General features: G+C 44.3%; 1 protein-coding gene across 1 annotated transcript; it reads right to left on the bottom strand.

Moving 5' to 3' along the window:
• Positions 1–11890: 11890 nt before the first annotated feature.
• LOC128685990 (glutamate receptor ionotropic, delta-1-like) lies at positions 11891–65630 on the bottom strand. The gene is made up of 9 exons (XM_070083236.1): positions 65552–65630; positions 32533–32682; positions 31299–31386; positions 16820–17135; positions 16217–16434; positions 14629–14809; positions 13890–13989; positions 13427–13556; positions 11891–12970 (listed from the first exon to the last, which is right to left on the bottom strand). The coding sequence occupies exons 1-9, from the start codon at positions 65626–65628 to the stop codon at positions 12716–12718; spliced, it is 1515 nt and encodes a 504-aa protein (XP_069939337.1). The 5' UTR covers positions 65629–65630; the 3' UTR covers positions 11891–12715.
• Between the last annotated feature and the right edge of the window lie 6459 nt (positions 65631–72089).

Below are 72089 nucleotides of genomic sequence, written 5' to 3'. Positions count from 1 at the left end.
TGTGAACGCCTCAAGGAGCTACTTACATGTCATCTGTGAGAGTGTGTTTGTTTGAAGCTACACCACACCACCCACTCTATATAGCAATACAATGAAAGTAGTAGCTTCAACAAAAATTAATGTGAGATTGCAAAACAAAGATGAGTGAATCAAGGAACTTTCTACGGCATTAAGCTGCTTATAATGAACAGTGATTTTATAATTATTTACTTGGCACTGAGGTAGAGGCGCACTTCAAGCAAGGGACAATAATGCGAACTTGTGTCGCATCTCACACGGGCCGATGCTTCAATAATATTCCTTGGGAAGGTTATCGTATCTGTCTAGCACTTAAGTGATCGAACTTCCTGTATTCCTGTCACTGAAAAACCCACGTGGCTTTAGTGCTTCATATAAATTATATTATTAATGATCTTTCTAATAACGAATAAATAGCAAAACAGATCTGTTGCGGCCGTTGTGGAAGCTGACAAACTCACGTTTAGATTTTGAGTATTTTGACAACTGGTCCTCGCTTAGTTCGTCCTGAGTTCCACACCACGAAGTTTTCCACACAAAAACAACATCCAGGGTGTATGAGAATCACCTTGATGATAGTGGTGGTGGTGAGTGTCTTCTTAGCTGGAGGCTGCGGTAGGAGGTGCCAGAGATAAAAGTGGAGGCTGCGGTAGGAGGTGCCAGAGATGATGATGGGGTGGAGATGAAGGTGAAGGTTGCAATAGGCTGTGTCGGAGATAAGATGAAGGTGGATCAACACTCGTACGATGTTCACCTAGTACTGGCCAGCCTCCAGGGTGCCACGCTATTCTACTCACATGTCTCTCCTGATAGCTACAACCTCCCTCCTGCTCTCCCTCTCTCCCTCCCTCCCTCCCTCCTGCTCTCACTCTTTCTCTCCTGCTCTCACTCCATCTCTTCCTTATATTCACGGGAAAGCACTAAACCCATAGATCTATGATCAAGTATTTGATCCAGTTTGTTGAATCAAGAACATGTAAGGAATATCCCGGGATTGTTGTAGCCTTCATGTATAACGATATTACCTACCCACACTTAAATACTTGTAAACAGCGAAAGATTAATTATTTCCTCCGGTGAGGTGAGCCTAGTAGTTTTATTTCCTCTCGTGATGGAGTGAGCCTAGTTGTTTTATTCCCTCCCGTGATGGAGTGAGCCTAGTTGTTTTATTTCCTCCCGTGATGGAGTGAGCCTAGTTGTTTTATTTCCTCCCGTGATGGAGTGAGCCTAGTTGTTTTATTTCCTCCCGTGATGGAGTGAGCCTAGTTGTTTTATTTCCTCCCGTGATGGAGTGAGCCTAGTAGTTTTATTTCCTCCCGTGATGGAGTGAGCCTAGTTGTTTTATTTCCTCCCGTGATGGAGTGAGCCTAGTAGTTTTATTTCCTCCCGTGATGGAGTGAGCCTAGTTGTTTTATTTCCTCCCGTGATGGAGTGAGCCTAGTTGTTTTATTTCCTCCCGTGATGGGGGTGAGCCTAGTAGTTTTATTTCCTCCCGTGATGGAGTGAGCCTAGTTGTTTTATTTCCTCTCGTGATGGGGTGAGCCTAGTTGTTTTATTTCCTCTCGTGATGGAGGTGAGCCTAGTTGTTTTATTTCCTCCCGTAGTAGTGGTGAGCCTAGTAGTTTTATTCCCTCCCGTGATAAGGGTGAGCCTAGTAGTTTTATTTCCTCCCGTAGTAGTGGTGAGCCTAGTAGTTTTATTTCCTCCCGTAGTAGTGGTGAGCCTAGTAGTTTTATTTCCTCCCGTGATAAGGGTGAGCCTAGTAGTTTTATTTCCTCCTGTAGTAGTGGTGAGCCTAGTAGTTTTATTCCCTCCCGTGATAAGGGTGAGCCTAGTAGTTTTATTTCCTCCCGTAGCAGTGGTGAGCCTAGTAGTTTTATTTCCTCCCGTGATAAGGGTGAGCCTAGTAGTTTTATTTCCTCCCGTGATAAGGGTGAGCCTAGTAGTTTTATTCCCTCCCGTGATAAGGGTGAGCCTAGTAGTTTTATTCCCTCCCGTGATAAAGGTGAGCCTAGTAGTTTTATTCCCTCCCGTGATAAGGGTGAGCCTAGTAGTTTTATTCCCTCCCGTGATAAGGGTGAGCCTAGTAGTTTTATTCCCTCCCGTGATAAGGGTGAGCCTAGTAGTTTTATTCCCTCCCGTGATAAGGGTGAGCCTAGTAGTTCTGATGACAACAAAACTTTTGAAAAGGGTGTAAATGTCTGCAACTAGATTAGTCACAAGGCTGGTATAATATCAGTTATGAGGTGAAACTAAACCTAACAACCCTAGAAGAAAAAGGAAGCTGGGAAGATAATTTAGGGTGGACACTGGCAGGATGTAAGGGTGAGAAACACAAAGGTTCACAGCAGAAAATTTAACTCGGATCGATGACCCACAAACACGTCAAACGGTACGTGTCTAGTTGTATGCTGATTAGTAAGATTTAGGTCCGGTTACACTGGTTTGGATGATTACAATTATCTTACGTATGTGTAACTTACCTAGGATAACCCGAAAAGTCTAGGTAATTTATATTCATTGGGGTCCTGGTCATGCCTAACTATGCGTAGCAAGCTGGATGGGGAAGTATTGGAAGCAAACCCCCTAAACACGGTGTCAGGAGTAGGTACGATAGTGTCCAAGAAAGCAGGAACCTATACAACCGGTTATTAGAAGCTAACATGCTGAGTTAGCAGCTGAGAGTGAACCAGTGAACGCAAATCAGCAAGTTAGAACCCCAGTACCTCGTACTACAGTCAGCAGGTGTTCGTTCTCCCTACTAACTCCAGTACATTCCATATTTACCTCTTTTTCTTTCATTCCTCTCCAAGTGTGAACTGATCACCTACATGCGCCCCGTTTCTTCCTCCCTCTTTTGTTTTTTCCTACCTCACAAGTGTAAATTACTCCCCCACTCACTACCCAACATGTTGTTAGTCATGTGTTTAAGTTGTTTACCAATGTTAATTATATATATTTTATAACATCCTGATGACGTCAATAGATGGGTATTACAGCCTAGTCTGTCAAGTGTCAAGTTCTACACCTCTTGGCACACAAGCAGGGCTATTATTATTATTATTATTATTATTATTATTATTATTATTATTATTATTATTATTATTATTATTATTAGGTATGAGAACCTGCTTGATTTTTTTTCTACCCCATCTTATCGATTTTAATTCCCTCATAACCTGAGACGTCTCATCCAATCCACTGCAAACTTTCAGCATTTGTGTACGGTAATCAGGACTAAATTCTTGGAACAATTGTCATGTTCATGTGCGCTCTGACTAGCCTTATCATAATTTCTTTGACACAAACAGGGATAATTTAAAGGTTTTCAAAAAAAATTATACATATTTTCTTTAATGCAAACAAAGAAGGGCTAAAATATAAGAATTTCTCAATTAAGGACCACAGAATGAAAAAGAAGAAAAGCAGACAATACTGAATCACTCTGAAGAACTGTTCGTATTTTTCACTAGAATGAATCTCCTTTACTAATGATTTTTATTCTTATAAAATTCTCTGCAACTGAGATCAGTGTTTGTTTTGCAGTAAATCAGCCTTTTTATTGTAGATTCAGTCATTCTACCTCTTCCCTAAGACTCTTACGTTGTTCATCAGCGATGTTTCTGTCCGGGACAAAAATGACAAACTGACCGGGACTTCTGGACAGGATTTTCAAACTGGAACAACCCCGGTCAAAACGGGACGTATAGTGAACCCATCTCTGACCAAAGTTTTTTGAGACAGTCCCAGCATCCTGGCATAATTCAGATAACTTCCTCAGTGGCACAGCTTCTAACCTTCACAAAAGGTGCCACAAAAATTGCGACGACGGCGGAGAGTGAAATTCAGAGATCAGACTTGACGATTTTATTTACAAAATAGTGTGAGTATTTATTCCCGTTAAATCATGTCAAATAAATTTCAGCTTACCTCTTCTGAACGACTTAAAATTTTACGGCTGATGCATCTTAGGGCCAAGATATATATATATATATATATATATATATATATATATATATATATATATATATATATATATATATATATATATATATATATATATATATATATATATATATATATATATATATATATATATATATATATATATATATGTATATAAATATATATATATATATATATATATATATATATATATATATATATATATAGTAGTAGTAGGTTGGTAGACAGCAACCACCCAGGGAAGTACTACCGTCCTGCCAGATGACTGTGAAACAAAAACCTGTAACTGTTTTGCATGATGGTAGGATTGCTGGTTTCTTTTTCTGTCTCATAAACACGCTAGATAACAGGGATATCTTGCTACTCCTACTTACACTTTGGTCACACTTCACAGACACGCACATGCATATATATATACATACATCTAGGTTTTTCTCCTTTTTCTAAATAGCTCTTGTTCTTCTTTATTTCTTCTATTGTCCATGGGGAAGTGGAAAAGAATCTTTCCTCCGTAAGCCATGCGTGTCGTATGAGGCGACTAAAATGCCGGGAGCAATGGGCTAGTAACCCCTTCTCCTGTAGAGATTTACTAAAAAAGAGAAGAAGAAAAACTTTATAAAACTGGGATGCTTAAATGTGCGTGGATGTAGTGCGGATGACAAGAAACAGATGATTGCTGATGTTATGAATGAAAAGAAGTTGGATGTCCTGGCCCTAAGCGAAACAAAGCTGAAGGGGGTAGGGGAGTTTCAGTGGGGGGAAATAAATGGGATTAAATCTGGAGTATCTGAGAGAGTTAGAGCAAAGGAAGGGGTAGCAGTAATGTTAAATGATCAGTTATGGAAGGAGAAAAGAGAATATGAATGTGTAAATTCAAGAATTTAACTCTACCATACACTTTACCAGGTATACTCAACAGACTTATCCCCCTATAATTTTTGCACTCTCTTTTATCCCCTTTGCCTTTATACAAAGGAACTATGCATGCTCTCTGCCAATCCCTAGGTACCTTACCCTCTTCCATACATTTATTAAATAATTGCACCAACCACTCCAAAACTATATCCCCACCTGCTTTTAACATTTCTATCTTTATCCCATCAATCCCGGCTGCCTTACCCCCTTTCATTTTACCTACTTGAACTTTGTATAGAAAGGGGTTTAGTTATAGGTAATACATATTTTAAGAAAAAGAGGATAAATAAGTATACAAGATATGATGTAGGGCGAAATGACAGTAGTTTGTTGGTTTATGTATTGGTAGATAAAAGACTGTTGAGTAGACTTCAGGATGTACATGTTTATAGAGGGGCCACAGATATATCAGATCACTTTCTAGTTGTAGCTACACTGAGAGTAAAAGGTAGATGGGATACAAGGAGAATAGAAGCATCAGGGAAGAGAGAGGTGAAGGTTTATAAACTAAAAGAGGAGGCAGTTAGGGGAAGATATAAGCAGCTACTGGAGGATAGATGGGCTAATGAGAGCATAGGCAATGGGGTCGAAGAGGTATGGGGGAGGTTTAAAAATGTAGTGTTAGAGTGTTCAGCAGAAGTTTGTGGTTACAGGAAAGTGGGTGCGGGAGAGAAGAGGAGCGATTGGTGGAATGATGATGTGAAGAGAGTAGTAAGGGAGAAAAAGTTAGCATATATGAGAAGTTTTTACAAAGTAGAAGTGATACAAGGAGGGAAGAGTATATGGAGAAAAAGAGAGTGGTGAAGCAATGTAAAAAGAGAACAAATGAGAGAGTGGGTGAGATGTTATCAACAAATTTTGTTGAAAATAAGAAAAAGTTTTGGAGTGAGATTAACAAGTTAAGAAAGCCTAGAGAACAAATGGATTTGTCAGTTAAAAATAGGAGAGGAGAGTTATTAAATGGAGAGTTAGAGGTATTGGGAAGATGGAGGGAATATTTTGAGGAATTGTTAAATGTTGATGAAGATAGGGAAGCTGTGATTTCGTGTATAGGGCAAGGAGGAATAACATCTTGTAGGAGTGAGGAAGAGCCAGTTGTGAGTGTGGGGGAAGTTCGTGACGCAGTAGGTAAAATGAAAGGGGGTAAGGCAGCCGGGATTGATGGGATAAAGATAGAAATGTTAAAAGCAGGTGGGGATATAGTTTTGGAGTGGTTGGTGCAATTATTTAATAAATGTATGGAAGAGGGTAAGGTACCTAGGGATTGGCAGAGAGCATGCATAGTTCCTTTGTATAAAGGCAAAGGGGATAAAAGAGAGTGCAAAAATTATAGGGGGATAAGTCTGTTGAGTATACCTGGCAAAGTGTATGGTAGAGTTATAATTGAAAGAATTAAGAGTAAGACGGAGAATAGGATAGCAGATGAACAAGGAGGCTTTAGGAAAGGTAGGGGGTGTGTGGACCAGGTGTTTACAGTGAAACATATAAGTGAACAGTATTTAGATAAGGCTAAAGAGGTCTTTGTGGCATTTATGGATTTGGAAAAGGCGTATGACAGGGTGGATAGGGGGGCAATGTGGCAGATGTTGCAAGTGTACGGTGTAGGAGGTAGGTTACTGAAAGCAGTGAAGAGTTTTTACGAGGATAGTGAGGCTCAAGTTAGAGTATGTAGGAAAGAGGGAAATTTTTTCCCAGTAAAAGTAGGCCTTAGACAAGGATGTGTGATGTCACCGTGGTTGTTTAATATATTTATAGATGGGGTTGTAAGAGAAGTAAATGCGAGGGTCTTGGCAAGAGGCGTGGAGTTAAAAGATAAAGAATCACACACAAAGTGGGAGTTGTCACAGCTGCTCTTTGCTGATGACACTGTGCTCTTGGGAGATTCTGAAGAGAAGTTGCAGAGATTGGTGGATGAATTTGGTAGGGTGTGCAAAAGAAGAAAATTGAAGGTGAATACAGGAAAGAGTAAGGTTATGAGGATAACAAAAAGATTAGGTGATGAAAGATTGGATATCAGATTGGAGGGAGAGAGTATGGAGGAGGTGAACGTATTCAGATATTTGGGAGTGGACGTGTCAGCGGATGGGTCTATGAAAGATGAGGTGAATCATAGAATTGATGAGGGAAAAGGAGTGAGTGGTGCACTTAGGAGTCTGTGGAGACAAAGAACTTTGTCCTTGGAGGCAAAGAGGGGAATGTATGAGAGTATAGTTTTACCAACGCTCTTATATGGGTGTGAAGCGTGGGTGATGAATGTTGCAGCGAGGAGAAGGCTGGAGGCAGTGGAGATGTCATGTCTGAGGGCAATGTGTGGTGTGAATATAATGCAGAGAATTCGTAGTTTGGAAGTTAGGAGGAGGTGCGGGATTACCAAAACTGTTGTCCAGAGGGCTGAGGAAGGGTTGTTGAGGTGGTTCGGACATGTAGAGAGAATGGAGCGAAACAGAATGACTTCAAGAGTGTATCAGTCTGTAGTGGAAGGAAGGCGGGGTAGGGGTCGGCCTAGGAAAGGTTGGAGGGAGGGGGTAAAGGAGGTTTTGTGTGCGAGGGGCTTGGACTTCCAGCAGGCATGCGTGAGCGTGTTTGATAGGAGTGAATGGAGATAAATAGTTTTTAATACTTGACGTGCTGTTGGAGTGTGAGCAAAGTAACATTTATGAAGGGGTTCAGGGAAACCGGCAGGCCGGACTTGAGTCCTGGAGATGGGAAGTACAGTGCCTGCACTCTGAAGGAGGGGTGTTAATGTTGCAGTTTAAAAACTGTAGTGTAAAGCACCCTTCTGGCAAGACAGTGATGGAGTGAATGATGGTGAAAGTTTTTCTTTTTCGGGCCACCCTGCCTTGGTGGGAATCGGCCAGTGTGATAATAAAAATAAAAAATAATAATATATATATATATATATATATATATATATATATATATATATATATATATATATATATATATATATATATATATATATATATATATATGTATATATATATATATGTCGTGCCGAATATGTAAAACTGGTCAATTAGCAAGAACTCATTTAAAATTAAGCCTTTTCTAAAATTTTCTCTTATACGTTTAAAGATATATTTTTTTCATTAATGTTGATGTAAAAATTTATAATTTTGCACCAAAAGGAACTTAGAAAACTTACCTAACCTTATTATAACAAGCGCAATTTATTTTAGCCTAACCCAACTAAATATATTTTAGATTTGTTTACAGTAATTTAATACTGAACAAACACAGTGAAATATATTTTTTTCGTTAGGTTCAGAATGATTTTGACCAAATTATTGCATACACAAATTTTCACTTGTCCTATATGGCAAGATGAGCGCTGCTATTTAAGCCAAGATCGCAAGTTCTGCCTATTCGGCACGACATATATATATATATATATATATATATATATATATATATATATATATATATATATATATATATATATATATATATATATATATATATATATATACAGTAGATTTTTTTGTCCTGTTCCTGTACACAAGTGATAATAAATAAAATAAGTCTGACTTGACACTGTAAATAATCTTATGTAACAACTACCTTTAGTTTTTTGTTGTTGTTGTGAAGTCTGGAGTCAGCTCACCTTGGCTAGCTAGTAGAACTAATGTGAGTGGGCGTCAACTACGGAATGAATTAGGGAGTAGACTGAGTAACTGGTGCCGTCGTCAACAACATGTAGACCAGAGCACCGTTGCTTGGCCACCACTGTCAACATTACAATCAATCCTTCAAACTTTACCGCATAATTGAAGACAAGGTTAAGCGTTGTGAAGCAAGGCAACACATGATTTTGATCAGTCACCAAAGATGTCCATAACGTCCTCACATCCCAGTCTGTATTGTGTTAACTAAGCGCGGTAAATGTGTGTGTGTACTGATGTATAAGTGGTTGCAGGGGTCGATGCATAGCTCCTGGTCTAGCCTTTCACTGGAATGTGTGTGTGTGTTTACCTAATTGTACTTTCCTGGATGTGGCTGCTGGGGGTCGAATCTTGGTCCGCCTCTCAGTTATACAGTCTTCTTGTTAGACGGACTCACTCATACCTGCTCAAAACTTCACACGGAGACTGCTTACACTTCCTCCTCCAGATCATTCAACTTCCTAATCTCCCTCTAGTGTGAAGAAGTACTTCCTGACATCCCTCTGATTCAATTACGTCTTCTGTTCATGAGTGTTTGACCTAGTCCCCTCCTCTCAGTCTATCCGCCCTGCCTAGCCCTCTACGTATCATGTAAATTAGAAATATATTTTCCTAGATTTTATCTGACCTCCAGTCCTATAAGGCTTAATTAAATATTTAGTCTGCTTGCCGTATGTTAATACCATTAGCTCATGGACTAGTCTCGGTGCGAATCTTTAGACTTTCACTGATTTCTGAACGTATTTGCTCAGGTGATGACTCAATGTTCAACCTGTCCTTTTAATAACTATATCACACTGGCACAGGTTTGTAGGTAATACGAATTTCCTTTCTAATAACACTATTATAATTTATGTACAATAATTATATTGTGTACCCACTTTACCAGAGTATCTGGTTTTAATATTGTAATTATTAATTTAATGTCAGGTCTAGCTTTTTGTGAGTGGTGATGAAGTGGGCATCGAGGGAGTGACAGTTCTGAGACCTACTGTGACTAAGTCCCACCTACCTCACCCAAATTACTTGCAGGTAATAATTCAGTTAATGCACTGTAAACCTCATGCAGGTAATTTGCGCACATAATAATTCACAAATATGCAATCTGAAAATACAGAAACGTTCTGAATTTTGATATAACACAAAATTTTCATCCTCGCTCTCTGTGTCGCATTTCTTCTATATTCTTAAGTACGAAGGTAAAGTAAAACAGAGTAATTAAAGTAAAGTTTATTTGTCCTGGCGTTGCACAATCTTACATTACATGATCTGTCTATATCGTGCGTGGGAATGATCGCAGTTTTGTAAAACGTCTAGGACAGACTGGATATAACTTACAATAAACTGGTTATAGGACTTGCTATATTGTTTAAATGTTCATGAGAATTTAATGAATTAATAAGAAGTTAGAAGAGTGAAGTACAGTGTTAGGAGAATGAAGTACGGTGTTAGAAGAGTTAAGTACAGTGTTAGAAGAGTTAAGTACAGTGTTAGGAGAGTGATGTACAGTGTTAGAAGAGTTAAGTACAGTGTTAGAAGAGTTAAGTACAGTGTTAGGAGAGTGAGGTACAGTGTTAGAAGAGTTAAGTACAGTGTTAGAAGAGTTAAGTACAGTGTTAGGAGAGTGATGTACAGTGTTAGGAGAGTGATGTACAGTGTTAGGAGAGTGATGTACAGTGTTAGGAGAGTGAGGTACAGTGTTAGGAGAGTGATGTACAGTGTTAGAAGAGTTAAGTACAGTGTTAGAAGAGTTAAGTACAGTGTTAGGAGAGTGATGTACAGTGTTAGGAGAGTGATGTACAGTGTTAGGAGAGTGATGTACAGTGTTAGGAGAGTGAGGTACAGTGTTAGGAGAGTGATGTACAGTGTTAGAAGAGTTAAGTACAGTGTTAGAAGAGTTAAGTACAGTGTTAGGAGAGTGATGTACAGTGTTAGAAGAGTGATGTACAGTGTTAGGAGAGTGAGGTACAGTGTTAGGAGAGTGATGTACAGTGTTAGAAGAGTTAAGTACAGTGTTAGAAGAGTTAAGTACAGTGTTAGGAGAGTGATGTACAGTGTTAGAAGAGTTAAGTACAGTGTTAGAAGAGTTAAGTACGGTGTTAGGAGAGTGATGTACAGTGTTAGGAGAGTGAGGCACAGTGTTAGGAGAGTGATGTACAGTGTTAGAAGAGTTAAGTACAGTGTTAGAAGAGTTAAGTACAGTGTTAGGAGAGTGATGTACAGTGTTAGAAGAGTTAAGTACAGTGTTAGAAGAGTTAAGTACAATGTTAGGAGAGTGATGTACAGTGTTAGGAGAGTGAGGCACAGTGTTAGGAGAGTGATGTACAGTGTTAGAAGAGTTAAGTACAGTGTTAGAAGAGTTAAGTACAGTGTTAGGAGAGTGATGTACAGTGTTAGAAGAGTTAAGTACAGTGTTAGAAGAGTTAAGTACAGTGTTAGGAGAGTGATGTACAGTGTTAGAAGAGTTAAGTACAGTGTTAGAAGAGTTAAGTACAGTGTTAGGAGAGTGATGTACAGTGTTAGAAGAGTTAAGTACAGTGTTAGGAGAGTGAGGTACAGTGTTAGGAGAGTGAGGTACAGTGTTAGGAGAGTGAGGTACAGTGTTAGGAGAGTGAGGTACAGTGTTAGGAGAGTGATGTACAGTGTTAGAAGAGTTAAGTACAGTGTTAGAAGAGTTAAGTACAGTGTTAGGAGAGTGATGTACAGTGTTAGAAGAGTTAAGTACAGTGTTAGGAGAGTGAGGTATAGTGTTAGGAGAGTGAGGTACAGTGTTAGGAGAGTGAGGTATAGTGTTAGGAGAGTGAGGTACAGTGTTAGGAGAGTGAGGTACAGTGTTAGGAGAGTTAAGTACAGTGTTAGGAGAGTGAGGTACAGTGTTAGGAGAGTGAGGTACAGTGATTATCTTAATAACGACTGAGTGTAACATCAGAGACAAAAAAATCAGTAAACTGACAATTTAAGTAATAATCTTTTTAATAATTTTTAATTGTTAAGACGGACGTGAATATAAGTGATAAAGTACAACGATCATTCCATGTAAGTCTGCTGGTTGTTACAGCAGATGTGTCAGAATACAGCCATTGTAACTTATGCTGCAGTTTATGAGCGCATACGTCAACACACGAGACAACAACTAGAAAACAAATGAAAAGAAGCGACTGTCCATAGACTGTCTGGGTGTAGACATTAATATTAAAGAAATATATTAATATTATATATATATATATATATATATATATATATATATATATATATATATATATATATATATATATATATATATATATATATATATATATATATTATTTAAAGACAAAATACATTGGCCAAACATTCACAAAAATACATCAGAAAGTAAAAAAACATAGGTAACTCAGAGCTACATCTCGAATGCTTCGTCCAGCTCCCCGGTGGTGGGCCGCGTGTCCGGAATGCTGCAGGCATTTCCTCTCTGGATCGCAACACTGAGTCTCTGAAAGAGGAAGCTGGTCCCCCTGTGGTCCTGTGATGAGCTTTTCACCCAGCTCTTTGAGGAACTTTAGAGCACACTTACCCCATGCTCCAAGGGTCTCCGACCCTATTGGAATGAAGTTATAGCAAGGGGGAAGGTCTTCATATTTTCGGATCTTCTGGGTCTCCCTGTGGCTGGCATATATATAAGGGTTCCTAACTTTATTTACAAGCTAAGAGCTCTTGTCTACACCAGCTCATTTTATTGTTATGAGATATACAAATTGTGACCAGGATGAAGTTGGAGCCATCTGTGGGTCAGTGATTTCATTTCGTCATTTTACTTCATTTCATTAATGTCCTTCTGCAGAACGAACATGTTTCAGACTTGAGTCATGAAGGATGCTTGTTTTCAGGATTAGCTAATATGGATTATTCACTGCGTTTCTCTTTTACCTCAGGCTCATCTACGAGCGTTACTCCGAGATTCGACAACTGTAGTTTGGTCAAGTTTGGGCTCCTGTTGATTGAAGTGACACCGGCTTCACTTCCACTGACAAAGGCGTTCCAGACCGCCCTTCTGTTGACGAAGACGTCCTCGGCTGTCTCTCTTTTGACGAAGGTATCTTCGACTGCCCTGACGTTGACGAAGGCGTTACCAGTTGTCGGAGGCGTCCCACGCTGCCCTTCTGTTGGCGAATGCGTTACCATTTTGTCTTGTTGTCGGAGGCGCCCCAGGCAGCCCTTCTATTGACGAAGGCGTTACCAGTTGTCCTGTTATTGGAAGCGTTCCAGGCTGCCCTTCTGTTGGCGAAGGCGTGTCTGGCTGCCTTTTGGTTGGAGTCCGCAGGAGTCCTGCTTCTGCTACCGTCGCTACTGTAGTACCTGGCAGTCATCAGCTCCAAGCAGAAGATAACGCTGCTCAGAACCAGTCCCGAGGCCAGCATCATGAACACACCCTGCAGAAGAGGACCACTTCTGGTAATAAGATAGACTGAGAAGGAGAGGGGCAAAGTAGACGTTAAATAAATAAATTTCAATAAGTTGATCAAATTATGATCCCGAGATTGAGGAATAAATGCGCATCACAATAAAAAAAAATTTATATCGAGCACTTTTCAAGGCAAACTAAAGAAATGAATATCTAATAAGAGTCAAGACAAGGACGAGTTAAGAACTGTACAACATAAAAAGAGGAGATACAATCAATTTATGAAAAATATAATATATGAAATGCAAGAGTAAATGAAGCGTAGCTATTGGTATAGCAAAGTATATAATGTGATGAAATGAAGGAACGATGAAGTAATAGATAACTGGGAGTGATGATACTTAAAACGAGAGAGAGAGAGAGAGAGAGAGAGAGAGAGAGAGAGGGCACAACCACCCATCCTTCTTTCCAAGAGCATTATTACCCATATATTGGAGACAGCGATAGGCTCTTGGACTGTGATGGATGGCCGCAGATTGGAGCAGGTGGTAAAGTTGGGCATGGCCTCTTTGAGCCAATGCATGTACAAGCCAGAAGTGGTGAGTTTGTGGATCCTGGAATAACAAAAACTCAAAAGATCAACACCGCTGTTGTCCCACCTGTGCTAATTATGTTCCATCACAGTCTTCCAGTCTCTTACTGCCCATTAACTTCAAGTTCACCTTAAGCTAATCAGATCGACTTCAAACATCTTGCTCGACTAGGTGTGTCCGGTTGGATCTGATACGTCGAACCCGATTCTAAACATAAAATAATTCGGTTTGACCAGAGACATTAAGTTCGATTAAAGACGTAAAATTAGGCCCAACTGACTAGGACTGGTTGACTGATACTGATTAGTAATGACGAGTTGACTGATACTGTCTAAAAAAGTTGAAGAGACTGACCTGACATTGAATGCCTCAAGCAGCGGAGAGTCCTTGTAAGTGATGATACTCTTGATGCTGGGAAGTATCTTCTCACGGGAGATGTACAAGTCACAGTGACCTGCGTGAAAGTCCATCACTTGTGACACCTCTCAATACTGCTAATATACCTGGAAAAAACTTGAAAGGCTTGCTAGCATGTGTTACTACGTGCTAACATACCTGCCACCAGCACGTAACAATGACAGGAGAATCTATCGAAATATGTTGTAGATACACTTCTAGATACGAGATGTGCATTATGACGAACACAGGTACACGAAAAAGGCCTTTTATACAGGCCTTAAATCAGTATCAAGCAAACCAAGGCAAAGACAAACATAAAGGTTTGTTTTTGAGTGCGCGTATATTCCCTCCATCAGTATTTTCAATGTGAACAAAGTGCAGATGAAGAGCAAAATGTTAGTGAGCGAGAGAGCAAAGTGAGATACTAAATGGAATTTGCTTCAGTGAGTCCTCCTCCAGCCAGGTGTGGAGACATAGCATAAATTTGGCTCTCATGCAACTGATTGACTTATAAACGTGATAATAAATCAGTGTGGCCGGGGCCCCTGTGCAGCTGCTCCAACTTAACTGTCAGTTTAGCTGGTACAGAAGGAATGCAAGGAGTGTATGATGAACGCTGAATAAACTGTAATGCATCCGACAGACCCCACATGTATCTATCCACAAGAGGCGTTTCTATTCACGAGAGATGTACCTGTCTTTGAGACATCGTCAGCCATGAGATTCCTGATGCCCAGTTCCTCGATAATAAGAGCATAATCGCCGCCTTTCTTCATGTCGGTGACGACGCTGTGGAACTCTGTCGTCTTGACATACCTGATCCTCTTCTGCTCCTCCAGTAGAGCCAGGTCCACGAAGATGCCACTCTCTGCATTCTGTCACTCAAAACCCACTCAAACTCATCATTTATTATTATTATTATTATTATTATTATTATTATATTTATGAAGAAGCACTAAACCCGTACGAATCATAAGGCTTCTGGAGAATGGACGTTATTCAGGTTTAATAAGAGGAATGGGAGGGTAACTCAGATTCTTTGTACCAAGAGTTTTTATTTACCAGTATTCAAGCATCTGTGAAAGTCAGACTGAGGAGTCTGACTCAGTCTTCACCAGTTACAACGGTCGTCCTTCAAGGAGGTTGCCTCGGATACTGGTGAAAGGATCTTTATCTAAAGCAGTGGAGCTACCTTCTCCTTCCTTGGATTAAACCTGATTACCTTCCCCAGAAACTGTATCACCAAGGATCTAAGTTTTCCATCATCAGTGTTACATAAACTGTATATTCATACAAATTATCCTTATTGGTGTGTTCGTGTTAAAATTATGGAATGACAGAACTGAAGTTCAGAAATCTGATGCAAAACATTGTTAAAATATGTTAATGTATATTAAACTGGTGACTGGGAAGCCCACCACCCAAAGCACCACCCAGCCCACCACCCAGCCCATCACCCAGCCCGCCACCCAGCCCACCACCCAGCCCACCACCCAGCCCACCACCCAGCCAGCCACCCAGCCCACCACCCAGCCCACCACCCAGCCCACCACCCAGCCCACCACCCAGCCAGCCACCCAGCCCGCCACCCAGCCCGCCACCCAGCCCACCACCCAGCCCACCACCCAGCCAGCCACCCAGCCCACCACCCACCCCACCACCCAGCCCACCACCCAGCCCACAACCCAGCCAGCCACCCAGCCCGCCACCCAGCCCACCACCCAGCCAGCCACCCAGCCCACCACCCAGCTCACCACCCGGCTCACCACCCAGCTCACCACCCAGCCCACCACCCAGCTCACCACCCAGCCCACCACCCAGCCCACCATCCAGCCCACCATCCAGCCCACCACCCAGAGCACCACCCAGCCCACCACCCAGCCCACCTAACAGCTCACCACCCAGCTCACCACCCAGCCCACCACCCAGCCCACCACCCAGCCCACCACCCAGAGCACCACCCAGCCCACCACCCAGCCCATCACCCAGCCCACCTAACAGCTCACCACCCAGCTCACCACCCACCCCACCACCCAGCCCACCACCCAGCCCACCACCAAACCTACCACCCAACCCACCACCCAGCCCATCACCCAACTCACCACCCACCCCACCACCCACCCCACCACCCAGCCCACTACTAAGCCCACCACCCAGCCCATCACCCAGCCCACCACCCAGCCTACCACCAAGCCAACCACCCAGCCCATTACCCAGCCCACCATCCAGCCCATCACCCAGCCCACCACCCAGCCCACCACCCAGCTCAACACCCAGCCCACCTTTAGGAGCTGACTGTAAGCTGTGTCTTGCTCGAAGACAGCGATGATGGAGGGGTGTACCAGGAGGTCTGCCAGGGTCTGCAGGGGCTGAGGCACAGACCGCACCGCCAGCAGCGACGTCAGGTTACCACCGTAACTCCAGAGCAACACGTTAGTCACCATCAACCACGACGCGAACACCAGCCTCTCCCAGCCCCAGAAACACCGCAGTTCACAGTCTATATCCGCCAGAAAAAGCCATAGTTGATACAGATGGACGCTTTATATTTTGCTGCTCTACCTGGTTTGGTATCTAACCCCCATGGCTATATTCTGAAGCTACTACCATTAACTAGATACCTCGCGAAGACGTGATACCATGATTGTAAACTCACCGAACTGAGGGTTTAAACCGTGGGTTTAGTGATTTAAATACTGAACATAATGTACTGTTCCTACAAATATCTAAAAAAAAAAAATTAGTTTCAGCATTATTATTTTTCAGTGGTACCTGAATCCTGTGAATAACCAAGTGAATATCCCAGTAACATTTTACTCTGTTATTCACTTGAGAAGTGATTCCCAGACGCCTGTGACCACAGACATGATAGACAAAGCACTGACCTTGTTGCAGGAGTGCCCGAATGTGTTCGAAAAAGATCCTGTAGGGTCTCCATGAAGCCATGTGATGGCGTGAAGCCAGGGACACCCACGGCTGCATCATTACTAACACCGAGGCCGCCCACGCCACCAGCAGCGCCCCCGCCATACCCGCCCACACCAGCGGGCGGAAAGGTAAGAACAACCCCCAGGGGTTGACCTGGGGCTTGCCACGGACACTCAGCAGTCTTAGATAGTCCAACACCACAGGCATGGACAAGTCTACCACGGCGGCCCGCGCCTCAGACATCACGAAGGGTCCTAGAGCTATGTCTGCCTCCTGGAGGTCAGGAAGAAAACTTATACGACCGCCAACACTCACAGAATGAAGGAAGAAAAGAAAATGTGTGTGTGTGTATATATATATATATATATATATATATATATATATATATATATATATATATATATATATATATACATATATATATATATATATATATATATATATATATATATATATATATATATATATATATATATATATATATATATATATATATATATATATATATATATATATATATATATATATATAACTACACCTTAGCTTTTATGATATGCATATGAGCGCGCGCGCACACACACACACAAACACATATCCACACCTGGTCAAACACGTCAAGAAATTAGAGAAAGTGCAAAGGTTTGCAACAAGACTAGTCCCAGAGCTAAGGGAAATGTCCTGTGAAGAAAGGTTAATGGAAATAAACCTGACGACACTGGAGGACAGGAGGGTCAGGGGAGACATTATAACCATATATAAAATACTGAGAGGAATTGACAAGGTGGAGAGACAGGATGTTCCAGAGATGGGACAGAAACATAGGGTCATAATTGGAAATTGAAGAACGAGATAAGTCAAAGGGATGTTAGGAAGTATTTCTTCAGTCATAGAGTTGTTAGGAAGTGGAATAGTCTGGCAAGTGACGTAGCAGAGGCAGGAACCATACATAGCTTTAAGACGAGGAATGATACAGCTCATGGAGCAGAGAGAGAGAGAGGGTCTAGTAGCGACCAGTGAAGAGGCGGGGCCAGGAGCTATGACTCTACCCCTGCAACCACAAATAAGTGAGTACACACTTACACAACATTGTTTACTTAACTATATTAAAAAATCTGAAATATTTTTTTTTTCGAAGGAGTAAAAATCGATAGAAAATTTTTTTTCGCAGCGTCAAGGTGACTAAGATTGAGACTGGTCACAAACCGGGTCGCGGGGGGGTTGACACCCACAACCCTCTCCAGGTATACTCCAGATAACCATCAAGGCCACTCAAGGGAGGTTCCTTGATGCTGCTGAGAAGCTCTTGATCCAAGGCATTGATCTTTTTCTATAATTCCTTTAATGGAACCTGATTGTTTCCTATTCCCGAGACACTCTACGACCCCTACTGCTTTAGCGTTTCCAATAAATAAATAATAATAATAATAATAATAATAATAATAATAATAATAATAATAATAATAATAATAATAACAATAATAATAATAATAATAACAATAATAATAATAATAATAATAATAATAATAATAATAATAATAATAATAATAATAATAATGGAAATAGTGAATTAAGAATATTTCAGAAAAAAAAGTCTAAACTCACCTGGCTAGTCACCATCCCCGTCCAGACTCACCTGGCTAGTCATCATGCCCGTCCAGACTCACCTGGCTAGTCACCATCCCCGTCCAGACTCACCTGGCTAGTCACCATCCCCGTCCAGACTCACCTGGCTAGTCACCATCCCCGTCCAGACTCACCTGGCTAGTCACCATCCCCGTCCAGACTCACCTGGCTAGTCACCATCCCCGTCCAGACTCACCTGGCTAGTCACCATCCCCGTCCAGACTCACCTGGCTAGTCACCATCCCCCTCCAGACTCACCTGGCTAGTCATCATACCCGTCCAGACTCACCTGGCTAGTCACCATCCCCATCTAGACTCACCTGGCTAGTCACCATCCCCATCTAGACTCACCTGGCTAGTCACCATCACCGTTCACACTCACCTGGCTAGTCACCATCCCCGTCCAGACTCACCTGGTTAATCGCCATCAACGTCCAGACTCACCTGGCTAGTCACCATCCCCATCTAGACTCACCTGGCTAGTGAACATCCCCATCCAGAGTCACCTGGCTAGTCACCATCCCCGCCCAGACTCACCTGGCTAATCACTATCCCCGTCCAGACTCAACTGGCTAGTCACCATCCCCGTGCAGACTCACCAGGCTAGTCACCATCCCCGTCCAGACTCACCTGGCTAGTCACCATCCCCGTCCAGACTCACCTGGCTAGTCACCATCCCCATCTAGACTCACCTGGCTAGTCACCATCCCCGTCCAGACTCACCTGGCTAGTCATCATCCCAGTCCAGACTCATCTGGCTGGAGTTTACCTGGAGTTTACCTGGAGAGAGTTTCGGGGGTCAACGCCCCCGCGGCCCGGTCTGTGACCAGGCCTCCTGGTGGATCAGCCCCTGATCAACCAGGCTGTTGCTGCTGGCTGCACGCAAACCAACGTACGAGCCACAGCCCGGCTGATCAGGAACTGACTTTAGGTGCTTGTCTAGCGCCAGCTTGAAGACTGCCAGGGGTCTGTTGGTAATCCCCCTTATGTGTGCTGGGAGGCAGTTGAACAGTCTCGGGCCCCTGACACTTATTGTATGGTCTCTTAACGTGCTAGTGACACCCCTGCTTTTCATTGGGGGGATGGTGCATCGTCTGCCAAGTCTTTTGCTTTCGTAGTGAGTGATTTTCGTGTGCAAGTTCGGTACTAGTCCCTCTAGGATTTTCCAGGTGTATATAATCATGTATCTCTCCCTCCTGCGTTCCAGGGAATACAGGTTTAGAAACCTCAAGCGCTCCCAGTAATTGAGGTGTTTTATCTCCGTTATGCGCGCCGTGAAAGTTCTCTGTACATTTTCTAGGTCGGCAATTTCACCTGCTTTGAAAGGTGCTGTTAGAGTGCAGCAATATTCCAGCCTAGATAGAACAAGTGACTTGAAGAGTGTCATCATGGGCTTGGCCTCCCTAGTTTTGAAGGTTCTCATTATCCATCCTGTCATTTTTCTAGCAGATGCGATTGATACAATGTAATGGTCCTTGAAGGTGAGATCCTCCGACATAATCACTCCCAGGTCTTTGACGTTGGTGTTTCGCTCTAATTTGTGGCCAGAATTTGTTTTGTACTCTGATGAAGATTTAATTTCCTCATGTTTACCATATCTGAGTAATTGAAATTTCTCATCGTTGAACTTCATATTGTTTTCCGCAGCCCACTGAAAGATTTGGTTGATGTCCGCCTGGAGCCTTGCAGTGTCTGCAATGGAAGACACTGTCATGCAGATTCGGGTGTCATCTGCAAAGGAAGACACGGTGCTGTGGCTGACATCCTTGTCTATGTCGGATATGAGGATGAGGAACAAGATGGGAGCTAGTACTGTGCCTTGTGGAACAGAGCTTTTCACCGTAGCTGCCTCGGACTTTACTCTGTTGACGACTACTCTCTGTGTTCTGTTAGTGAGGAAATTATAGATCCATCGACCGACTTTTCCTGTTATTCCTTTAGCACGCATTTTGTGCGCTATTACGCCATGGTCACACTTGTCGAAGGCTTTTGCAAAGTCTGTATATATTACATCTGCATTCTTTTTGTCTTCTAGTGCATTTAGGACCTTGTCGTAGTGATCCAATAGTTGAGACAGACAGGAGCGACCTGTTCTAAACCCATGTTGCCCTGGGTTGTGTAACTGATGGGTTTCTAGATGGGTGGTGATCTTGCTTCTTAGGACCCTTTCAAAGATTTTTATGATATGGGATGTTAGTGCTATTGGTCTGTAGTTCTTTGCTATTGCTTTACTGCCCCCTTTGTGGAGTGGGGCTATGTCTGTTGTTTTTAGTAACTGAGGGACGACCCCCGTGTCCATGCTCCCTCTCCATAGGATGGAAAAGGCTCGTGATAGGGGCTTCTTGCAGTTCTTGATGAACACAGAGTTCCATGAGTCTGGCCCTGGGGCAGAGTGCATGGGCATGTCATTTATCGCCTGTTCGAAGTCATTTGGCGTCAGGATAACATCGGATAGGCTTGTGTTAATCAAATTTTGTGGCTCTCTCATAAAAAATTCATTTTGATCTTCGACTCTCAGTCTGGTTAGCGGCTTGCTACAAACTGAGTCATATTGGGACTTGAGTAGCTCACTCATTTCCTTGCTGTCATCTGTGTAGGACCCATCTTGTTTAAGTAGGGGCCCAATACTGGACGTTGTTCTCGATTTTGATTTGGCATAGGAGAAGAAATACTTTGGGTTTCTTTCGATTTCATTTATGGCTTTTAGTTCTTCCCGCGATTCCTGACTCCTAAAGGATTCTTTTAGCTTAAGTTCGATGCTTGCTATTTCTCTGACCAGTGTCTCCCTACGCATTTCAGATATATTGACCTCTTTTAGCCGCTCTGTTATTCTTTTCCGTCGCCTGTAAAGGGAGCGCCTGTCTCTTTCTATTTTACATCTACTCCTCCTTTTTCTTAGAGGAATAAGCCTTGTGCATACATCGAGTGCCACCGAGTTAATCTGTTCTAGGCATAAGTTGGGGTCTGTGTTGCTTAGTGTATCTTCCCAGCTTATATCGGTTAGGACTTGGTTTACTTGGTCCCACTTTATGTTTTTGTTATTGAAGTTGAATTTGGTGAATGCTCCCTCGTGACTATTCTCATTTTGTCTGTCTGGGGCTCCACGCATACATGTCTGAACCTCAATTATGTTGTGATCTGAGTATATTGTTTTTGATATGGTGACATTTCTTATCAGATCATCATTGTTAGTGAAGATGAGGTCTAGTGTATTCTCCAGTCTAGTAGGCTCTATTATTTGCTGGTTTAAATTGAATTTTGTGCAGAGATTTAAAAGCTCGTGTGAGTGTGAGTTTTCATCAGAGCTGCCTCCTGGTGTCATTACTGCAACAATATTATTTGCTATATTCCTCCATTTTAGGTGCCTTAAGTTGAAATCCCCCAGGAGCAAGATGTTGGGTGCAGGAGCTGGAAGATTTTCCAGACAGTGGTCAATTTTTAACAGCTGTTCCTGGAATTGCTGGGATGTTGCATCCGGAGGCTTGTAGGCTACCACAATGACTAGGTTTTGGTTCTCGACCTTTACTGCTAAAACTAGTCACCATCCCCGTCCAGACTCACCTGGCTAGTCACCATCCCCGTCCAGACTCACCTGGCTAGTCACCATCCCCGTCCAGACTCACCTGGCTAGTCACCAACCCCGTCCAGACTCACCTGGCTAGTCACCATCCCCGTCCAGACTCACCTGGCTAGTCACCATTCCCGTCCAGACTCACCTGGCAAGTCACCATCCCCATCCAGACTCACCTGGCTAGTCACCATCCCCATCTAGACTCACCTGGCTAGTCACCATCCCCATCTAGACTCACCTGGCTAGTCACCATCCCCGTCCATACTCACCTGGCTAGTCACCATCCCCGTCCAGACTCACCTGGCTAGTCACCATACCAGTCCAGACTCACCTGGCTAGTCACCATATCCGTCCAGACTCACCTGGCTAGTCACCATCCCCGTCCAGACTCACCTGGCTAGTCACCATCCCCATCCAAGCTCACCTGGCTAGTCACCATCCCCGTCCAGACTCACCTGGCTAGTCATCATGCCCGTCCAGACTCACCTGGCTAGTTACCATGCCCGTCCAGACTCGCCTGGCTAGTCACCATCCCCGTCCAGACTCACCTGGCTAGTCACCATCCCCGTCCAGACTCACCTGGCTAGTCACCATCCCCGTCCAGACTCACCTAGCTAGTCACCATCCCCGTCCAGACTCACCTGGCTAGTCACCATCCCCATCCAAACTCACCTGGCTAGTCACCATCCCCCTCCAGACTCACCTGGCTAGTCATCATACCCGTCCAGACTCACCTGGCTAGTCACCATCCCCATCTAGACTCACCTGGCTAGTCACCATCCCCATCTAGACTCACCTGGCTAGTCACCATCACCGTTCACACTCACCTGGCTAGTCACCATCCCCGTCCAGACTCACCTGGTTAATCGCCATCAACGTCCAGACTCACCTGGCTAGTCACCATCCCCATCTAGACTCACCTGGCTAGTGAACATCCCCATCCAGACTCACCTGGCTAGTCACCATCCCCGCCCAGACTCACCTGGCTAATCACTATCCCCGTCCAGACTCAACTGGCTAGTCACCATCCCCGTGCAGACTCACCTGGCTAGTCACCATCCCCGTCCAGACTCACCTGGCTAGTCACCATCCCCGTCCAGACTCACCTGGCTAATCACCATCCCCATCTAGACTCACCTGGCTAGTCACCATCCCCGTCCAGACTCACCTGGCTAGTCATCATCCCAGTCCAGACTCATCTGGCTGGAGTTTACCTGGAGTTTACCTGGAGAGAGTTTCGGGGGTCAACGCCCCCGCGGCCCGGTCTGTGACCAGGCCTCCTGGTGGATCAGCCCCTGATCAACCAGGCTGTTGCTGCTGGCTGCACGCAAACCAACGTACGAGCCACAGCCCGGCTGATCAGGAACTGACTTTAGGTGCTTGTCTAGCGCCAGCTTGAAGACTGCCAGGGGTCTGTTGGTAATCCCCCTTATGTGTGCTGGGAGGCAGTTGAACAGTCTCGGGCCCCTGACACTTATTGTATGGTCTCTTAACGTGCTAGTGACACCCCTGCTTTTCATTGGGGGGATGGTGCATCGTCTGCCAAGTCTTTTGCTTTCGTAGTGAGTGATTTTCGTGTGCAAGTTCGGTACTAGTCCCTCTAGGATTTTCCAGGTGTATATAATCATGTATCTCTCCCTCCTGCGTTCCAGGGAATACAGGTTTAGAAACCTCAAGCGCTCCCAGTAATTGAGGTGTTTTATCTCCGTTATGCGCGCCGTGAAAGTTCTCTGTACATTTTCTAGGTCGGCAATTTCACCTGCCTTGAAAGGTGCTGTTAGAGTGCAGCAATATTCCAGCCTAGATAGAACAAGTGACTTGAAGAGTGTCATCATGGGCTTGGCCTCCCTAGTTTTGAAGGTTCTCATTATCCATCCTGTCATTTTTCTAGCAGATGCGATTGATACAATGTAATGGTCCTTGAAGGTGAGATCCTCCGACATAATCACTCCCAGGTCTTTGACGTTGGTGTTTCGCTCTAATTTGTGGCCAGAATTTGTTTTGTACTCTGATGAAGATTTAATTTCCTCATGTTTACCATATCTGAGTAATTGAAATTTCTCATCGTTGAACTTCATATTGTTTTCCGCAGCCCACTGAAAGATTTGGTTGATGTCCGCCTGGAGCCTTGCAGTGTCTGCAATGGAAGACACTGTCATGCAGATTCGGGTGTCATCTGCAAAGGAAGACACGGTGCTGTGGCTGACATCCTTGTCTATGTCGGATATGAGGATGAGGAACAAGATGGGAGCTAGTACTGTGCCTTGTGGAACAGAGCTTTTCACCGTAGCTGCCTCGGACTTTACTCTGTTGACGACTACTCTCTGTGTTCTGTTAGTGAGGAAATTATAGATCCATCGACCGACTTTTCCTGTTATTCCTTTAGCACGCATTTTGTGCGCTATTACGCCATGGTCACACTTGTCGAAGGCTTTTGCAAAGTCTGTATATATTACATCTGCATTCTTTTTGTCTTCTAGTGCATTTAGGACCTTGTCGTAGTGATCCAATAGTTGAGACAGACAGGAGCGACCTGTTCTAAACCCATGTTGCCCTGGGTTGTGTAACTGATGGGTTTCTAGATGGGTGGTGATCTTGCTTCTTAGGACCCTTTCAAAGATTTTTATGATATGGGATGTTAGTGCTATTGGTCTGTAGTTCTTTGCTATTGCTTTACTGCCCCCTTTGTGGAGTGGGGCTATGTCTGTTGTTTTTAGTAACTGAGGGACGACCCCCGTGTCCATGCTCCCTCTCCATAGGATGGAAAAGGCTCGTGATAGGGGCTTCTTGCAGTTCTTGATGAACACAGAGTTCCATGAGTCTGGCCCTGGGGCAGAGTGCATGGGCATGTCATTTATCGCCTGTTCGAAGTCATTTGGCGTCAGGATAACATCGGATAGGCTTGTGTTAATCAAATTTTGTGGCTCTCTCATAAAAAATTCATTTTGATCTTCGACTCTCAGTCTGGTTAGCGGCTTGCTACAAACTGAGTCATATTGGGACTTGAGTAGCTCACTCATTTCCTTGCTGTCATCTGTGTAGGACCCATCTTGTTTAAGTAGGGGCCCAATACTGGACGTTGTTCTCGATTTTGATTTGGCATAGGAGAAGAAATACTTTGGGTTTCTTTCGATTTCATTTATGGCTTTTAGTTCTTCCCGCGATTCCTGACTCCTAAAGGATTCTTTTAGCTTAAGTTCGATGCTTGCTATTTCTCTGACCAGTGTCTCCCTACGCATTTCAGATATATTGACCTCTTTTAGCCGCTCTGTTATTCTTTTCCGTCGCCTGTAAAGGGAGCGCCTGTCTCTTTCTATTTTACATCTACTCCTCCTTTTTCTTAGAGGAATAAGCCTTGTGCATACATCGAGTGCCACCGAGTTAATCTGTTCTAGGCATAAGTTGGGGTCTGTGTTGCTTAGTGTATCTTCCCAGCTTATATCGGTTAGGACTTGGTTTACTTGGTCCCACTTTATGTTTTTGTTATTGAAGTTGAATTTGGTGAATGCTCCCTCGTGACTATTCTCATTTTGTCTGTCTGGGGCTCCACGCATACATGTCTGAACCTCAATTATGTTGTGATCTGAGTATATTGTTTTTGATATGGTGACATTTCTTATCAGATCATCATTGTTAGTGAAGATGAGGTCTAGTGTATTCTCCAGTCTAGTAGGCTCTATTATTTGCTGGTTTAAATTGAATTTTGTGCAGAGATTTAAAAGCTCGTGTGAGTGTGAGTTTTCATCAGAGCTGCCTCCTGGTGTCATTACTGCAACAATATTATTTGCTATATTCCTCCATTTTAGGTGCCTTAAGTTGAAATCCCCCAGGAGCAAGATGTTGGGTGCAGGAGCTGGAAGATTTTCCAGACAGTGGTCAATTTTTAACAGCTGTTCCTGGAATTGCTGGGATGTTGCATCCGGAGGCTTGTAGGCTACCACAATGACTAGGTTTTGGTTCTCGACCTTTACTGCTAAAACTAGTCACCATCCCCGTCCAGACTCACCTGGCTAGTCACCATCCCCGTCCAGACTCACCTGGCTAGTCACCATCCCCGTCCAGACTCACCTGGCTAGTCACCATCCCCGTCCAGACTCACCTGGCTAGTCACCATCCCCGTCCAGACTCACCTGGCTAGTCACCATTCCCGTCCAGACTCACCTGGCAAGTCACCATCCCCATCCAGACTCACCTGGCTAGTCACCATCCCCATCTAGACTCACCTGGCTAGTCACCATCCCCATCTAGACTCACCTGGCTAGTCACCATCCCCGTCCATACTCACCTGGCTAGTCACCATCCCCGTCCAGACTCACCTGGCTAGTCACCATACCAGTCCAGACTCACCTGGCTAGTCACCATATCCGTCCAGACTCACCTGGCTAGTCACCATCCCCGTCCAGACTCACCTGGCTAGTCACCATCCCCATCCAAGCTCACCTGGCTAGGCACCATCCCCGTCCAGACTCACCTGGCTAGTCATCATGCCCGTCCAGACTCACCTGGCTAGTTACCATGCCCGTCCAGACTCGCCTGGCTAGTCACCATCCCCGTCCAGACTCACCTGGCTAGTCACCATCCCCGTCCAGACTCACCTGGCTAGTCACCATCCCCGTCCAGACTCACCTGGCTAGTCACCATCCCCGCCCAGACTCACCTGGCTAGTCACCATCCCCGTCCAGATTCACCTGGCTAGTCACCATCCCCGTCCAGACTCACCTGGCTAGTCACCATCCCCATCCAGACTCAGGCTAGTCACCATCCCCATCTAGACTCATCTGGCTAGTCACCATCTCCATCTAGACTCACCTGGCTAGTCACCATCACCGTTCACACTCACCTGGCTAGTCACCATCCCCGTCCAGACTCACCTGGCTAATCGCCATCAACGTCCAGACTCACCTGGCTAGTCACCATCCCCATCTAGACTCACCTGGCTAGTAACCATCCCCATCCAGACTCACCTGGCTAGTCACCATCCCCGCCCAGACTCACCTGGCTAGTCACCATCCCCGTCCAGATTCACCTGGCTAGTCACCATCCCCGTCCAGACTCACCTGGCTAGTCACCATCCCCGTCCAGACTCACCTGGCAAGTCACCATCCCCATCCAGACTCACCTGGCTAGTCACCATCCCCATCTAGACTCACCTGGCTAGTCACCATCCCCATCTAGACTCACCTGGCTAGTCACCATCCCCGTCCATACTCACCTGGCTAGTCACCATTCCCGTCCAGACTCACCTGGCTAATCGCCATCAACGTCCAGACTCACCTGGCTAGTCACCATCCCCATCTAGACTCACCTGGCTAGCCACCATCCCCATCTAGACTCACCTGGCTAGTCACCATCCCTGTCCAGACTCACGTGGATAGTCACCATCCCCGTCCAGACTCACCTGGCTAGTCACCATCCCCATCCAGACTCACCTGGCTAGTCACCATCCCCATCTAGACTCACCAGGCTAGTCACCATCCCCATCTAGACTTACCTGGCTAGTCACCATCCCCATCTAGACTCACCTTGCTAGTCACCATCCCCATCTAGACTCACCTGGCTAGTCACCATCCCCATCCAGACTCGCCTGGCTAGTCACCATCCCCATCTAGACTCACCTGGCTAGTCACCATCCCCATCTAGACTCACCTGGCTAGTCACCATCCCCGTCCAGACTCATCTGGCTAGTCACCATCCCCGTCCAGACTCATCTGGCTAGTCACCATCCCCATCTAGACTCACCAGGCTAGTCACCATCCCCATCTAGACTTACCTGGCTAGTCACCATCCCCATCTAGACTCACCTGGCTAGTCACCATCCCCATCTAGACTCACCTGGCTAGTCACCATCCCCATCCAGACTCACCTGGCTAGTCACCATCCCCATCTAGACTCACCTGGCTAGTCACCATCCCCATCTAGACTCACCTGGCTAGTCACCATCCCCGTCCAGACTCATCTGGCTAGTCACCATCCCCGTCCAGACTCATCTGGCTAGTCACCATCCCCGTCCAGATATTGCTTGGAATTTCTTGGAGATATGAGAGTTGAAGTAATACACACTTGGTTGGGTGGTAACACTATGTTGACCGAGTCGTGAAGGGAGACAACCCAGCCTACCTGTTCTTGTCTGTGCCTCAGGACGAAGTGAGGGTGAGACCACTCATACCCTACTCACATAGGCATAGCCTGGTGGCGTCACAAACTATCCACTGAGCCTAGCTGACGGGATCCTATATATAAATATATATATATATATATATATATATATATATATGTATATATATATATATATATATATATATATATATAATATATATATATATATATATATATATATATATATATATATATATATATATATGTATATATATATATATATATATATATATATATATATATATATATATATATATATATATATATATATATATATATATATATATATATATATATATATATATATATATATATATATATATATATATATATATATATATATATATATATATATATATATATATATATATATATATATATATATATATATATATATATATATATATACGCGATTGATACAACTTACAATATACTACACAAGTATAATACATAGGAATTCAATAACACTACTGACAGCTCGGTCATGTAAGGTATGTTGTCTGGACATACAATACAACTCTACAGACAGAACTTGCAGGTGACTCTGGGCTTATTCTATACAATAACAAACATATATATAACTTAGAACTAATTGCAGAAATGGTAATAGGATGTAACTGATAGAATGGATAACATTGGAATGTATGTTAATGTAATGGATGTTATTGTAGTGCATTACAAATTATGGCAGTAAATCACAGTATAATACAAGAGATAGAAACGCTCGATCGATCTGTATTCAAGTACTCTACGGATTCATAGGAAGAATATATATATTTGCAAAGGAGAAAGTGTTTAACAGAAAAGGCAGACCTGGTGCGTACAAGTCATTACTGTTAAATCTCAGAATTCGGAGGTAATGTGAACACACAAAAAAATCTGGATGCTGATCAGCTGATAACAAAACACAGAGTTGACAACTTCTTTTAACTTAATCATCTAATTATACAGGCTATGTACATTTAAACCCAACTCTGCGAGGGTAAGATTTACATATGCAGAATGGTTATCATCTCTGGGTGGTTCGAATTCTTTTGCAATGACTAACACATGCCGTAGTTGAGGAGGATCTAAATGGGTATTTATAAATGATACCTGAGGATTTTTCAATACATGTTATGTATGTTGGGAATAACGACATTCAGGGTGATCGTCTGACCGAGTATTGGAGGTAGAGGGTACGGAGTCATGAGGATTGTCAGCGACTGACACATTAGTTTGGGTAGGAACCTCATCATTATCACATACTAACTTCCTATGATCTAAATGCGATTCTTTATACTGACCAGTACCAATTTCTCTAACCTTATACTTATTGCCGTTGATATGTTCAACTACTCGATAAGGACCAACAAACTTTTGATCGAGCTTAGGCATTGCAGACATTTTGTTCAAGTTAGTCAGCATAACTCTCGAACCTACTTTAATTTTGGAAGGTTTTGCTCGAGTATTAGTGACTCTTGTAAATTCTGCTGTTGATTTATGAAGTGTTTCACGGATTCTTCTAAAAACACCTTGAGCTAAGCTGGAACGAGTTGCTATGAAATCATCAGGGTTGTAATTTGGTTTCGGGTTAGAATATAACAACTCATAAGGCAAATGCTTATCCACACCGTACGATGCATAATGTGGAGTGTCACCTATAGAAGCATTGTAAGAAGAATTTATTGTACACTGAACATCCGGTATAACTTCATCCCAAGTTTCACTTTTGGGATTGATAGTGGCTCTCAAGACATCAAGTACTTTCTTATTTGTTGGTTCCGCTAAACCATTACTGGCAGGATGATGAGGAACAATGGTTGATTTGGTGATCTTGTACAAAGCACACAAGTTTTCAAGAATCTCGTTACAGAATTCACTTCCGTTATCTGTTACGAGGGACTTAGGGGTGGTATGTCTACAGATTATATGCTCTTTAAACACTTTAGCTACAGTCTCGACAGTCTTGTCTGTAATAGGCTCTAACTCACAGTACCTGGTGAAATGGTCTACCATGACGCATAGATGTTTATTGTCCCGAAGGGAGCAATGAAAATTAGTTAACAAATCTACGGCAACTCTTTCCCACGGTTCACTAGTGGTGGGATGCATTAATATTGCCATTAACATTGCCTTCATGTTGCATGCATACACTACATCTCTTGACATATTCGGAGATGTCAGTTGCCATAGGGAGCCAACAATATTTCAGTTTGGCTTGTTTCACAGAACGATCCATTCCAGGGTGTGCAACACCTGGTGCATCGTGAACTAGGCGTAAGGCTACATTCACTAGTGACTGTGGAATTACTAACTGGTATACCCTTGTGCGAGGAGTACGCAACTCGGCTGTTCGATACCAAACTAGCCACTGAGCTTAGCTAAAGGGATCATATATATATATATATATATATATATATATATATATATATATATATATATATATATATATATATATATATATATATATATATATATATATATATATATATATATATATATATATATGTCTATCTATCTATCTATCTATGTCAATCTATCTATCTATCTATCTATATATATATATATATATATATATATATATATATATATATATATATATATCTATCTATATATATATATATATATATATATATATATATATATATATATATATATATATATATATATATATATATATATATATAGGTGATACGACCTACGATATACTACTGCACAAGTATGTTACACTGGAATTAAGTAACCCAACTGACACAGACTCACCTGGCTTGTCAACATCCCCGTCCAGACTCACCTGGCTAGTTACCATCCCCGTCCAGACTCACCTGGCTACTTACCATCCCCGTCCAGACTCACCTGGCTACTTACCATCCCCGTCCAGACTCACCTGGCTAGTTACCATCCCCGTCCAGACTCACCTGGCTAGTCACCATGCCCGTCCAGACTCACCTGGCTAGTTATCATCCCCGTCCAGACTCACCTGGCTAGTCACCATCCCCGTCCAGACTCACCTGTCTAGTTACCATGCCCGTCCAGACTCACCTGGCTAGTCACTATCTCCGTCCAGATTCACCTAACTAGTCGCCATCCTCGTCCAGACTCACCTGATTAATCACCATGCCCACCATCCCCGTCCAGGTGCCGTTATGTTGGCTCCCCAAGGTGCCGTCAGGTGGCTGCACCAGCGTGTACCTGGACCACAACCACCAGCTGCGTTATAACCTAGCTACACAACACAACTAACACACAGGTACACAACACAAATATCAACACAGGTACACAACGCAACCATCAACACAGGTACACAATACAACCATCAACACAGGTACACAATACAACCATCAACACAGGTACACAACACAGCCATCAACACAGGTACACAACACAACCATCAACACAGGTACACAACATAGCCATCAACACAGGTACACAACACAACCATCAACACACAGGTACACAACGCAACTATCAACACACGTACGCAACACAACCATCAACACAGGTACACAACACAGCCATCAACACAGGTACACAACACGGCCATCTACACAGGTACACAAAGCAACCATCATCACACAGGTACACAACACAACCATCAACACAGGTACACAACACAATCATCAACACAGGTACACAACACAACCATCAACACAGATACACAACACAACCAACAACACAGGTACACAATACAACCATCAGCACATAGGTACACAACATAACCATCAACACAGGTACACAACACAACCATCAACACAGGTACACAACACAATCATCAACACACAGGTACACAACAACTATCACACACAGGTACACAACACAACCATCAACACAGGTACACAACACAATCATCAACACAGGTACACAACACAATCATCAACACAGGTACACAACACAATCATCAACACACAGGTACACAACAAATATCACACACAGGTACACGACACAACCATCAGCACATAGGTACACAACACAACCATCAACACAGGTACACAACACAGTCATCAACACACAGGTACACAACACAACTATCAACACAGGTACACAGCACAACCATCAACACAGGTACACAACACAACCATCAACACAGGTACACAACACAACTCTCAACACAGGTACACAACAACTCAACACAGGTACACAACACAACTCTCAACACAGGTACACAACACAACTATCAACACAGGTACACAACAACGATCAGCACACAGGTACACAACCATCCACACATCTCGATAAAATTCTCTCCTGCAATTAACCATTTAGACTTCCTGCTTCGTGAAAACTTAATGCAACAGTCCGCACTGAAAAAATACTATAAAACAAACTTCAAGGTCTCACGAGAAGTTGAGTGAGGAAGCGAGAACGTCGAGAAGATTAGCCATGGGTCCTTCCAGAGTGAAGGAGGAAGTGTAGTCCTGCTTGACCTTCACGATGGTGTGGGGACGCCAGTCCAGCGCTGCCACCTTCAATGAGGCTCCCTCGGGGAACCTAGCAGTCATCCCAGTGCCCAAAGAAAATAGAACTTTAAAATGTATACCAGCTGAGACCCAGGCAACAGTGAGCGATCTGTGTAACAAAATATTCTTGATTCACATATACCCTTCCCCTCCTCACACATACACGATGGAGGCGAACACCATACAGTCAAAAGTAGGTATGATAAGAACCTAAAACAGGCAGGGAAATTTATTTGTATAGTTAGTAGTTTAAGAGACGGCGCCTGGAGCAGAGACGCGCAACTCCCCCTCACATACACAGCTCGGGGAGTACACACACATACACACATGAAATACTAATTCGGAACCTTCCAGATATATAAAACTGTTACTATGGGAGTCTTTCTGTTTGAGAGGAAAATGTGAACAATGATAAGAACAAAAATGTTCTCTTCGGGAAATCTCATCAGTGGGGTCCCTCAAGGATGTGTACTTACCACGCTAACTTCTTTTATTTAAATGACTTGCCATGAGGAATAGAAAAATTATATGTATTTGTTTGCGGATGATGATAAAATCTTGAGCAAAATAAACAAATTCTTTGTTTGGATCCCACACCTCTTGCCAACACCCGAACACTCGCTTCTCTTACAACACCATCTATAAATATATTGAACAACCACGGTGACATCACACGTCCTTGTCAAGGCTACTTATACTAGGAAATAATCTCCCTCTCTCCTACATACTGAGCCTCACTAAACTGTTGCAACTAGGCAAAAAATGGATTACAGATTTTATTATTAATAAATACCATGTAACGCAAATAACAAAAACAGCAAATAACATGGGAGAAAGAGAAATCAGAATGGAACGTAGATTGTGACAAAATTTTGTATCGTATAGGAGAAAAATGATCTAGGAGTTATTATTAATAAAAAATTGTCACCAGATAATATAAACGAAATTATGAGAAAATTATATGATACTCTAACTTTCCAATATATAGGCAGCTTTCAAATATATGGATGGAGAAATGCAGGGAAGCTCTCAGGAACGTGTATTAGGCCAGAGCTGGAACATGCTGCTGCAGCTGCCAGCGTTCTCGACATATAATAAAAAAATGGGTCCATATAGAAAAAACCCGAAGGAGAGTTAAAAAAAATGGATGGTTTAGAAAAACACGTAAGCGAACACTAGGACATATTTATTAGAAAACGTTTCAGTCCCAGGACCGAAACTTTTTCTAATAAATATGTCCTATTGTGGATGACACCTGGATCACCATGGTAGTGACCTCCATCGAAGACACTGCGAGACTCCAAGCGAACATCAACCAAATCTTCGAATGGGTCACTCAAAATAATATGAAGTTCAACGAGAAGAAATTTCAACTACTCAGATATTGAAAACTTGAAGAAATTAAATATGTGTCATGGTATACCACAAATTCTAACCATACAATAGAGCGGAAAAGTAACGTGAAGAACCTCGGAGTGATAATGTCAGAGGATCTCGCCTTCGAAGACCACAACAATGTATCTACCTCATCTGCTACAAAAATGGTAGGATGGATAATGAGAACCTTCAAAACTAGGGACGCCAAGCCCGTGATAATTCTCTTCAAATCGCTTGTGCTCTCTAGGCTGGAATACTGCTGTACACTAACGGTCCCCTTCAAGACTGGCGACATTGCAAACCTGGAGTGTACAAAGAACTTTCTCGGCACACATAAGTGCCATAAGGCACCTAAATTACTGGGAACAGTTGAAGGTCCTTGATCTGTATTCCCTGGAACGCAGGCGAGAGAGATACTTGGAAGGTCTTGGAGGGATTAGCACCAAACCTGCACACAAAAATCACTCCCTATGAAAGCAAACGACTCGGCAGGAGATGCAACATTCTCCCGATGAAAAGTAGGGGCGCCACGAGTACATTGACAGACAACACAGTAAATGTCCGGAGCCCAAGACTGTTCAACTGCCTCCCATAAGGGGGATTACTAATAGACCCCTGGCTGTCTTTAAGAAGGCACTCGACAGGCACCTAAAGTCAGTACCTGACCAGCCGGGCTGTGGTTCGTACGTCAGCTTGTGTGCGGCCAGCAGTAACAGCCTGGTTGATTAGACCAGGACGACTCCTACCCCGCCTTCCTTCCACTGCAGATTTATATGCCCTCCAAGTCATTCTATTTTGTTCCATCCTATATAAATGTCCACACCACCTGAACAATCCTTCCTCTGCCCCCTGGATAATACTTTTGGAAACTCCGCACTTCCTTCTGACCTCCAAGCTACGGATTCTCTGCATTATATTCAAAACACACATTGCCCTCAGACACGACATCTCCACTGCCTCCAGCCTTCTCCTTGTTGCAACATTCACCACCAATGCTTCATACACATATAAGAGCATTGGTATAACTATATTCACATACATTCACCTCTTTCAATTCAATTCAATTCAATTCAAAGTTTATTCTCTATAAGTATTACAATGCTGAGTTTACAGAATTTGGTTATTGTGTGGTTTACATGTAGTAAAATAATAATTACAGAATGTACCACTAGAACACCTAGCATGGCTAGGCATTTCGGGCAGACTTAGTTTAATTCTTAATTATAAAATATTACAAATTATGAGGCAAGTTGGTATTATGGCTAAGTGACTAAATATTAGTTTGTGAGTTTAGCAATGTGAATGCTTTTGTTTTGGCATAGTACATAGTTTCAGTATTGGAGTATCACAGGCCAACTTATGACTAGTTTGGATTCATTATTTTAAGATTGATATTAATATTTCTGTTTATGGTCAAATGGGTGAGTGAGTGTAAGTGTGAACCACCAGGTGGTATTCGTCGTGTTGTTAGTTGACGGGGTGTATCAGGGAGATAAGATGTTTTCTAATGGTAGTTTTAAAGGTGATGAATGTGTCTGCAGTTCTAGAGTTTTCAGGTAGGGTGTTCCAGATTTTAGGGCCTTTGACATACATTGAATTTTTGTAAAGGTTTAGTCGGACACGGGGAATGTCGTAGAGATGTTTGTGTCTGGTGTTATGCCTGTGGGTTCTGTCACAACTATCAAGAAAGCGTTTTAGGTCAAGGTTTATATTGGAATTTAAGGTCCTGTAGATGTAGATTGCACAGTAGTAAGTGTGGATGTACTGAACAGGGAGTAAGTTTAGATCTATGAAGAGTGGGGGGGGGTGTTGCCAGGGATGGGATTTAGTGATTATTCTTACTGCGGCTTTTTGTTGGGTTATTATTGGCTTTAGGTGTGTTGCTGCAGTTGATCCCCAAGCACAAATAGCATAGGTGAGGTATGGATAAATAAGTGAGTGGCATAGTGTGAGAAGGGCATTTTGCGGCACGTAGTATCGTATCTTGGAGAGGATCCCAACCGTTTTGGATACTTTTTTGGTTATGTGTTAGATATGGGTGCTGAAATTCAGGTTGTTGTCAAGGTATAGGCCTAGGAATTTGCCCTCATTATGTCTGGTAATTAGAGCGTTATCGATCTTAATGTTAATTTGCGCAACTCCTGCTCTGCTACCAAACATAATATAGTAGGTTTTGTCAGTGTTAAGCGTAAGTTTATTGATTGCCATCCAAGTCGATATTTGATCAGCTCCTCGTTAACAATGGTGTTGAGGGTGGCAAGATTAGGGTGAGACATGACATAAGTCGTATCATCAGCAAAGAGAATGGGTTTCAGGTGTTAGGATACGTTTGGAAGATCAATGATGTATATAAGGAAGAGCAGGGGACCAAGGACACTTCCCTGCAGAACTCCAGTATCAAGTGGTCGTGTTGTTGATGCTGTGTCTTTAATGGTGACATACTGATACCTATTAGTAAGGTAAGATTTGAAATATGCAAGCGCATGGCTTTTTATACCGTAATGGTCAAGCTTGTGAAGTAGGATGCCATGGTTTACTGTGTCAAAAGCTTTTCTTAAGTCAATAAAAATTCCTAGTGGATATTCCTTATTTTCCAATGCTGTGTAAAGCAGATCTAGCATTTTTATGATTGCATCATTAGTGCTTTTATTTTTCCTGAATCCAAATTGGCAGGGGTTGAGTATGTTTTGTGCCGTTATAAAGGAATTTAGTCTCCTGTGCACGAGTTTCTCAAAGATTTTGGATAGCAATGGTAAGTTTGATATTGGCCTATAGTTGTTTAAATCTGTAGGGTCACCTCCTTTATGTATTGGTGTAACCCTTGCCATCTTGAGTAGTTTCGAGAAGGTGCTAGTTTCTAGTGACTTGTTATAAGGTAATGAAATAGCATGCAAAAGGACATGGGCTGCTCGCTTGTACAATAATGGTGGGACATGAGACAGATTCCCTGAGTTATTTTTAAGTGACTTTATAATCTCGGTGACTTCCGAGGGCTCAGTAGGTGCAAGATAGAAGGAATTTGGAAAATTCCCATCTAGGTAGTCCCCGGCATGGGCATTGGTACGTGGGATTTTATTGGCGAGATTAGATCCTATGGTTGAGAAGAAGTCGTTTATCTTGTTAGCTGTGTCAGTGGGATGCAGTGGTGTTTCATTAGGTTTAGTTAGGACAATATTCTTGTTTTTTTTCAGTTTATGGGTCCCTAGAATCTGAGAGAGTGTTTTCCAGGTCTTTTTTATATCTCCTCTTGTGTCTGTGAATCTACTGGAGTAGTATAGTTGTTTGGCTTTCTTTATTACTTTGGTGAGAACTGATGAATAGTGTTTAAGAATATCTTTGTGTATTAAGCCCTGTCTATATTGCTTTTCATATTGGTGTTTCTAATCAATGGATTTCAGAATGGTGCTGGTTAGCCATGGGCAACCAAGCCGTTTGTTTGTGATCTGTTTCGCTTTTATAGGACAATGTTTGTTGTATAGTCTAAGTAATTTGTTAAGAAAAATGTCTGTCCAGTCATCAATACCACTGGCCTTGGAGAATTCTGTAGGCCAGTCAACAGTCTCTAGGTCAGCTGTGAACTTCCTTATTGAGGCCTCGTCATGGAGTCTAAATGAGACTTTGTTGTATTCAAGAGGTGGTTTACTAATGTTTGTCAGGAGGAAGGTAGGGTAGTGGTCTGTAGTGCTATCTGTGATTATCCCTGATTTAAGGGGGGCTAGTATATTGGTCCATATGTGGTCTATTATGGTTGCACGTTCTTTGTCTCCACAGACTCCTTAGTGCTCCACTCACCTTTTTCCCCTCACCACTTCCATGATTCACCTCATCTTTCATAGACCCATCTGCTGGCACGTCCACTCCCAAATATCTGAATACATTTACTTCCTCCATACAATCTGATATCCAATTTTTCATTACCTAAATTTTTATCCTCATCCCTCCGTTTTTTCCTAGTTCACTTTTAATTTCCTTCTTTTTCACACCCTTCCAAACTCGTTCACCAGCCTCTGTAACTTCTGTTCACAACTGCCCAAAAGCACAGTGTCATCAGCAAAAAGTAACTCTGACAACTTCCACTTTGTGTTAGATTCTTTATTTCTTAATCCCACACCTCTTGCCAACACCCGAGCATTCATTTCTCTTACAACACCATCTATAAATATATTGAACAACCCTGGTGACATCACACATCCCTGTCTAAGGCCTACTTTTCCTGGGAAATAATCTCCCTCTCTCCTACATACTCTAACCTGAGCTTCACTATCCTCGTCAAAACTTTTAACTCCTTTCAGTAACCTACCACCAAATGCAAGATTGTGAAAGCGGAGGAAGGGGGGATGGAACAGGCCAGAAACTGAAAATTCTTGAGAGACAGGATACAAACCTTACATAAGAAGGAAGATCTAAGGGTGAACACAGTACCGAGAAAATTGCTTGCAGAAATCTTAACAGTCAATCAAGACCCTTTATAAGACTTATATGAGGACTGCAGCACCAGCATGGAATCCGCTCCCAATTAAAAACGTTAAGAAAGTGGAGAAATTGTAGGGATTTGAAACGAGACTAGTCCCAGAACTAAAGGGACTGAAATATTAGGCGAGACTGAAGGATGTAAACCTAACGACTTGATAACTACATACAAAGTACACAGGGGACTTCATAGATGGACAGGGCTATATTGTTCAAGAGAAGATTAATAAACTGGTAAACGAGGGCACAACTGGAAGCTAAAGACACACATGAGTCGGGGGACTGTCAGGAAGTACCTTTTCAGCCTTAGGGTAGACATTGATTTAAGATTTGGTATGAAAGGATCCATGAGGCTTGGAAGATAAGACCAAGATTAAGAACCGAGACCCGACCCCTGCAACCACAAATAGATTAATGCAAATAAATAAATGCATACACAGTACACTCACAAACACACACACACACACACTTAAGTATATCCCGTTAATTTCCATTTTATTTTTCACAAGTTAACTCGCGTTAACGTTAACGTATCCGTTAAACTCGGGTTTGAGAAAACCTACACTATATATATATATATATATATATATATATATATATATATATATATATATATATATATATATATATATATATATATATATATATATATATATATATATATATATATATATATTTTTTTTTTTTTTTTCAACAAGTCGGCCGTCTCCCACCGAGGCAGGGTGACCCAAAAAAGAAAGAAAATCCCCAAAAAGAAAATACTTTCATCATCATTCAACACTTTCACCACACTCACACATTATCACTGTTTTTGCAGAGGTGCTCAGAATACAACAGTTTAGAAGTATATACGTATAAAGATATACAACATATCCCTCCAAACTGCCAATATCCCAAACCCCTCCTTTAAAGTGCAGGCATTGTACTTCCCATTTCCAGGACTCAAGTCCGACTATATGAAAATAACCGGTTTCCCTGAATCCCTTCACTAAATATTACCCTCCTCACACTCCAACAGATCGTCAGGTCCCAAGTATCATTCGTCTCTATTCACTCCTATCTAACACGCTCATGCACGCTTGCTGGAAGTCCAAGCCCCTCGCCCACAAAACCTCCTTTACCCCCTCTTTCCAACCCTTTCGAGGACGACCCCTACCCCTCCTTCCTTCCCCTATAGATTTATATGCTTTCCATGTCATTCTACTTTGATCCATTCTCTCTAAATGACCAAACCACCTCAACAACCCCTCTTCTGCCCTCTGACTAATACTTTTATTAACTCCACACCTTCTCCTAATTTCCACATTCCGAATTTTCTGCATAATATTTACACCACACATTGCCCTTAAACAGGACATCTCCACTGCCTCCAACCGTCTCCTCGCTGCTGCATTTACCACCCAAGCTTCACATCCATATAAGAGTGTTGGTACTACTATACTTTCATACATTCCCTTCTTTGCCTCCATAGATAACGTTTTTTGACTCCACATATACCTCAACGCACCACTCACCTTTTTTCCCTCATCAATTCTATGATTAACCTCATCCTTCATAAATCCATCCGCCGACACGTCAACTCCCAAGTATCTGAAAACATTCACTTCTTCCATACTCCTCCTCCCCAATTTGATATCCAGTTTTTCTTTATCTAAATCATTTGATACCCTCATTACCTATATATATATATATATATATATATATATATATATATATATATATATATATATATATATATATATATATATATATATACATATATATATGCAATAAGATCACAGTAAACAGGTGATTTTAAAATATGCAAAACAACCACTGTGAAAGAGTAGTGAAATTCCAAGCGCTTTCGTGACTACTCACATTGTCAAGGAACTATGAAAGTAATACATCAAAGGAAGGCAATTAAAGGGCTTAGACCACACCTCACAGTCAACCCCCACAACAAAGAAACACCTGACGCGCGACAATACCGGACTCATAAGAAAAGAGGAACACTGTAGTAGGTCCGCTGGTCCAACTAGACAGGTCCTCACGACATCCCACTAACAAATTATTCTACCCAAGAAATAAGGTTTATTATTTGTCCAATGTATTATTAAACTCTAACCAAATTTTATTAATTATAAATGAATCTAATTTATATAAACCTAAGGAAATATTCATATTATTTTCAAAACTGCTTTTTATGAAACAAGATTCAATTATATTTCTGTCAACCATGGACTTGCTTAATACAACTTTCTCAACTTTTTGAAAATCAATTGGATGGTTAAGGGGTTTATACCAAAAAACTTTTGGACAGGAGTTTCGGTTTACATACATATGTGGAAGGTTTAATTTCTGTGTAGGGTTTAGTATTAAACCCTTTTGATGTGCTGAGTTTTATTATGTTATAAAAGCTTGTTTTGGATTTATTTTATTATTATATGTTACATGTATGTTGTTCTGTTTTCTGTACAAGAATTATTGTACTTGATAGTTTAACATATTAATAATATTAAAATACTGTTTTTCCATGGTTATTGTGCATAAGGAATCATACGTTCCTTCAGAATTCCTATTGGTTAGGCTACAATATAACACAAATTTAACCAATATTCTGTACCTTGTCACAGCGGGAATGTTCGGGTTGTGTCTTTGTTTTATAGTTGTTATGGTAGCTTTGGTTAGGATCTTTTTACTTTACTGACATGATTTGTGTTGTATATATATTGTGTTAAAGGTGGTATTGGCTTTAGTCATATATTAAAACTTTAACTTTAGTAACCTTGTGATGTTGTGTATTGTATGTTGATTTTTGTTGTAAATAGGTTATGACAGGTACTCCTTTTATTTTGTTAACCCATGTAAAGTTTTTTTTTGGTGTGTTTATTTGGTCACAATTTTGCGTGGAGGTACCTATAAATGACTATTACTTGAGTGAGTTTTGTTTTAGCGTGTACTGTTTGCTATAACACGATGTTGTTATAATACTCGTTACCTCCAGGAATAACCTGCTACTAGTAGAGTAAAAGATTGTTTTTGTATTCCTGCGCTATTATTATGCATCCTTTGTACTTTTGTAAGTTTTTTTAAATAAAATATATATAAAAAAATGCCCATAATGGGGAATGAGTAGGTTAACCGAAACGTTTTGGTTATTTCGAGTTGTAGCTGACAAAATAAGGAAAGAACGTGATTAGATTTTAGATTTTGCCACCGAAGTGGCTAGTTTATTGTGCACCCCATATCCATCCTGTGGACGGTAGCGCGAGAGCATATGGATACACAAAAGGCCTAGGAACTAGGCCCCAAAGGGTTAACAGGAATACATATGGATTTATATCTACATATCTATAGTTCATTTATCTGTTGCAAGCAAATTTAGGAAATTTGCTTAGTATATCTGGTATCTTATTTTCATTAATAAGATATCTTGACATGTCACATAGGTTATTATACACTGTCTATCTCTGTATTCCTCAATAAGTGGACAATTAAGCACATAGTGTTCAAGAGAGTGACCATATGCCTGATCACATAATTTACATTTAGTTTGATCATCATCTGTGTGTCTCCCAAACTGCCAGAAGTACTTGTAACCAAGCTTAAGTCTGGCCACTACAACATCAGTCAGTACTTGTAACCAAGCCTAAGCCTGGCCACTACAACATCAGTCAGTACTTGTAACCAAGCCTAAGCCTGGCCACTACAACATCAGTCAGTACTTGTAACCAAGCCTAAGCCTGGCCACTACGACATCAGTCAGTACTTGTAACCAAGCCTAAGCCTGGCCACTACAACATCAGTCAGTACTTGTAACCAAGCCTAAGCCTGGCCACTACAACATCAGTCAGTCTGTTCACATTGCAAGTTGCTCCATAAACATACTTATCTACGTTCATGTTATCATAGTGGGTTATAGATCTACTCAGGCTTCTAACTGCATTCCTATAACAATCATTTTCATTATTTACTTCTCTCCTAATATTATTCCTAATGCTAGACACAGTTATACCAAAGTTATATTCTACATTCTCCTTCTGGATACTCTTCTTGGCTAACATAACAACTTTATCATGAAGGAGTAATCCAATGTGTGATGGAATCCATAGCAATTGTACATTAATTCCTTTGTCCCTAATTTTTGAGTATCTATACCTGGCTTCCCCAATGAGCATGTTGTTGGAGTCATTATATGAGCCAAGAGCCTTCAATGATGACATAGAATCAGTAATGAACCTGTATGTGAATTTTTAATAATATAACTACTGTATGTACATGTGTTAAATCTTTGTTTTCATGATAATGTTCAGTATTATATCATTGTATTATGTACTAGTAATGGCAATGATGTCCTACGTGAGACCCAATACCATGTACATGTACTGAATATTAATGTATATTGTAATCTTGTTTTGAAGGAAGTAAAGTATAAACCCGTGTAACCAAGTAATTAGGATAGGTGTTGAGAGAGAAAAAGAAAAGGGAGGGGGGCAGTGTGCGCCTGCACGAAGTTGTAAGTGCGGTGTGTATCTCGGCAATGAGATTATAATTATGTGGAAGATTAGGATCTGGTTTATTTTTTTTATCTGTTGTATTGTAATGTTTTTAAATAAAATGAAAAAATATGGAAATTAAGTTTTGTAGCAATTTTTTTGTTACGTATCTTCAGGTGTGGGTTGTAAATTGTTTAATTATAAGGATGTTGTATTTCTTACATTTGGCTTCATGTTTTGTGATTTAAGTCACTCGTGTATGATATACAAGTATATTGTATACGGTGTGCTTTAAATAATACATACAAAATTAGGGGATGAATAGCTACAGAATGTTTAGGTATATTAAATGCTAATATTACAATATAAATTGAGAGGCCAAAGCATTAGTTCACATGAAAAGTTTTGTATATACAGTTTTCATACGAGATATGAATACAAATGTCAGGTAGGCTAGTAATAATTTTTTGTTATATATATTATCCATTAGTTATAAGGATTTTGTTTTCTTATAAATAGTTCATGTATTGTGATTACGTCAATTATGTGTGATATACATGTATACTGTGTTTTTTAAATAAAATATAAAAAAAATAACCCAAGTAGGTAGACTGTTCTACTCATCAACTACCCTATTTCCAAACCAATACTTTCCTATATCCTTTCTAAATCTAAACTTGTTTAATTTGAATCCATTACTGCGGGTTCTCTCTTGGAGAGATATCCTCAAGATTTTATTTGGATCCTCTTTATTAATACCTATCTTCCACTTATACACCTCGATCATGTCTCCCTCATTCTTCGTCTAACAAGTGAATGTAATTTAAGTGTCTTCAATCTTGCTTCATAAGGAAGATTTCTAATGCTACCACCACCACACTACCACCACCACCACTACCACCACATTACCACCACCACCACCACACTACCACCACCACCACTACACTACCACCACTACCACAGAACAACCACCACCACACTACCACCACTACCACAGAACAACCACCACCACACTACCACCACCACCACACAACCCCCTCCACCACACCACTACACAACCACCATACTACCGCCAACACCACCACACTACTACCACCACCACTCCACAACCACCACCACCACACTACCACCACCACTACACAACCACCACCACACTACCACCACCACACTACTACCAGACTACTACCACCACCACTACACAACCACCAACACCACCACACTACCACCACCACCACACTACCACCACCACCACCACCACACTACCACCACCACACTACACCCACCATCACACTACCACCACCACTACACTACCATCACCACCACTACCACCACCACCACCACCACACAACCACCACACTACCACCACCACCACACTACTATCACCACCACATAACCACCACTATCACACTACCACCACCATCACACTACAACCACCACCACCACACTACCACCATCACACAACCACCACCACCACACAACCACCACCACCACACAACCACCACACTACCACTACCACCACACTACCAACACCAGCACTCTACCACCACCACCACCACCACACTGTTGTGGCGGTTCGTAGGAGATATGAAGGTTGGAGATAAACACACTTGTTGGATGGTAACACTGTTGTGGAAATTATTTAATTTCCGAAGCTATAGTGCCTAATAGGCGTTTAATGTGTTGATGTGGGTCAGGAAATGTATTTGAAAATGGACTAGAACCAACAGGGAAGCTCTGCGCCTGCGCTGATGGGCGGGGGAGAGGTCGAGACGGGGCATCAGGGCAGGAGTGTTTTGAATGGAGTTAAAAGGCTGGGAAAGCATGGGACCAGGAAATTGACGTTCACGGCGGCCTAAGGATTAATATAGGCCTCACTTCATAATAGGAAGTGTCGTAACTGTTCCTGGTGAAGAGTGAGGGAACGTGATTTACGGGACCACAGTAATAAGGTGGTAAAATTAGTGAATAATGGTAGGACCAGTGGTGACTGGTGCGACGCCATGGTGTCCAGGGGAAAATACCCGTGATTTAATCATCACTCATCGGTCTCAGATCTTAATGGAGTGACCTCTAATATGCATAATAATTATGAGACATTAAATCGTCGTGTGAATTGTAATGTAATAGCTGATAATAACACTAAGTTAAGAAAATGTGTGAAATGAAATAAGTCGCCTTACTCCGAATGAACACGTGTAGTCCTCGTGGTTCCTGTCCCGAGGATAGTGAAGTTTTTATGGAGTCACGACTTCTAAACCGGGACAAACCAACGGATACCTCGTCCTGCTGGAATAAGAACAGTGTCGGTGTAGCAGGACATCGAAATGAGATGGTGAATGGAGGAAATAAGGAGCATCAATCACCCACAGTTAAGTAACCCTTCTAGTTATAGCAGACTGATACTGGCCAGTTAGGTATGTTGTAATTGGATAGGTTATGGGTGATCCAGCTATATCAAGTGACCACCAGAGAATATCTGGTAAGTGGTGGGATTATGTACCAGTGTTTTTCCTTGATGGATATATCCATGCGTAACCCCCCTCCCCCCCCTTCATTCAGTTAAACTAATATAATCTATACAGTCCACAATTATTTAGTAGCGTCGTACTTGCGGGTGCTACCCCTCATACTTGTCTCGGATAGATATGGATAAGATTGTGAGGTTGAAGGGACCACCTGCAGTGACCAGGGGTGGTTAAGTTTTCTCATATGTCTACACGGGGTGACTATGGTAAACAATATGGTTGGTGCCTCCCAATGAGACTACTTGTATGCATATAATGTTGAGGTACATACAGGTAAGCCCCTATAAAATTTTCCATAACTATATTGCAGAGTGTGAGAATGGAGAGGACCAGCCTGCCTGTAGCTGCTTGGTAGGTCTAACGGAACTGAGAAAGATCCCAGGCGCGATGGGCTCACAACAGCATCACGTGACGTCACACAAACTAGTCACTGAGCCTACTGACCAGGGAGCCTAAATATATATATATATATATATATATATATATATATATATATATATATATATATATATATATATATATATATATATATATATATATATATGTCGTGCCGAATATGGAAAACTGGTCATTTAACAAGAACTCATTTAAAATTAAGTCCTTTCCGAAATTTTCTCTTATACGTTTAAAGATATATTTTTTTCATTAATGTTAATGTAAAAAAAAATTAATTTTGCACCAAAAGAATCTTAGAAAACTTACCTAACCTTATTACAACAAGCTCAATTTATTTTAGCCTAACCCAACTAAATATATTTTAGATTTGTTTACAGTAATTTAATACTAAACAAACACAATGAATTTTTTTTTTCGCTAGGTTCACAAAGGGGGCAGTAAAGCAACAGCAAAGAACTACAGACCAATAGCACTAACATCCCATATCATAAAAATCTTTGAAAGGGGCCTAAGAAGCAAGATCACCACCCATCTAGAAACCCATCAGTTACACAACCCAGGGCAACATGGGTTTAGAACAGGTCGCTCCTGTCTGTCTCAACTACTGGATCACTACGACAAGGTCCTAAATGCACTAGAAGACAAAAAGAATGCAGATGTAATATATACAGACTTTGCAAAAGCCTTCGACAAGTGTGACCATGGCGTAATAGCGCACAAAATGCGCGCTAAAGGAATAACAGGAAAAGTCGGTCGATGGATCTATAATTTCCTCACTAACAGAACACAGAGAGTAGTCGTCAACAGAGTAAAGTCCGAGGCAGCTACGGTGAAAAGCTCTGTTCCACAAGGCACAGTACTAGCTCCCATCTTGTTCCTCATCCTCATATCCGACATAGACAAGGATGTCAGCCACAGCACCGTGTCTTCCTTTGCAGATGACACCCGAATCTGCATGACAGTGTCTTCCATTGCAGACACTGCAAGGCTCCAGGCGGACATCAACCAAATCTTTCAGTGGGCTGCAGAAAACAATATGAAGTTCAACGATGAGAAATTTCAATTACTCAGATATGGTAAACATGAGGAAATTAAATCTTCATCAGATTACAAAACAAATTCTGGCCACAAAATAGAGCGAAACACCAACGTCAAAGACCTGGGAGTGATTATGTCGGAGGATCTCACCTTCAAGGACCATAACATTGTATCAATCGTATCTGCTAGAAAAATGACAGGATGGATAATGAGAACCTTCAAAACTAGGGAAGCCAAGCCCATGATGACACTCTTCAGGTCACTTGTTCTATCTAGGCTGGAATATTGCTGCACTCTAACAGCACCTTTCAAGGCAGGTGAAATTGCCGACCTAGAAAATGTACAGAGAACTTTCACGGCGCGCATAACGGAGATAAAACACCTCAATTACTGGGAGCGCTTGAGGTTTCTAAACCTGTATTCCCTGGAACGCAGGAGGGAGAGATACATGATTATATACACCTGGAAAATCCTAGAGGGACTAGTACCGAACTTGCACACGAAAATCACTCACTACGAAAGCAAAAGACTTGGCAGACGATGCACCATCCCCCCAATGAAAAGCAGGGGTGTCACTAGCACGTTAAGAGATCATACAATAAGTGTCAGGGGCCCGAGACTGTTCAACTGCCTCCCAGCACACATAAGGGGGATTACCAACAGACCCCTGGCAGTCTTCAAGCTGGCACTGGACAAGCACCTAAAGTCAGTTCCTGATCAGCCGGGCTGTGGCTCGTACGTTGGTTTGCGTGCAGCCAGCAGCAACAGCCTGGTTGATCAGGCGCTGATCCACCAGGAGGCCTGGTCACAGACCGGGCCGCGGGGGCGTTGACCCCCGAAACTCTCTCCAGGTAAACTCCAGGTAAACACAAATTTTCACTTGTCCTATATGGCAGGATGAGCGTTGCTATTTAAGCCAAGATCGCAAGTTCTGCCTATTCGGCACGACATATATAACATATATATATATATATATATATATATATATATATATATATATATATATATATATATATATATATATATATATATATGGATGATACTATCTACAATATACTACACAAGTATACGTATAAGGGAATTCAGTAGCTATACTGACAACACTACCACCACCACACTACCACAACACTACCACCACCACACTACCACTACACTACCACAACACTACCACCACCACACTACCACTACACTACCACTACACTACCACCACACTACCACCACACTACCACCACACTACCACTACACTACCACAACACTACCACTACACTACCACAACACTACCACCAACACTCACCAATCGAGTGTCATCATTTCTTAGAAATTTGCTGACATTCAAGTGCATAATGAAGCAACGTGTCAGAATAATTATACTAACCAAGTTTACATTTGGAAATTTTGATTAACTCTGCACTAGATGGCGGTGTTTGCGCCCGCACACACACACGCACACACACACACACACACGCACACACACACACACACACGCACACACACACACACACACACGCACACACACACACACACACACACATACACACATGCCTAGGACACAATGGTAACACACACACACACACACACACACACACACACACAGCTCAGATCCTGAGGAAAGATAGAAGGGGCAGAGGGCGAGGAGAGGTTGCACTGCTCATACAAGACCGATGGAGATTTGAGGAAATGGGAGGCATGGACGAGATTGGAGAAAGGACTACATAGTAGATACAATTCAGTCTGGGTAGTCATTGCAGTGATGTGTAACCCACCACAGAACTGCAGGAAACCAAGAGAGGAATATGAAGAGAGCAACAGAGCAGTGGCAGGCACACTGGCAGAGGTTGCAATAAGAGCTTACTCGAGCAGAGCAAAGTTACTGGTTATGGGCGATTTCAACCACAGGGAGATTAATTGGGAAAACTTGGAGCTTCATGGGGGTCCCGAAACATGGAGAGCGAAGATGATGGATGTGGTACTAGGAAACCTTATGCATCAACATGTTAAGGACACTACCAGAGAGAGAGGAGAGGATGAACCAGCAAGACTGGACCTTGTGTTCACCTTTAGCAGTTCAGATATTGAGGACATCACATATGAGAGGCCTCTTTGAGCTAATGATCACATGGTTCTTTGTTTTGAATACATAGTAGAATTACAAGTAGAGAGGGTAACAGGAGTTGGATGGGAAAAGCCAAACTATAAAAAGGTTGACTACTCAGGTATGAGGAACTTCCTGCAGGAGGTTCAGTGGGACAGAGAATTGGCAGGAAGGTCAGTAAATGAAATGAAGGAATACATAACAACAAAATGCAGGGAGGCAGAGGAAAGGTTTGTTCCCAAGGGCAATAGAAATAATGGGAAGACCTAAGCGAGTGCTTGGTTTACCCGAAAGTGTTGGGAGGCAAAAACTAAGTGCAACAGAGAATGGAAAAAATACAGGAGACAAAGGACCCAGTAAAATAGAGAGACTAGTCTAAGAGCCAGAAACGAGTATGCACAGATAAGGAGGGAGGGAGGCCCAGCGACAGTACGAAAACGACATAGCATCGAAAGCCAAATCTCACCCAAAACTGCTGTATAGCCACATTAGGAGGAAGATAACAGTCAAAGACCAGGTGATCAGGCTGAGGAAAGAAGGTGGGGAACTCACCAGAAGCGATCAAGAGGTATGTGAGGAGCTCAACAAGAGATTTAAGGAAGTATTTACAGTGGAGACAGGAAGGCCTCTGGGTGGACAGAACAGAGGGGGACGCCGACAAGGAATATACCAACAATCTTCAACACATCCCTTGAAACTGGGGCAACTACCTGAGGTATGGAAGACAGCAAATGTAGTACCCATATTTAAAAAAGGAGACAGAAAAGAGGCACTAAGCTATAGACCAGTGTCACTGACGTGCATGGTATGCAAAGTAATGGAGAAGATTATCAGGAGAGTGGTGGAGCACCTGGAATGGAACAAGAGTATAAACGCCAACCAGCACGGATTTATGGAAGGCAAATCCTGTGTCACAAACCTACTGGAGTTTTATGATAAAGTAACAGAAGTAAGACATGAGAGATAGGGGTGGGTTGATTGCATCTTCTTGGACTGCAAGAAGGCCTTTGACACAGTTCCTCACAGGAGATTGGTGCAGAAGCTATAGGATCAGGTGCATGTAACAGGAAGGGCGCTGCAATGGATCAGAGAATACCTGACAGGGAGGCAACAATGAGTCATGGTACATGATAATGTATCACAGTGGGCACCTGTGACGAGCAGGGTCCCACAGGGGTCGGTCCTAGTACCAGTGCTATTTCTGGTATACGTGAATCACATGATGGAAGGGTTAGACTCAGAAGTGTCCCTGTTTGCAGATGATGTGAAGTTAATGAGGAGAATTAAATCAGATGAGGATCAGGTAGGACTTCAAAGAGACCTGGACAGACTGGACACCTGGTCCAGCAACTGGCTTCTCGAATTTAACCCTGCCAAATGCAAAGTTATGAAGATCGGGGAAGTTCAAAGAAGACTGCAGACGGAGTATAGGCTAGGTGGCCAAAGACTGCAAACCTCGCTCAGGGAGAAAGATCTTGGAGTGAGTATAACACCGAGCACGTCTACGGAATCACACATCAACCAGATAACTGCTGCAGCATATGGGCACCTGGAAAACCTGAGAACAGCATTCCGATACCTTAGTAAGGAATCATTCAAGACACTGTACACCGTGTACGTCAGGCCCATACTGGAGTATGCAGCACCTGTTTGGAACCCAGACTTGATCAAGCACGTCAAACAATTAGAGAAAGTGCAAAGGTTTGCGACAAGGTTAGTTCCAGAGCTCAGGGGAATGTCCTACAAAGAACGGTCAAGGGAAATCGGCCTGACGACACTGGAGGACAGGAGAGTTAGGGGAGACATGATAACAACATACAAAATACTGCGTGGAATAAACAAGGTGGACAGAGACAGGATATTCCAGAGAGGAGACACAGAATCAAGGGGTCACAATTGGAAGCTGAAGACCCAGATGAGTCAAAGGGATGTTAGGAAGTATTTCTTCAGTCATATAGTAGTCAAGAAGTGGAATAGCCTAGCAAGTGAGGTAGTGGAGGCAGGAACCATACATAGCTTTAAGATGAGGTATGATCAAGCTCATGGAGCAGGGAGAGAGAGGACCTAGTAGCACTCAGTGAAAAGGTGGGGCCAGGAGCTGAGTCTCGACCCCTGCAACCATAATCAGATGAGTACAATTAGGTGAGTACACATACACACACATACATACACCCTGAGCAGTTCAGACATTGAGGACATCACATATGAGAGGCCCCTTGGAGCTAGTGATTACGTGGTTTTGTGCTTTGAATACATAGAGTTACAAGTAGAGAGGGTAACAGGAATTGAACGGGAAAAGCCAAACTATAAAAGGAAGGACTACACAGGTATGATGACCTTCCTGCAAGAGGTTCAATGGGACAGAGAACTGGTAGGAAAGCCAGTAAACGAAATGATGGAATACATAACAAAATGCAAGGAAGCAGAGGAAAGGTTTGTTCCCAAGAGCAATAGAAATAATGGGAAGACCAGAACGAGCCCCTGGCTTACCCGAAGGTCTAGGGAGGCAAAAACTAAGTGCATTAGAGAATGGAAAGAGTACAGAAGGCAAAGAACCCAGGAAAATAAGGAGATTAGTCGAAGAGCCAGGAACGAGTATGCACAGATTAGGAGGGAGGCCCAGGGACAGTATGAAAACAACATAGCATCGAAAGTCAAGCCTGACCCGAAACTGCTGTATAGCCACATTAGGAGGAAGACAACAATCAAAGACCAGGGGATCAGGCTGAGGAATGAAGGTGGGGAACTCACAAGAAACACTCAAGAGGTATACACAAATAACCCACACACAGAAGAGAGGAGCTTACGACGACGTTGTTCCCCCCCCCCTCAGTGTTCTTGCTCTTACCCTCTGTGGGCACCTCGCTCCCTTGCAGTGCTCCTCTTTCTTAGTATTTGACTGGCCCCTCCTACTCTTACTACCTCCCCACTACTACTTCCTTCCCTCCACTACTACCACTACTACTACTACTACTACCACCTCCTGCCTATATATACCCATCCTGCTCTCCCTTTTTGTCATCATTGGACACACAGCTCCATCGACGAACGATCTCGCCTCTATAATTACCCCGTGTTGAGTGTGACTATCCTCAGAGTGGTGGTTACTAAACCTTCGTCTTCACCTTCAGGATTGGTGCGTCGGTGGTTGCCTACCCAAGGGCAGGAAGCCTCCCTCTGCACTCCTGTTGCTATCTGTAGCCTCCACGCTCCAGACTGTACGTGTAGTCTACACGCTATACAGCCAGTGTCGCCTCTCCTCGCCGTTGTCTGAAGTCTCCACGCCTCAGCCTGTATGTGAAGTCTGCTCGCCATTCAGCTAGTGTTGGCTCTCCTCATCGCTCACAGCCAGAGTTGCTTTCTTCACCGAGTGGTGGTTACTGGACCTTCGTCTTCACCATCAGGATTGGTGCGTCGGTGGCTGCCTACCCAAGGGCAGGAAGCTTCCCTCTGCACTCCTGTTGCTGTCTGAAGTCTCCACGCCTCAGCCTGTACGTGTGGTCTGCACGCCTTACAGCCAGTTCAGGGCATACAGTGCTCCATCAAGCTACAGCTCACCTCCTCAGTGTCCTGTGCCTCCAGAGACGGACTCCACAAGAAACTTTAAAGTTATAACCAGGCAAGTACGTGTGTCTACTTCACACGTACTTGCCTTGCAAATTTTTTTCACAGGATTGGCCCTCACATCTAATTTACGATGCCTGCAATGCCTTCCACCTCCTTTCCCCTTACCACTCCTCTACTGCCAACACCTGCCTCTACTCTGTCTACTCCTGCTTCTAAGGCCTACCCTGCCCCCACCTCTTCCAAGCCCAATTCTTTCTCGCTTAACCTCAAATACTCTAAATCTGATCATGCCACTATCTGTCCTGGAAATTTACTGTACCAGATCACTGGCGCTCCTCAGTATAAAGTCTTTAAAACCAACTCTGGATTCAAACTACTTCTTGACAGACATTCTTACGAAACGTACACCTCAACCGAGACCAGACAAAAACTTCTCAATGCTGGCTTCACTATTATTTGGACTCCTGAGCACCGCGCCAAATGCACAGTGATAGCAAAACACGTAGACTATTCTCTCCTGACTGCCTATGACACAGACAAAGAAGACTTAATCAAAGACATTAGTACTAAGAACAAAGTCTCTGTTGACGATATTTATAGACCTGAAAACTCTACCATCCTCAAAATACGCTGTTCAACTCCTTCTGACGCCTCTACACTCTTCAATCAAGGAATCCTCGCCAAGACCATCCGCATTCCTCCAAACTCTCTCTTCACTCCAAACTTTCACCCCATCACACAATGTCTGAAATGCTACAAATTCGGCCACGACAAAATCTCATGCACTTCCACACAAACCTGCTCCAGATGTTCAGCAACTGGCCACTTCTGGAACACTTGCAACCTCCCCCTAAAATGTTCTAACTGCGGTGGGTCACACACTGCAGTTGCAAATTCCTGCCCTACTAGAAAAGACATTCTCTCCACCCTCAGAGAAAGCCAACCTCCCTCCCTCCCCAACCCCTTCCCTGCACCCCCCCTCCTACAATACCTTCCACCCCTACCCCCAATGCCTGGGTTACCCCACGCACTTGGTCTACCCCTCCTACTCTACACACTTCAAACACCAACACACAGACTACAATCACCTCTCCTTCTACACCTACACCCACACTAGACTACAAAACTAACTGCCAACTCGCCACTGCTGCCCACTCTGCGATGGTAATCTCTCAAGCCTACCAATCAGACTACTCACATGTCCTTAACCTAATCTTGTCTGCTAACAATCTTCCATCTTTAATTATCCCTCCTTCCTGCTTCTCTTCTAAGCCCCCTACAACCTCTACCTCCTCCCTCTCTCCCACCCCCCCCACTTCCTACACCCACCAGCTCTCCTCCTCCCCTACCCCTCTTCACTGCTTCCACCCCTCCCACCAACACCCCTACTGCTGCTGCTACGACCACCCCTCCCCTGACCTCCTTACCCACTTCCTCATCCCCAACCAAAGCTTCCGCTTCCTTACCCAGTACCATAGCTTCCACTTCCTCATCCCCTACCAAAGCTTCCACTTCCTCTGCATCTACCTTCGCCCACTCCTCCACCACAACCAGAACTTCATCCAGGTCCAACTCCACCTCCTCCAGACAAAATCCACTCAAACCCAAACCTGCCCCAACTTCTGACAGACATAAAAAAGAACATAAAAACAGATCCATCTCTTCCTCTCCCTCCAGGAAACGGGTCCGTAATACCTACAAACTCGCATCCACTGATGGCACCACTATCACGGGTTTTAATCCAGACTCCTCCGACATTAACTTTGCTATGACGAAACCATTAAATCATGTTTAAGGTGATTCAGTTCAACGTACGTTCTTACTTTACTATTAGACACCTACTGGCCGAGCTCCTTGAAGCAGAGAGACCAGATATTGTTTTGCTAAACAGTACCTGCCTCAAAGCCCCTCAACGTATCCGCCATTATGGTTATACTGCACTACAGTCCCCCTATGATCCCCACGATGGGGTTGCCATCCTTGTCAAATCCAACATAAAACACGAATCTCTCCCAATCCCTTTTATTCACCAACACTGTCTTGCAGTCAGAATACACACCCACTTTGGCCCCTTTATCTTTTTCACCACTTATGCTCGCCCAAACACTATTCTCAACATACACGACATTTCCTTAGTCTTCAACTACACCAACACACCAACATACCTACTAGCTTACATGAATGCCAAACACACAGCCTTTCATCACACCAGTAACAACCAACTTGGTCACCAATTACCCAACTTCACAAACCATAAACACCTAATTCATCTCGGCCCAGACTTCAACACCTTCTACAACCACACGGGCCAAGGCAAACCAGACATCATTCTGGCAAACCGAGCCAGCTCTCTATTTCAACACTACATCTCACCTGGCCCTATTACAGGCTCTGATCACATTCCAGTCATCTTATACATCTCCTCCAACCCTATCCTCATCCCAGCCACACCTTCCTTCTCCTACATGAACGCTGACTGGGATGCTTTCAAACAACACATAGACAGTACTAACCTCACCTATGACTACAACAACAAACCTATCTCTGACATCGACACTCAACTTGATCTCATCCAGGACACCATTACACAAGCAGCCAACATCGCAATACCAAAGAAAACTCACACCACTCGTTATTCCTTCAAACCCTCACTCAGAACAAGAAGACTAATTATCTGCTACCACAACCGCTTCTTCTACAACACACATAGATTTAATCAAGTCCAATTAGATCTCACTTACCTTAGAAACAACATTCTATACAGCCTTGACCAAGACCACAACAATCACTGGTCACAACTCATACAACTAGCGGACAAACAGCGTATTAAAAATACTAAAGCCTTCTGGAACTTCATCAAAAAAATCAGAGGCACAACTCCCACCAACAAATTCAAACACATCACCCACAACAACACACACATCTCAGACCCGCAGGCTGCCACTAACATCTTCAACACATCTGGGAGAACATCTTCCACCCTCACCCACCTCACCCAAACGTTATTCGACACATTCAAAACATAGAACACTGGAACACTGCACACACACAAGAAACAACACCAGATAGCCACATCCATCTGGACTCTCTTACCTCCTCCCAAGAACTTGACACCTCTTTCACCAACACAGACATTAAAACTCTCCTCAGACACCTTCCTCCCAAGGCTCCTGGTGCCTCTGGCCTAAACCATATTATCCTAAAACACCTCCCTGACTCTATCATTACTGCCTACACAAACCTCCTCAATGCCTCCCTTGCCTCTGGACACTTCCCTTCCCTCTTCAAAGCTGCTACTGCTATCCTCCTTCCTAAACCCAAAAAAGACCACTCTGATCCTAGAAACTATCGCCCTATCAGCCTCCTAGAAACTTTAGGAAAACTCTTTGAAAAACTCATCAACCATCGCCTTCGCAGATACCTGGAACACAACTCTCTACTTTCTGATGGCCAGTTTGGCTTCAGAACACACAGATCCATACAGGATGCCATTAACATCATTCTCATCTACATCCACATAAACACAAAACAAAGAAACAGGACAGCCCTGGTTGCAAAAGACGTTGAAAAAGCTTTTGACACTGTCTGGCACGAAGGGCTCAAGTACAAACTCTGCACTAACTTTAACCTGCCTCTCACTACTCGTAAACTCCTCCGCAACTTTCTAGACGGCCGTACCATGAGAATCAAATTCCAAGACTGTTACTCTGACTACTTCACACTAAATGCTGGAGTACCCCAGGGATCTGTCCTCTTCCCTACCCTCTACATTTTATACACTAACGACATTCCAACACCTGTATACCACAACTCCATCACACTAGCCTATGCAGACGACACTACACAACTCATCACTCACGCCAATATAGATACACTCACACACAAAACACAAAATGAGGTCGATAGGATAGCCATCTGGGAACGAAAATGGAGGATCAAAACCAATGCAGCTAAATCCAGCATTACATATTTTAACTACAGAAAACGTGATCCTCCATTACCTGTCGAGCTCAGAACAGCTGACACCCGCACTTACATCCCCATCACACAATCTGTCACTGTCCTTGGCGTTAATCTTGACTACCTTCTTCGCTTACACGGTCTTATTCACTCAAGGCACGCAATAGCTAGTAAGGCCCTTGTGGGCCTCTACAAGCTGAAACATGCCTCCCAACGCACCAAACTACACCTCTACAAATCCCTAATACGTCCTCTGATAACTTACTCTCCTCTAGCCCTCCCTCTTGCAGCAAAAACAAACTTACTTAAACTGCAGCGTGTCCAGAACAAGGCGCTGCACTGGGTGCTTGATGTCAGATGGGAGGACTTCGCCACAAGCGAGTCTCTCCATGCCCAATTAGACATCCCTGCGCTGAATCTGTACTGGAAGACGCTCAGTGACAGACAGATAGACAAACTTGAGACACGACATGACTAGTGGACATTTCTCCTTGACGAAGACATTAGCAGACCCACAAACCAACACAACCTTTTCTATTCCTTGCATGATCCTGCTCCTAACCCTATTTACAAATAACCTTGGATTCTCCGAGAGGTACCTTCTATGACAGGTACCATTCTCTGACCCACGTTCGCCTTAGCTTTTGGGTTAAGACATGGCTCAGTTCTACACTCCTCTCTAGCGCTAATCTTCGCCTCTCCTGTCCTCCCCGCTCACCCCACCGGAGTCCCAACAGAAGAGCCTGAATTTCTCTTATCAGTATCTGTCCCACGATCGCCTTCGCTGCTGGGTTAAGCCCTGGCTCTATTTCTACGACTAAAAACACTCCTATCCAGCACTATTCTTCGTCTGTCCCGTCTTCCCCACTCATCCCACTTGGGATCTTACCTGAACTTGTTCGTTCGTTCGTTCCCTTTTTGTTAGTGTGGCTTTTAAAATGGCCCAAGCCGGACCGAAACGTCGTCGTAAGCTCCTCTCTTCCATGTGCGGGTTATTTGTTTATTGTTCCAGTCACGGTATTGTGCTTTTTTTCGTTAATCAAGAGGTATGTGAGGAGCTCAACACAAGATTCAAGGATGTATTTACAGTAGAGATAGGAAGGGCTCTGAGAAGACAGCACAGAGGGGAACACCAACAGGGAATATACCAGCAAGTGATGGATGACATATACACAACTGAGGAGGTGCAGAAGCTGCTAAGTGACCTTGATAACTCAAAGGAGATGGTACCGGATAACATCTCCCCGTGGGTCCTTAGAGAAGGAGCAGAGACACTGTGTGTGCCACTAACCACAATCTTCAACACATCCCTTGAAACTGGGCAACTACCTGAGGTATGGGAGACGGCAACTGTAGTCCACATTTTTAAGAAAGGAGACAGAAATGAGGTGCTAAACTACAGACCAGTGTCACTGACGTGTATAGCATGCAAAGTCATGCAGAAGATTTTCAGGAGGAGAGTGGTGGAGCACCTGGAATGGAACAAGATTTTTAAATGACAACCAGCAAGGATTCATGGAAGGCAAATCCTGTGTCACAAACCTTCTGGACATTTATGACAAAATAACAGAAGTAAGACACGAGAGAGAGAGGGGTGGGTTGATTGCATTTTCCTGGACAGCAGGAAGGCCTTTGACACAGTTCCTCACAAGAGATTAGTGCAGAAGCTGGAGGATCAGGCGTGTATAACAGGAAGGGCACTGCAATGGATCAGAGAATACCTGACAGGGAGGCAAAAACGAGTAATGGTACGTGATGAGGCATCACAGTGGGAGCCTGTGACGAGCGGGGTCCCACAGGGATCAGTCCTAGGTCCAGTGCTATTTTCCGTATATGTGAATGACATGATGGAAGGGATAGACTCAGAAGTGTCCCTGTTCGCAGATGATCTGAAGTTAATGAGGAAAATTAAATCAGATGAGGATCAAGCAGGACTATTAAGATACCTAGAGACGCTGAACACGTGGTCCAGCAATTGGCTTCTCGAATTCAACTCTCACCTGATACCAGCAACACCATGGGTCAGTGAGGCAGTGTTGGCGTATGCTCTCACCTGATACTCATCAACACCATGGGTCAATGAAGCAGTGTTGGCCTACACTCACCTGATTCCCAGCAACACCGTGGGTCAGTGAAGCAGTGTTGTCTAGCACTCTCACCTGATACCAGCAACACCATGGGTCAGTGAAGCATTGTTGGCCTACACTCTCACCTGATACCAGCAACACCATGGGTCAGTGAAGCAGTGTTGGCCTACACTCTCACCTGATACCCGGCAGCACCATGAGTCAGTGAAGCAGTGTTGGCCTACACTCTCACCTGATACAAGAAACACCATGGGTCAGTGAAGCAGTGTTGGCCTACACTCTCACCTGATACCCGGCAGCACCATGGGTCAGTGAAGCAGTGTTGGCCTACACTCTCACCTGATACCAGCAACACCATGGGTCAGTGAAGCAGTGTTGGCCTACACTCTCACCTGATACCCGGCAACACCATGGGTCAGTGAAGCAGTGTTGGCCTACACTCTCACCTGATACAAGAAACACCATGGGTCAGGGAAGCAGTGTTGGCCTACACTCTCACCTGATACAGAAACACCATGGGTCAGTGAAGCAGTGTTGGCCTACACTCTCACCTGATACAGAAACACCATGGGTCAGTGAAGCAATGTTGGCCTACACTCTCACCTGATACAAGAAACACCATGGGTCAGTGAAGCAGTGTTGGCCTACACTCTCACCTGATACAGAAACACCATGGATCAGTGAAGCAATGTTGGCCTACACTCTCACCTGATACAAGAAACACCATGGGTCAGTGAAGCAGTGTTGGCCTACACTCTCACCTGATACAGAAACACCATGGATCAGTGAAGCAGTGTTGGCCTACACTCTCACCTGATACAAGAAACACCATGGGTCAGTGAAGCAGTGTTGGCCTACACTCTCACCTGATACAAGAAACACCATGGGTCAGTGAAGCAGTGTTGGCCTACACTCTCACCTGATACAGAAACACCATGGATCAGTGAAGCAGTGTTGGCCTACACTCTCACCTGATACAGAAACACCATGGATCAGTGAAGCAGTGTTGGCCTACACTCTCACCTGATACAGAAACACCATGGATCAGTGAAGCAGTGTTGGCCTACACTCTCACCTGATACCAGCAACACCATGGGTCAGTGAAGCAGTGTTGGCCTACACTCTCACCAGCAACACCATGGGTCAGTGAAGCAGTGTTGGCCTACACTCTCACCAGAAACACCATGGGACAGTGAAGCAGTGTTGGCCTACACTCTCACCAGAAACACCATGGGTCAGTGAAGCAGTGTTGGCCTACACTCTCACCTGATACCAGCAACACCATGGGTCAGTGAAGCAGTGTTGACCTACACTCTCACCAGCAACACCATGGGTCAGTGAAGCAGTGTTGGCCTACACTCTCACATGATACCAGAAACACCATGGGTCAGTGAAGCAGTGTTGACCTACACTCTCACCAGCAACACCATGGGTCAGTGAAGCAGTGTTGGCCTACACTCTCACCAGAAACACCATGGGTCAGTGAAGCAGTGTTGGCCTACACTCTCACCAGCAACACCATGGGTCAGTGAAGCAGTGTTGGCCTACACTCTCACCAGCAACACCATGGGTCAGTGAAGCAGTGTTGGCCTACACTCTCACCAGCAACACCATGGGTCAGTGAAGCAGTGTTGGCCTACACTCTCACCAGCAACACCATGGGTCAGTGAAGCAGTGTTGGCCTACACTCTCACATGATACCAGAAACACCATGGGTCAGTGAAGCAGTGTTGACCTACACTCTCACCAGCAACACCATGGGTCAGTGAAGCAGTGTTGGCCTACACTCTCACCAGCAACACCATGGGTCAGTGAAGCAGTGTTGGCCTACACTCTCACATGATACCAGAAACACCATGGGTCAGTGAAGCAGTGTTGGCCTACACTCTCACCAGAAACACCATGGGTCAGTGAAGCAGTGTTGGCCTACACTCTCACCAGCAACACCATGGGTCAGTGAAGCAGTGTTGGCCTACACTCTCACCAGCAACACCATGGGTCAGTGAAGCAGTGTTGGCCTACACTCTCACCAGCAACACCATGGGTCAGTGAAGCAGTGTTGGCCTACACTCTCACCAGCAACACCATGGGTCAGTGAAGCAGTGTTGGCCTACACTCTCACATGATAACAGAAACACCATGGGTCAGTGAAGCAGTGTTGGCCTACACTCTCACCAGAAACACCATGGGTCAGTGAAGCAGTGTTGGCCTACACTCTCACCAGCAACACCATGGGTCAGTGAAGCAGTGTTGGCCTACACTCTCACCTGATACCAGAAACACCATGGGTCAGTGAAGCAGTGTTGGCCTACACTCTCACCTGATACCAGAAACACCATGGGTCAGTGAAGCAGTGTTGGCCTACACTCTCACCTGATACCAGAAACACCATGGGTCAGTGAAGCAGTGTTGGCCTACACTCTCACCTGATACCAGAAACACCATGGGTCAGTGAAGCAGTGTTGGCCTACACTCTCACCAGCAACACCATGGGTCAGTGAAGCAGTGTTGGCCTACACTCTCACCAGAAACACCATGGGTCAGTGAAGCAGTGTTGGCCTACACTCTCACCAGAAACACCATGGGTCAGTGAAGCAGTGTTGGCCTACACTCTCACCTGATACAGAAACACCATGGATCAGTGAAGCAATGTTGGCCTACACTCTCACCTGATACAGAAACACCATGGATCAGTGAAGCAATGTTGGCCTACACTCTCACCTGATACAGAAACACCATGGATCAGTGAAGCAATGTTGGCCTACACTCTCACCTGATACAGAAACACCATGGATCAGTGAAGCAATGTTGGCCTACACTCTCACCTGATACAGAAACACCATGGATCAGTGAAGCAATGTTGGCCTACACTCTCACCTGATACAGAAACACCATGGATCAGTGAAGCAATGTTGGCCTACACTCTCACCTGATACCAGCAACATCATGGGTCAGTGAAGCAATGTTGGCCTACACTCTCACCTGATACCAGCAACATCATGGGTCAGTGAAGCAGTGTTGGCCTACACTCTCACCTGATACCAGCAACATCATGGGTCAGTGAAGCAGTGTTGGCCTACACTCTCACCTGATACCAGCAACATCATGGGTCAGTGAAGCAGTGTTGGCCTACACTCTCACCTGATACCCGACAACACCATGGGTCAGTGAAGCAGTGTTGGCCTACACTCTCACCTGATACCCGACAACACCATGGGTCAGTGAAGCAGTGTTGGCCTACACTCTCACAAATACTTTCATGTGAAAAAAATAATTTTGCATTTTTAAATGGTAAATACAGGAGTTGTTTTGTTTGTACAGGAGTTGTGCAAATATAATTGTCTGTGAGCACACATATTAACATTGATCCAACATTGTTCAGGGGTGACCCTGGCTGTACACTTCCCTCCCTTCCCCTCCCCTCCCCTCTCCGGTCCCTCTAACTCTATCAACATCTTTACACCCCTGCTCCCCCTACTAACCCCTTGATGCTCCTACTCATCCCTGATGCTCCTACCGAACCTACTACTTACTACCACCCCTCGATGCTCCTACCCACCTCTGATGCTCCTACCCACTTCTGATGCTCCTACCAACCTCTGATTCTCCTACCAACCCTTTATGCTCCTACCCACTTCTGATGCTTCTACTCATTCCTGATGCCCCTACCCACCCCTGATCCTAATATCCATTTCTGATACTCCTACCCACCCCTGATGCTCCTTCCCACCCCTGATGATCCTACCCACTCTTGATGCTCCTACCCACCACTGATACTCCTACCCACCACTGATGCTCTTACCCACCCTTGATGCTCCTACCCACCACTGATGCTCCTACCCACTCCTGATGCTCCTACCCACCCCTAATTCTCCTACCCACCCCTGATGCTCCAACCCACCCCTAATGCTCCTACCCACCACTGATGTTCCTACCCACCCCTAATGCTCCTACCCACCACTGATGCTCCTACCCACCGCTAATGCTCATACCCACCACTGATGCTCGTACCCACTCCTGATGCTCCTACCCACCACTGATGCTCTTACCCACCCCTGATGCTCCTACCCACCGCTGAAACTCCTACCACTCCTGATGCTCCTACTCCCCTGATGCCTCTACCTACTCCTGATGCTCCTACCCACCCCTGATGCTCCTATCCACCCCTGATGCTCCTATCCACTCCTAATGCTCCTACCCACCGCTGAAACTCCTACCCACTCCTGATGCTCCTACCCACCACTGATGCTCCTACCCACCCCTGATGCTCCTATCCACCCCTGATGCTCCTATCCACTCCTGATGCTCCTACCCACCGCCGAAACTTTTACCCACCCAGATGCTCCTACCCACTCCTGATGCTCTTACCCACCCCTGATGATCCTACCCACCACTGATGCTCCTACCCACCGCTGAAGCTACCACTCCTGATGCTCCTACCCACCCCTGATGCTCCTATTCATCCCTGAAGGTCCTACCCACCAGTGATGCTCCTACCCACTCCTGACGCCCCTACCTATCCCTGATGCTCCTATCTATCCCTGATGCTCCGATCCACCCCTGATGCTCCTACCCACCCCTGATGCTCCAATTCACCCCTGATGCTCCTACCCACCATTGATCCTCCTACCCACTACTGATGCCCCTGCCCACCCCTTGATGCTCCTACCCAACTCTGATGCTCCTACCCACCCCTATTGTTCATACATACCCCTGACGCTCCTATTTACCCATGATTCCCCTCCTAGCTCCTACCCACCACTGATGCTCCTACCCACCACTGATGCTCATACCCACCCCTGATGCTCCTACCCACCCCTGATGCTCATACCCACCCCTGATGCTCCTTCCCACCACTGATGCTCCTACCCATGATGCTCCTACCCACCACTGATGCTCCTTCCCACCACTGATGCTACCCACCCCTGATGCTCATACCCCTGATGCTCCTTCCCACCACTGATGCTCCTTCCCACCACTGATGCTCCTACCCACCACTGATGCTCCTACCCATCCCTGATGCTCCTACCCACCACTGATGCTCCTACCCGCCACTGATGCTCCTACCCACCCCTGATGCTCCTACCCACCACTGATGCTCCTACCCACCCCTGATGCTCCTACCCACCACTGATGCTCCTACCCACCACTGATGGTCCTACCCACCACTGATGCTCCTACCCACCACTGATGCTCCTACCCATCACTGATGCTCCTACCCACCACTGATGCTCATACCCACCCCTGATGCTCCTACCCACCCCTGATGCTCATACCCACCCCTGATGCTCCTTCCCACCACTGATGCTCCTACCCACCACTGATGCTCCTACCCACCCCTGATGCTCCTACCCATCCCTGATGCTCCTACCCACCACTGATGCTCCTACCCACCCCTGATGCTCCTACCCACCCCTGATGCTCCTACCCGCCACTGATGCTCCTACCCGCCACTGATGCTCCTACCCGCCACTGATGCTCCTACCCACACCTGATGCTCCTACCCACCACTGATGCTCCTACCCACCACTGATGCTCCTACCCACCCCTGATGCTCCTACCCACCCCTGATGCTCGTACCCACCACTGATGCTCCTACCCGCCACTGATGCTCCTACCCACCACTGATGCTCCTTCCCGCCACTGGTGCTCCTACCCCCCACTGATGCTCCTACCCACCCCTGATGCTCCTACCCACCACTGATGCTCCTACCCACCACTGATGCTCCTACCCACCCCTGATGCTCCTACCCAACACTGATGCTCCTACCCACCCCTGATGCTCCTACCCACCCCTGATGCTCATACCCACCCCTGATGCTCCTTCCCACCACTGATGCTCCTACCCACCACTGATGCTCCTACCCACGCCTGATGCTCCTACCCATCCCTGATGCTCCTACCCACCACTGATGCTCCTACCCACCCCTGATGCTCCTACCCACCCCTGATGCTCCTACCCACCACTGATGCTCCTACCCGCCACTGATGCTCCTAACCACACCTGATGCTCCTACCCACCACTGATGCTCCTACCCACCACTGATGCTCCTACCCACCCCTGATGCTCCTACCCACCCCTGATGCTCGTACCCACCACTGATGCTCCTACCCGCCACTGATGCTCCTACCCACCCCTGATGCTCCTTCCCACCACTGATGCTCCTACCCACCCCTGATGCTCCTACCCACCACTGATGCTCCTACCCCACTGATGCTCCTACCCACCACTGATGCTCCTACCCATCACTGATGCTCCTACTCATCACTGATGCTCCTACCCACCCCTTATGCTCCTACCCACCACTGATGCTCCTACCCACCACTGATGCTCCTACCCACCACTGATGCTCCTACCCACCACTGATGCTCCTACCCATCACTGATGCTCCTACCCACCACTGATGCTCCTACCCACCCCTGATCCTCCTACCCACCCCTAATGCTCCTACCCACCACAGATGCTCCTACCCATCACTGATGCTCCTACCCACCACTGATGCTCCTACCCGTCACTGATGCTCCTACTCACCCCTGATGCTCCTACCCACCCCTGATGCTCCTACCCACCACTGATGCTCCTACCCACCCGATTACTCATCTGAATTTTCAACATCCACCTGTGCCCTCTTGTTCCTGTTTCTATTCTCCCAAACATTGTCCCTATTAACCTTTCAACTCCTCTTAGTATTTAGTACACTGTTATCATATCTTCCCTACCCCTCCTGTCCTTCAGTGTCTTAAGTCCGATTTCCCTTAATCTCTTCTCACAGAATATTCCCCTTGTCTCCGGGACTAGTCTTGCTGCAAACCTTTTCACTTTGTCTAATTTTTTGACGTGCTTGACCAGGTGTGAGTTCCATACTGGTGCTGCGTACTACAATACGTGTGTATATGAGTTAAGTGTTACCTAAAAGTTGCAGGATGTTGATGGAGTGCATCTGTGATGGTAGATGAGGTGAGGACCTCCCGCAGTGTCTGCACCATCCTCGTCACCTTCACTGACTGAACCATCCATGACAGTGACACACTCTTATACATGTACTTGTGTCCAGTCTGTGTCGCGCTGCACAACACTCTCTTAACACACTATTGTTATTATAGTCCCAGGGTAGCAATAGAAATAAGTCACTTTAACTTTTCTGGGTTATCCTAGGTAATTTACTCAATGTATGATAACCGTACTTATGTGTATATGTGCCTAAATAAACTTACTTATTACACAGAGCCTGGAGAGTGGTAAGCAATAACGTTAATTCACAGAGAAGGTTGATTTTAATTCCTCGGATAAAGAGCTTGTCACCGTCACCAACACACCTCGGTAGAGGACAACTGACCTACACTGTATATATCCCAGAAGAACAACCTTCAAGAACTTGTCTATTTTTTTGTCTACTTCCAAAGCTTCGTTTTCATTTCGTGTATAATTGAGAATTCATCATCTGATCGCTTTCAGATCTTCAGTACTGGTGTAGTACTGGAAGGTTGATGCAGTTACTGGGTGTCCAGATGCACTCTGATCACTCTTGCTGTACTGGTGTAGTACTGGAAGGCTGATGCAGTTACTGGGTGTCCAGATGCACTCTGATCACTCTTGCTGGACTGGTGTAGTACTGGAAGGTTGATGCAGTTACTGGGTGTCCAGATGCACTCTGATCACTCTTGCTGTACTGGTGTAGTACTGGAAGGTTGATGCAGTTACTGGGTGTCCAGATGCACTCTGATCACTCTTGCTGGACTGGTGTAGTACTGGAAGGTTGATGCAGTTACTGGGTGTCCAGATGCACTCTGATCACTCTTGCTGGACTGGTGTAGTACTGGAAGGTTGATGCAGTTACTGGGTGTCCAGATGCACTCTGATCACTCTTGCTGGACTGGTGTAGTACTGGAAGGTTGATGCAGTTACTGGGTGTCCAGATGCACTCTGATCACTCTTGCTGGACTGGTGTAGTACTGGAAGGTTGATGCAGTTACTGGGTGTCCAGATGCACTCTGATCACTCTTGCTGGACTGGTGTAGTACTGGAAGGTTGATGCAGTTACTGGGTGTCCAGATGCACTCTGATCACTCTTGCTGGACTGGTGTAGTACTGGAAGGTTGATGCAGTTACTGGGTGTCCAGATGCACTCTGATCACTCTTGCTGTACTGGTGTAGTACTGGAAGGTTGATGCAGTTACTGGGTGTCCAGATGCACTCTGATCACTCTTGCTGGACTGGTGTAGTACTGGAAGGTTGATGCAGTTACTGGGTGTCCAGATGCACTCTGCCTCTTTGAGGCAACGGATTTCACGTTCATTTAAGTAGACCTGGCAACGTCGGGAGTACGAAGGATGAACTTCATTACAATTAAGGCAAGATGGAGGTTGACTGCAAGATGTATTAGAATGGTCGTCGGCACCACAGACTGGGCATTCGGCCATAGATCTGCAATATTTCGCTGGGTGACCAAAACGTCAGCAATTTCTACACTGTTGCGGTGTAGGTATAACCTTTCGTACTTGTAACCGATGTCCCGCGACATATACAGAGGACGGGAGTTCTCGGCTGTCAAAAGTTAAACGAGCTACATTGCAAGGGTAACGTCTCCGCCCACGGGCAGGAAGGACATAAGTGTCTACTTTGAGGATTGGGAGATCCTGGAGTTCTAGCTGTTCAAGAATGTCATTGCCACATGACTGGAAATTCTGTTGGACTATGGTATGGGGCAGAATGACAGTACCACTACAAGAATTGAGAGAAAGATGTTTTTCAATAGTGATAGGAGTAGTATCTATATGCGAAAGGAGAGAAAGATCATGAGCTTGGGTAGCATCCTGGACAGTGACGATTCGCGTACTGCTCTTGAGAGCATGAATTGAAATATCTCTACCAACATGGCGCAGGAGCGCTTTGCCAATACTATGGTCAGAAAGGTAGGCACTAGAAGTCGGTCTTAAAGTAAAGAATTTAGTCCATTGTGTGGTCCGAAACTGAGCGTGGAGAAGGAGTGCATGACGTGTCGGTCTTTTCTGAGTAGAGTGGGAAGGTAACGAAGGAGCATCATCAGGAGACTGACATTGGCGTTTAGGAGTAGGACCGGAGTTGGTCCGGCGTGAAATGGGCGGGCGATTAGAAAATTGCCATACCTGAGAGGGAGAAGCCGGAAGCATAGTCAAAGGAGAGCGGAGTTCAGACAAATCGAAGGAGTCAGTCGAAGCCCCGGTACCTGAAGCGGGTGAGGAAACAGCACCAGCAAGAGGTACAGGGGCATCAGGAGTGTCCGAAGAGTGGTCTAAAAACAAGGCAGGGTCAGAATGGGGTGCGGTATCAAGAAGGGGCCCGGGGGTAGTGGGTTCATGGATTGGGTTCTCCATGGTTAGGAGGGGGGAGGGGGGAGGAATAGTTCTCAGGAGGAATGAAAGAGCCAGAAATCTCCCACCGCACCCAAGAGGACCTCAGCACCGCTAGTAGCGCAGATGCAGCATGGAACCCGTGCCATACCCTACCCTTCATGCCAGTAAACCAGCAATCCGGGATAGCAACCTCACACCTGCCGAGCTACCTCGGTGGACAAAAGAGAGGGCGGCCGGATATCCCCCACAAAGCATACCTCCTTCGGCCACCACCCCTGGAATCCGAAAGGTGGCTTCCAGAGATACACCCGTTGCCCGAAAGACACCCAAAGCTACTCCAGGGTACCGGAGAGGGATCGGGACATCCCCAGGCGATCCAGATTCCACGGCAAACTACACCACCGCCAAGAACCTCAACGGAATGGGATGGACCCCGGTATCCTTTCCCCTACCTAGGAACTAGCGCGCCTGTGGGAAAAATCCCAAAGGCCAAAAAGAGGAAGGGCAAAAGGGAGGGGTGGGGAGGAGGAGGAAAGGAAAAAGGGGAGGATGGGATAGGGGAGGGGAGATTGGGGGGTAATTAGGTTCGGTCTGAGGAAGAAGACCGGCAGGTCTAATTCCTCAGACCAAGAGCCTCTTCACCACGCCAAGGAGCCCCCCTTGAAGAGGTAAGCCTGTAGAGCGCTTTATAAAATTCATTCCTCTTTCAGGCCATGATGGAGAAACAATGATGAATGTAGTACTGGATACTCTGCTTGAACATGATCTCTCTATTATGGATTGCCATGGCCAGAGCTACGACAATGCAAGTAACATGTCGGGTAAATATAATGGATTGCAAGCCTGTATCAAGCAAATCAACCCACTTGCTGAATATGTGCCCTGCTCAGCACATTCTCTTAATCTGGTTGGGTCATGTGCTGCGGAGTGTTGTGTCGCTGCAATATCATTTTTTGGACTTTTACAAGCACTCTAATTTTTTCTCTGCTTCAATGCATCGGTGGAGTATACTCAAGTCAACCATTCATGGAGATGTCATCAAATCATTATCAACAACAAGGTGGTCAGCGCAGCATGATGCAACACATGCTTTGAAGGACAGCTTTGCTGAAATACGTTCTGCTTTGATCCAAATAGCAGAGGATGAAGACCAGACAGCAACTACAAGAAGCGAAGCAGCCAGCTTAGTATCAAAATTGGAAGATTTTGAAATGGCCTTACTCTGTGTGCTTTGGGACTGTATACTGGAACGGTTAAATGCCACGAACAAGACACTTCAGAAAATTGAAATTGAAATGGCTACTTGTGCTAACCTCTATGCAGGCTTAGTGGAATTTGTAAGCTCACTTCGCAATGATGAAGCTTTTGAAATGTTTGAAGAGAAAGCTAAACTGCTGGTGAAAGACTACAGTTACCGGGCTGATCATCAGCGGTCAAGGAAGAGGAAACGCAATTTTGAAGAGCCAGACAATGAAATTGTGTTGCTACCAAGGCAGAAATATAAGACAGCTACATACTTCGTCATTCTGGATTTACTGATTACAGAATTGGTGAAAAGAAATCTACCAGACTCTCAATGCAGAATTGAGAGAAGCTGCATTTAAGTTGCAACAACACCTTTCAGCAGATGTTCAGGACACATTTGTTGAAGAAATAGTTATTTTTTCTGGGCATATGAATCAGATTAAAGCTCCACCTGAAAAATGTGCGCCCTCAGCTGCTTTGAAACATTTAAGAAATGCAGGTATCTCAGAAACCTTCCCTAATGTTGACATAGTGTATCGCCTTTACCTAACACTTCCAGCTACTAACTGTGAAGGAGAATGTTCATTTTCTGTTTTGAGAGAGTGAAAAACCAGCTCCGTTCAACAATGAGCCAAGACAAATTGTATAACCTAGCCTTGTTGACCATTGAGTCTGATCTAACAAGAAATATTGATTTTCAGAATATAATTGATGATTTTGCCAATATGAAATCCAGAAAAAAGTTTATTTAAGAAGTGCCTGTGAATATAAACAATTCTTTACTTTCTTGAGTTTATATGATTTGATAGTCTTATGCATGATGCAATGATAATAATGGTCAGTGATTTATAAAGGGAATAATAGTGCTGTAGTGGTTATGCTGAATATAATAGGTACATGATGTCACTACTTTAATAGCCTAATCTAGTAATACTATTCTGTCTTGAGTTTATTCTCTTTAAAATGCATGATTTAACAAGATAGTTATAATGGCTGTTGGTAAATGGTTTTGGTTGTCTTGATGTACTTTCCTTATTAAATTTAATCGAAATAGCCAGAATGTATTTAATTAGACCTTAAACAGGCTCACACCGACCCCCCCCACCCCGAAGCTGGAAGGGGTCGCTTCGCTTACCTGTAACTCAAAGGGGCCCCGCCAATCTGAATAGCCTAGGGCCCGGAGACTTCTTAATCCCGCCCTGTCTACCTTGAGGATTGGGAGATCTTGGAGTTCCAGCTGTTCAAGAATGTCAGTGCCACATGTCTGGAAATTTTGTTGAACTATGGTATGGGGCAGAATGACGGTACCACTACAAGAATTGAGGGAATGATGTTTTTCAATAGTGACAGGAACAGTATCGATATGGGAAAGACGAGAAAGCTCATGAGCCTGGGTAGCATTCTGTACGGTGATGATGCGCGTACCGCTCTTAAGAGCATGAAAAGAAATATCTTTACCAACATGGCGTAGGAGTGCCTTGCCAATACTGTGGTCAGAAAGATAGGCAGTAGAGGAAGTCGATCATAAAGTGAAGAATTTAGTCCATTATGCAGTCTGAAACTGAGCGTGGAAAGGTAGTGAAGGACGTGTCGATCTTTTCTGAGAAGAACGAGGTGGAAAAGTATCATCAGCAGGTAATTGTCGTTGGCGTTTAGGCGTGGGACCAGAGTTGGTCCGACGTGGAACGGGCCGGTGATTCGAAAATTGCCGCACCGTAGAGGGAGAGGCCGGAAGCATAGTCAGAGGAGAGCGAAGGTCAGATAAATCGAAGGAGTCAGTCGAGGCCTCAGTACCTGAAGCGGGTGAGGAAACAGCACCGGCAAGAGGTACAGAGGCATGAGGAGTGTCCGAAGAGTGGTCCAAAGACGAGGCGGGGTCAGAACGGGGTGCGGTATCAAGAAGGGGCCCGGGGGTAGCAGGTTCATGGACTAGGGCTGCCATGGTTAGGTTACTCCTTTCTTTTTATTTTTAAGAAAAAAAAAAGAAAGAAGAAAATAAAATAAAAAAAAGAATAAAAAAAGGGGGGACCGGGGAGGGATAGTTCGTAGGAGGAATGAAAGGGCCAGAAATCTCCCTCCACGCCCAAGAGGACCTCAGCACTGCAAGTAGCGCAGATGCAGCATGGAACCTGTGCCATACCCTACCCGTCATGCCAGTAAACCGGCAATCCGGGATAGCAACCTCACATCTGCCGAGCTACCTCGGTGGACAAGAGAGAGGGCGGCCGGAAATCCGCCACAAAGCATACCTCCTTCGGCCACCACCCCCGGAATCCGAAAGGTGGCTTCCAGAGATACACCCGTCGCCCGAGAGACACCCAAAGCCACCCTCCGGGATACCAGAGAGGGATCGGGACATCCCCAGGCAATCCAGATTCCACGGCAAACTACGCCACCACCAAGAACCTCAACGGAATGGGATGGACCCCGGTACCCTTTCCCCTACCTAGGAACTAGCGTCCCTGTGGGGAAAAAAAAAATCCCAAAGGCCAAAAAGGAAGGGCAAAAGGGAGGGGTGGGGAGGAGGAGGAGGAAAGGAAAAAGGGGAGGATGGGATAGGGAACGGTGGATTGGGGATAATTAGGTTCGGTCTGAGGAAGGAGACCGACAGGTCTAATTCCTCAGACCAAGCGCCTCTTCACCACGCCAAGGAGCCCCCCTTGAAGAGGATCCTGGGGACAAAATTTACCTAATTTGCCTGAAATGCTCTGCATAACCAGGGGTTTTCTATATATGTAGTAGTATGTCACTGACGTCATCTAGACCAGTATACTTTGTACATGTACTTGTAGAAATAATTATGATTATTATATGATCTTAGTCTTTGCCTTGTTTCTGCCGATACCTTCCCTTCTCACTACATTGCCAAA

Source organism: Cherax quadricarinatus, chromosome 9 (genome assembly GCF_038502225.1).
Source record: "Cherax quadricarinatus isolate ZL_2023a chromosome 9, ASM3850222v1, whole genome shotgun sequence".
Taxonomy (NCBI): Eukaryota; Metazoa; Arthropoda; class Malacostraca; order Decapoda; family Parastacidae; genus Cherax; species Cherax quadricarinatus.
Note: the sequence above shows the minus strand (reverse complement) of the source record. Positions and strands in the feature narration are given on the sequence as shown.

Bases quoted from the DNA above. Each gene is read 5' to 3' on its own strand.
- LOC128685990 (XM_070083236.1), bottom strand. From the start codon at position 65,628: ATGGTGCAGACACTGCGGGAGGTCCTCACCTCATCTACCATCACAGAT. The intron at 16,435-16,819 runs GTCAGTGCTTTG...TGGCGGATATAG, and splicing joins TCGGGCACTCCTGCAACAAG to ACTGTGAACTGCGGTGTTTC. The intron at 13,557-13,889 runs GTCAGTCTCTTC...TTGTTATTCCAG, and splicing joins CTTGAGGCATTCAATGTCAG to GATCCACAAACTCACCACTT.